Genomic DNA, 72089 nt, shown 5'->3' on the forward strand with positions numbered 1-72089 from the left:
CACAAGGGCTTACCAAAGAGCCTTCTGTTGGAGGTTGTATGTAATTTGTGACATTCACTAATGATTTCTCTCGTAAGGTTTGGGTTTATCTCATGATATATAAATATGAGGTCTTTGCCAAGTTCAAACTATGGAAGGCAGAGGTTGAGAACCAGACAAGGAGAAAAATAAAGTATTTGCGATCTGATAATGGAGTTGAATATACTAACAAGAAGTTCATGTATTTCTATGAGGAGAAAAGAATCCATAGGCATTTTTCTATTAGGAAGACACCACAACATAATGGTGTTGCAGAGAGGAAGAGCAAGACTCTAACGAAGAAGGCAAAGTTCCTTTAGTTGAATAATGTCTTTCAAAAGGTTTATGGGCAGAAGCATTCAATATGGCATGATATCTAGTCAATAGATCACCACGGGCTTCATTGGATGGAAAAGTTGCAGAAGGGGTGTGGACAGGTAACCCCATTGATATGAGTAATTTGAGGATTTTTGGGTGTCCAACATATGTGCATATTTCCAATGAGGATAGGTCTAAACTTGACTCCAAGTCAAAACAATGTATCTTTATTGGCTACAATAAAGGTGTGAAGGGGTACAAGTTCTGAGATTCGATTAAGAGGAAGGTGGTTATCCGGAGAGATGTTGTATTTTATGACTAGTTGATCTTGAAACAATAAGATGTGATAATTGTGCTAGATATTGAGGTAGAACATTCCAATCAGGACAAGATTCAGGTGGACATTGAGGAGCCACCAATGAATCCAAGACAAGTTATAGCCCAACAACAGGATGAACCATACATAGATTCAGTTGGAGTACAAGCCTATACACTTATACGTGATAGGGAGCTCGTTGTATTACACGTCTAGTGAGATATGAGTTTAAAGACTTAACAACGTATGCTTTTCTTACCAGTTCAAGAGACCCTTATACCTTTCGAGAGGATATGACTAGCCAGAAGAAAGATAAATGGATGTGTGTTATGGTGGAGGAGATGTAGTCCTTTCAAAATCCCCCCACACTTGAACTTTTGCACTCTGAGCAAAATTATAAATTCAAAACTCAAAACAGAAAAAATAAGAACAAATAAAACATGTAGTTCCAAGGGTTATCAAGATACAAGGTGCAAGCAAAGTTCTAAGTCTAAGCTTCAAGAAAATGACATCAATAAGTAACTCTTTTGTGACATTCAAAGCAAATATGAAAAACAGATTACCAAAGAGTACATCAAAAGAAACAAGATCCTCACAAGATAAAGTTCACTCAACTGTCAAGTGTTTAGGTAAACTGTTTACACTCAAAGCACATCATGAAAGAAAGTACTACCATAAGCTTGAAAAGACTCTAACATCCACAATTGAATTACATGTACACAAAGATCAAAAGGACTTTTATTCAGTTATAACCTGGCCAGTGTATGGGTGAGATAAATCCTAAGGGATACTAGGCTAAAATTCAAAGGGAGAAAAGAGACATGAAAGAACTTGTGGGAGTTGAACTACATTCATCCACTTTCAAACAAAAATGTTTCCGCTATTTTTCTTCTCTTTTATCTTTTTATTCTCTTTTTTTTCAAAAGGAAAATGTAATGACATCCTTCTTTGCTTTTTCCACTTTTTTAAAATATTTTTTCCTTCTTTTTCTACATATATTTTTTTCCTTTTTCTGCCAACTTTTGAATGAAATATCACAACTATAGTTATTCAACCCCACACAACTCCAAACAAGACTCTTTCAACCCTATGAATGGGTGATAACATTGTTTTTCACTTTCAGGCTTGTAATGAGTTTAAACAAAGAATGGGATAATAGGCTCAAGGGGGTTTTCAAACAAGGGATGATATTATTCAGGGTTGGCTGTTTGGCTAATGGCTAAAAAAATAAACAGAACAAAAATAAGTTACCTTTATTATATCAATGTGCATAAGTAAACAAAAAGTTTCAACAAGACTCAATTCAAGTTCTAGAGACTAACAAACATGAGTGAAATCACACAAGAAAGAAAGAGATGTATTTTTTAATGTTATCCATCAAAAGGCTCAAAATCTCACAAGGTTAATTGGTTTACCACAAATGATGTATAATTTGGAGTTTAGTCATACATATCATACTAAGAATGTACAAAAAGAATCAATCACATCACACCATAATTCTTTAATCAAGAGAACAAATAAAATACTCACAATTGTAACTCAAAAACCACAGAAAAAACATGCATTTTTTTCATGTAAGAAAACAAACAAAAACAAAGAAACTGAATGAAATAAAACAAAGTAAAGGGTTCCCTCCCCCACACTTAAAACATACATTATCCTTAATGAAAGAATATAAATATAAAATAAGAATGAGAGAAAGGAAAGAACACACTCGATGAGTCAAGACGGGTAAATAATCGCATAAGCAACCTTTCCCAAAGAGAGCTCTTCTACAGTCTCTTCTTCCAAAGTCGAGCACTCATGGAGTAGCTTTGGGTAATGTCCATTGACCTTGAAATTTTGATTAGTGCCTTCACCTTGTATTCCAAGATCAAAGAAGGATATTCGATAAGTAAAAGTGTTGAATGAACACGTGAAAGTGATCTCCTTTTTCACGACATCAAGAATCAAAGGATTATAGGGCTAGCTCACTACTTTTGTTTCATCTTTAAGTGAGATCCTATTCATATATATGAATGAGTTAATATTATGAGTATCAACCAAGGTCCATCCAATTCCATTGTAATGTTCTTGCTCAAGTTGAAGCTTTGATGAATAATATAAATCCTTAAGAAGTGGTTTAGGCTCTAAAGAAGGTGGTTGTTCAATTGACGGTATGTTTAGGGCAGCCGAGATGTCAAGAGTTTCAGCTACATAAACAACTTCATTTACATTGTCACCCTACAAGGCATCATCAATCTCACCATAAACATCATGAAGGTTAGTGTTAGTAAAATCATCACATGAGTAAACATCATTAAAACTAGATAAAATTGAAAAATCAGCTGAAAACAAATCAGAATAAGCTTCACCAATAATTTTAGAAAGCAACTCTATTTGAAAAATATAATGCTCTTCCACGGGATGTTTCATAGCATCAAAAATGTTAAATTTCGCGACAATGTCACCAAATTCCATGGACATGGTTCCATCGTCAACATCAACTTTTGTTTTAGCTGTTTTCATGAATGGTCTGCCCAAAATGATTGGTGATCTGCTTGAATTTGTTTCTACACACATGTCTAGAATGTAAAAGTCTACATAAAAAATAAAGTCATTAACTTGAACAAGCACATCTTCCACTACTCCGGTGGGGCGGACATTTCTTTTGTTCGCTAGTTGAATGATTAAACTTGTATGCTACAAAGGACTAAGATCAAGATTATTATATAGAGAAGTAAGCATAACATTAACTCCCGCTCCTAAATCAACCTGTCTAATACCACATATTTCTTTTCTGATTGAAGAAGCTCTTGAAGTAGGGAAAAATCTTTCTAGGAAGATTTTCTTCATATTATTCCAACTTGTAATAGAATTTGGCTCAAGATAATATAACCAATCTTTTGCAACACCTTGTAGTGAAAATGGAAATGCTCTAAGCTTGACATGGTCTTCGGTAATTCCTTGAGTCCTCAATGGTGTAAAACACACAACCTGAAATTATTTTAGATGCTTATGTGGATCCTCACCTGCAAGACCATTAAACCTTAGCAACAAGTGTATTAAACCATATTTCAATTTGAATGGTACATCAACAATAAGATATTCAATACACAAAGCATTATAATTAACATCAGGGACAGTAAGTTCTCTCAAAGTTCTTTAGTCAGTCATGTTAAACTCAATAGAAAGAAAAAAAAATCAACAAACAATGAGAAAACACCTAACTAATTCAGCAATGCAACAACAAATAGGAAAATATCGACAATTTCCCTAATAAGCAAAAACAATTGATATACGGAAAAAACAATTAAAAGAAAAGAAAACAAATACAAAACACAAAATTAATCTAATAAAGTCAATTAAGAATTTTAAGAATTTTTTCGGAATTTTCTGAAACTACCAAAACAGAAAAATAAATAAGAAAATAATAGAAAATTAAGGAATTTCAGATTTTTAGGGCGGCGTCCACTATTTAGTCTCTAAATAGAGGCTTTCGATCCTTGATTTTTTTCTAATGAATCGACATAGAATCGGAATAATCTGAGACGATTTTCTTAAAAACAATTTTTTTATGCTAAAACGTGAAAATGCCAGAACGCAAGAACGCTGAAACACAACACATATGACTATAATAATTGTTAAAATCTACAAAAGTCCCCAACAACGATGCTGATTTGATTCTCTGTCGCACACAGGTCAAAACGAGTTTAAAAGTGTAGTAAAATGAAAGCGACACTCGAATGTCGTATCACAAGGACTCTTGAATGTTGTAACCAAACAAATGAAAAGAAGATGGGTTTTTAAGGTTTAGAACTTAAATCGAAGATGATTAAAGGTAAATGAAAAATTGATAAATAAGCGAATATATTGTATCAATTTCTGACTTATCATTGTTTCTTATAATTTTAATTCCCTAGCAGATTCGATCTCATTCGATTACAATACCCACTTACAAGCGCAATTGGTATTATATGATGTATGTTCCTAATTTTCGAATTAAGCAAACAAATTTAAGTAGACGTGAATTAAGCAAACACGACTTAATCAAACACGATAACGAAAAAGCTACGCTAACATGATTATAGTTAAGGATCATACAAACAATCAAAACTAATCAACTCTATCCTATAAGAAACAATTGAATTAAGCAAATGAAAGTAATCTAATTAAGTAAATGAGTTTATAGGAAGAATTGAAAAGAAATCAAAATTAAATTAAAATTAATAAAAACCTCAAAGTGGAATTTAAATTCAACAGACAGAGACGGAGCTAAGTGTATAAGAGTGGGGGCATATGCCCCCATATTGTTTTTAATTACCATTATATATATATATATATATATATATATATATATATATATATATATATATATATATATATATATATATATATATATATATATATATATATATATATATATATATTTGAAAGTGTATTTTAAAATTAAAATATAGTTAAATTGGTTGTGCTTAGCTTCAAAATATTTTTTTAGTAAAACTTTTAAAAATAACTTTTATTTTATATATTTTTATTTTAACATTAAGATATCATCACTAAATACCACAAATAATTATTCATACTACATTAATTATTTATATATAGAGATAAATATATAATTTTGTTAATAATAGAATTGAGAAAATTCCACAAATAAAAAATTAATAAAATTATTAAATACTTTAAAAAAAATTAAATATCATAAAAGATAAAAAAATAATGTATAATTTTTCTTTAAAAAAATAAATTGCATATATTATACTATTAATTTATAAATTAATATATTGCTCCCACTATTTTAAATCTTTGACTCCGCCCCTGACAGCAGATCAACTCTTTAGGAATTAACTCTCTATGATATTCGTATGCCCTATTCTCTATTTCATGAATGTTGAATCCTCTAATCCTAAAACTACTAAGTTTTTAAAATAGAGCAAGAGAATTCAGACCTAATAAAAATCGACCCGAAAAAATACAAAATCGGTCCAAAAACTAAGTATTTTCTTAAGTATGGAACTAAAATGAATTATTCGATCCTTCTTCACCCCGAATCAGCTTCTGACTTTAACATGAAACATTTAGCTTAATCTCTCAGCTTTCCAACGTCTATTAGAACACATGAATCGGATTCTCGTAGCTCAAGTTATGATCTTCATAGTGATAAGGTATCAACTAACTATTTATGCTGAAAATAAAGTAAGCAAAAAAAATAAGGCAAAAAATAAACTCAAATATAAAAACACACTAAAATAGTAAAAATAATAGAATAAACTATAGATTTGCCTAAGTACAATAGTAGAAGAAGGTGCATCAAAATGCACTGATCATAGAAGAATGAGACTCGAGATCTTGGTCATCTGCCACAAGGAAAGCGAGCTATTGGTTACAAGTGGATGTACAAGAAAAAGCTAACAGTAACTGAAAAAGAAGGGGAAAGTTCAAGTCTCTCTTAATTGCAAAGGGGTATTCACAATAAAAGGGGATTATTATGATGATATTTTTCAGTTCGGTCGTTAGACACACTTCTATCAGAGCAGTATTGGCCATGATAGCCAACAAGAACATGCATTTAAAGCAGATGGATGTGAAAACAACTTTCCTCCATGGTAATCTAGAGGAGAAAATCTACATGGAACAACCATAGGGATTCAGTGATACTGGACATGGCATACTTGTTTGCAAATTGAATACATGATCCAAATTGACTATAGAAGATGTGATTATGATTGTTGTGTTTATGTGAGGAGCCTTGATGATAGATATTTTATTTTTCTGTTACTTTATATTGATGATACGTTGATTGTTGCCAACCATTTGCATGATGTAAATGAAATGAAAACATGCAAGGAGTTTGATATGAAGGATCTGGGTGATGCAAAGAAGATTCTTGAGATGGGAAATTCACAAGGATAAAGGATCTAATAAATTATCGTTGTCTCAGAAAAGCTATGTTGAATGTGTTTTGAGCCGATTTGATGAGTAAACCAAAGCAAAACCTGCGAGTACTCCATTGGCGAATCATTTTAAGCTATGTTTGGAATAATATCCAAAGAAGGACTCAGAGATTGAAGGTATGTCTAAGATTCCTTATGCCATTGCAATTGGTTGTTTAGTGTATGCTATGTTGAAGGTGTTTTGAGCCGATTTGATGAGTAAAGCAAAGCAAAACTTACAAGTACTCCATTGGCGAATCATTTTAAGCTATGTTTGGAAAATGTCCAAAGAAGGACTCAGAGATTGAAGGTATGTCTAAGATTCCTTATGCCAGTGCAATTGGTTGTTTAATGTATGTTATGGTTTGCACTATACTGGATTTGGCACAAGCAGTTAGTCAAGTGTGCAAGTTCATTTCCAAGCGATGAAAGCAACATTGGGAAGTAGTCAAATGGATCCTAAGGTACTTGAAGGGTACAACATATCTTGGTACATGTTCAACATGAAGTAGAATGTTCCATCTATTATAGGATATGTGGAAGAGTTGGGTGTTGAGCAAGGTAGAGTTCAGTTGCATTGTGATATTCAGAGTGTTATCTATTTGGCGAACAATCAAATGTATCATGCTATGACCAAACATATTAATGTGAGGTTCCACAAGATTAGGGAGTTGTTAGTGTCCAGACACATAACTTCAGAAATTTCACACTTCTGAAAATGCAGCTGATATGTTGACTAAGCCAGTCATCAGTGACAAGTTCAAATACTGTTTGAACTTGTTACATGTTTTTTAATGTTAAGCAGGAGGTATACCTCCCCAATTTTCAAGATGAGTCGTTATGCAAGAAGTTTTCATACGGGTTTGATATCCGCGAAGGTGAAGGTTGTTCAAAAATTGGGGTTGAATATGCCTCATATTAGTAAGATAATTATGATTTGTTGAAATAACTATAAGTTGTTGATATTATAACTCATATTATTGAGATAATTACAGGTAGAGATAATTGTTTGTTGAGAGAAACTAGAGATTAGAGTTTTAAATAAATTAAAAGCTAATATATATATATATATATATATATATATATATATATATATATATATATATATATATATATATATATATACTTCTATGATTCTAATCCGATGCAATTTTCCCAAGACATAAATAAAGATAACTATTGTGAAACATAAAATTTTATTTTTCATTCTCCAAGTCTTTTTCGCGTGAGTGGTCTTTAGCACTGACAAACACAAGACCACAGTAAGTTTGTGGGAAGAGTGAGGAGAAGAATTAAAAGAATGAAGGCGTTAGGATGGTGGCTGATAGTTGTTGGGACGCTTCGATTAGCCTCCGTCTGGTTCGGTTTCTTCGACATTTGGGCACTTCGACTCGCCGTCTTCTCTACTACTGCCAGTATGTACTCTTTCTTTCTTTCTTTCCGCATTTTACTCCGAATTGTTTCATTCATTCACGCATCTCAATGGTAGATTCTGTTTCTAGAGTCGGTTACGCTTGCTTCTTGTTTCAGCATCTAGAGTTATTGTAATGACCCACACAATTGATATATCCACCCAATATATGAGAATATGAGATCTCATAGATCCCAATGCACTCTATTTTTTTTTTTTTGGATTTTGATTATTAGGAGAAACAATGAATCTGTAAATCTTCTGTATAAATGTTTTGATTATTAGGTTTTTGTAATTTTTTTAATAAACAATGGTTTTTGAACTTAGGAAATGTTACAAGCAAGTTTGTTTTAGACTTTTTTCATGATCTAAGGCAGATATAGAGTCTTTGACACATTCAATATTGTTCTTGTGCAATTATCCCTGTCAATGTCATGCTTTTTATGCCCAATGCTTAGTGAAAATTGATTCCACACAGTTGTCAAGTAGTTGACGATCTAAGCCATTGATTTTGATTTGATGCATATATAACTAGTAAGAAACCCGTGCATATGATACACAGATTTTTGATTTTATACAGTAATGGTTGTTGTAAGGTGGACCATATACAAGTTACGACAGACTAGGTTGTTGATAGCGCATGGCGCTATAGCGGTATATCATAGCAATAGACGACCTCGGCGCTACGCTTTTGGCCTGCTAACCGCTATCCGTGATAGCGGAAATAGCGGCCGCTATTTGTGAAGTCGTGGCGGCGCAATAGCGGCACAATAGTGGTTCTGTAGCGATTTATAGACCGCTATTGTGAAGAAAGGCAATATTGTACTATTTAATTTTTTTAAGGGCAAGTAAGTTAAAAATTAATAGTTTTTTTATGTGGTTAGATTGAAGATTGTGAGATTTGAAATTAATTTATAAAAATTATAATATAAATTCATTCTAAGAAGAGAAGCAAGCTAGAGTATCAAAAACTACAATTCTTGGTTTTTGTGATGTACAACCAAGCTCTTATAGAACGCTTCAATAGCAATGATTTAACTGATCCTATTCTCTTCAACAATATTGATAAATGTTATGAATGGTTGCAACATAATGAGGATGAAAATGGAATATTGGAAGATGGTAATGCCGTTGGGGCTAATGAACTAACAAGAGTTACTAGACATAACTCTAGACTTGCTACATTAGTGTCTAACATAGATGAGGAGTTGGAGGTGGAAGAAGAGTTTGTAGTTGAATCAAGTGATGAGCAAGATGATACTAATGTAGTGGAACATAGAAGTGAAGATGAGGCGGATGTGATTTAGTCATTTTGTTTACGTTTGTTTACGTTTAGAATTTGGTTTAGTCATTTTGAGCACATTTATAATTTGATTTTGATGAAAACTTATATTGTGGTGCTGTTGGAATTTATGTATGTTGTTGTAACTTCTATTTTTAAAGCATTATGTATGTTGTTGGAACTTATTTTAAGTATTTATGTATTCATCTTAAGTATTTACCTTGGTTTTTAAAGCTCACAAAAGCGGTCATCCCGCTATAGCATTTTGGGGGTCTGACGCTACGCGTCGCTATCTGAGATTAACAACCTAGACGACAGAAACTTACTGCTAGTTCTGTTATAACTAAATATAAAGTTCTGTTCATCGACATATAACATATACCGAAACAGCTGAAAATGAAATAGAAGCATCATTCTTTATTTGTTGATCTTGATTTGATGGCTTATATAGATACTTCTATGTATTAATGAAGTAGTAATGGAACCATCTGATCTTAATTCAATGGCTCATGACATGTTGACTATGTTTTTTCATAACTGCCTGGAATCCATGTTTGGGTTGAACATGAATCTGATATGAACATCACATATGTTGATATTTGAAAAATGTAATATTGCAATATGTTATTAACACACTATTCTCTTTGTCATATATTAATATAGCTTGAACTTTATGCCCAAAATATGCCGTGAAAGTTGTTGAAAATTTAGAATTTGAATCCTTTTGTCTTTTGCTGGAAGCAGCAAACGCTTATGCAATACTTGTATATGCAAAGCCAGAGTCGATTAAAACAAAATGAGCAATCATCTCTCGTGGTTTGGTTGATTTGGGTTTTTGTTATGGGAACTGATAAGAGTTTATCATTTGTTGCAGTGACTGAAGTTCATGGACGCACATTTGGAACGTGGACACTGTTGACCTGCACCCTCTGCTATATCTGTGCATTCAACCTTGATAATAAGCCTATTTACCTTGCTACTTTATTGTCATTTGTTTATGCGTTTGGTCATTTCTTGACCGAATACCTAATATACCAAACAATGGCGATTTCGAATCTCACTACAGTCGGCATATTTGCAGGTATGATGAATATTATTCTTGTGTCCCACCAATTTAACTTATATTACATTGTTTGTCTTGATTTTGAAACCAGTAATATCTAATTTCAGCATCATTTACTCATTGATCCAACATATTTTAATATCTAACTTAATCTCATGTCAATAATAGGAACATCAATAATATGGATGCTATTGCAATGGAATGCACATCTGAAAGTCAGGTCGAAGTCTTCCATTAGAAAGCATTAGCAAGCAAAATGTCATGGGATGAAAGTCTGATGTGATTGATACTATCTAAAACTCTTGCATGCTTGGATTCGCGGTGAGTTTGACTTTGATTTTGCAAAAACTATAGTGTATCTTAAACAAAACTATGGTGGCAAATCTGTGATACCAAACACGCACTGCACTGTCTGTTAGGAAATCAAGAGACGAGTCTCTAATATCTCATTGCCGTCCTTTTACTTCACTTTAAGCAATTCATTTTTGGGTTCTTATGAGACATCCAACATTAAGAATTGTGACTGACAAGCTCAAATTAATATGAAAAAATTGCATGCGAAACATTTATTACTGTTTTTTTTATAAATTTCATTTTTTTCAATGTAATTTCGTAATTGGCTGCATGTTCTCATTAGCCATTTTCCTTGGCATTCTGAAATTTACATCTTATTCTGCTGCATGTTCTCATTAGCCATTTTCCTTGGCATTCTGAAATTTACATCTTATTCTGTCCAGTAGCAGACTTTTCATCAATAAATCTTCTTCTATTATTTTGAACTCAATAATAATATTGCCAAGCTTTTTTTGTAAATTCTCCTTTATAAGCAAATCCCAACATCACTTCAATTGTCACTCATACTGTTGTGCCATTTATAGACAAACAATGGCTTCTAAGAGCGTCAATGTTGAATCAAATCGCGTGTTATGTATTGAATCAGAATTCACCCAGCATCATAAATAAATTAAATCAAGTACTCCATCTATTTACTCTATTTGCAAACCATTCTGACAAGCCAAAGGTTCAAAGAAGTAGACTCAATTACAGTGACTTGATCCAAAGCGTCATCGCAGTAGAAAGAGAGACTTGATCCAAAGCGTCATTGCAGTAGAAAGAGAGACTTGATCCAAAGCCTCATCATAGTAGATAAAAATAGATAGGACCTCATCAAAGAGCTGGACACCTGATCCCCACTATAGGCACATCGACCATTTTGAGCTCAGATCGGACGACTACCTGTATCTCACATGAGGTTAGACAGAAGAAGTTCTAATTGTCCTACCACATGCAACAAACATGTTTTATCGCAACCTTTCCCTCTTAAAGACTACTTTTCATTGGTTTGCGTTGAAGTGTTAATATTATAGGTCCTCCCGACTTTGCTGCACAAGAAGTCTTTACTCTAATTTTGTCCCTATCATATTTTTATATCATTTGTCTATGGGCATTTGAATTTCATCTGATGCTAGGATGAAAGGTCCCTATGTCATGGCTCCATTCACCAAATCATTCCTCATGATCACAAATTAACTTTTGGTCCATTTCATTGTGTTCATAAACATCACTCATCAAATCATTCCATTTTATGTATGCTAAAAATCAAAGAAAATCAACTTTAGTTTTATTTAAAATCCAAAAATAGTATTTTTTATGCATTATCATTCATATGCATTTTTCATCCATTTCATGTGTATTGCAAAAGTCAAGGAAAGTCAATATGAAAATGGATAAAACAAGAAAAGACAAATCACCATGCTCATGCCATGCACATGGTTTATGTTTCTTCATCCATAAGACAATTTGGAATTATTCGTAAGACAAATTGAAATTCATTTTTCTTCATTCTGAGCAAATAAGAATCTAACATTCCATAAAATTCAAATTCATATGACACCATCATCATCATTCAAAATTCAAACCAAAACAAATGAAGTGAGATGGAAGTAGATCAAAACTGAATTGAAAGAGAATAATCAACATAATTTATATTCAAGCATGTGCATGAAAAATTACATAACATCATACATACAAGAATCACATGGTTATAACAAACTTGTTCACACGGTTTTACATTGGGAGTTTTCCCTCCCAAATCCCTTGAAATTGGGTTGCAAAACTTCACACAAACCTCACTCAATTACAGCTCATCAAGCACACACTTCCCTTACTTTGTTTAACATGAGTTATACAACCAATTCTAAATAAAATAATATTGATTCACACATTTGCAAAAGCTCACACACTCACCTAAATCAACACTAATCTTAGCATATACAAACTAACAACAATCATAGAGAATCTGCAACTACATCCACCCACATTGAGAGCAGCAAATCACCATCAATCCCCAGCCTCCACCTCACAAAGTTCATACGAGCAATTCTGAAATTTTGAGAAGTTGTTCTTGCTTATGAACAACTTCCAAAACCTGCATTAAGTTGCAACTATTTCAGCCTTCATCATCAAACAAAGTTTCAAAGACAATAAAAAACAAAGTAAGGAATAAAAGGCGTCTGAAGCTTAATTCAAAGGGAATTTAAAGCCAGAGAGGTTGGGAGAAGAAGGAATAGAAGGGAAAGGCAAGTAGAAAAAGCAAAGAAACATGAAAAATTACATGTCCGGAGCCTCACCAGATTCTGCAAATTCCTCTGAAAACTCCATAGGCAACCAAGGTCAAAGCCCAAAACATACAAGTTACATTTCGACTTCGACTCAACAACTATATGTTATATTCGACTCTATTGACTACAACTGACTTTACAATTAACTCTTACTTGACTTCCTACTTCGACTAGGTCAGACACACCTCATCAGAATACATCTTTCTACAAAACAATGAATTACAACTTCTCACCCCCCCTAATTCATATTTTTGAGACTTCTCATCCTGATACTTCTCTTCATTTCATCTAATATGACTTTCTTCAAGGGTTTGGTGAGTATCTCAGCTAGTTGCCATTCTGTCTTGCAATGCTCAGATTCAAGCTTTCATTTGTTAACTTGATCCCTCAGAAAATGACACCTCCTCTATATATGCTTACTTTGACCATGACACATGGGATCATTCTCCAGGTTGATCGCTGACTTGTTATCCACAAACAACTTCATTTTCCTAAGTTCCATTAACTAGATCCCTTCGAACAACACCTCTATCCTTAATGTTTGACATACTGGATATGATGCAGTCACGTACTCAGCTTCACAAGATGACAAAGCCATAATGCTTTGCTTTCTTGAACTCCATGAGATTAAGGCACCTCCAATAATGAATATATAGTCGGCAATACTCTTCTTCTCATCTTGATCTCCACTGAAGTATGAATCAGTGTAACCATATACCTTTGCATCTGTGTTGGTCTTGTTTTGCCTCAATATTGATCGCTCGACTGTGCGAGTCGAGAATGGGATACAAACTGCAAGTGCACAGTTCTATCGCGTAGTTTTAAAAGATATCGATCCCACAGGGACTTATGAATCGATGTACCGTTATCTAAGGTTACTACGTAAATCTAAGGTGAAAATGTTTGATTGTTTGGGGAAAAGGGAGCTAAGAGCTAAACTAATATCTAGATTAAATATTAATAAAACGGATATCGGTATGTGGTTCGTCAAAACTAGGGAATCAATTCCTTGTCGGTCTCTCGGTTTTAAAATAAATCGTTTCGACTAACTTTATTGGTTAAAGGTTTTATCTCAAACTCTCGCTCTGTTGAAGAAACCATGATCTTATGTTAATGTTGCTGTCACTTATAATTAAGTCAAAAATCATATTTTGAAAACAATAAAGTTGCAGAAACTCTTTTTAAGAAAATACTGACCGTTTTAAACACCCTTATCTCAAACTTTCGCTCTGTTGACTTAGGTTATACAATTAAATCTAAATGCTTAACTCTCGTCCTCACATTCAATCTTTAAAAATACTTTTTGGAAAAAGGTCAGAATTTAATTAATTCTAAAACTTGCTCTCGCCCTGAGATAGATTTAATGACTAACTTACACTGTCCAGTTAAAACCTCAAACTCTCGCTCTGTTGGTTTCAACTTCTTTATGTCTTTTACCTTTGTAAAAAATCTTGTTATTAAACCTGTAAGTTAAGACCGTAAAAAGATTGATTCTAATTTTAAGTTTGAATAGACCGACTTAGTTTTGATCCCTCTTTCTGCTTACTTTACATACCGATACCTAGGCAAATTAGCCAGACATGCTTACTGAATAATAATTAATATCATGCATACACAGACTCATTTCAGGCAGGCAATGCAAATAAACAATAGAATAAAGCATAAAAATTAAATAACAATTAAAGAACCTGAATGCGTAATACAATGGTCTTGAACACTCCACCACAAGCCGGTAGGATTTGTTCTTCGATTCTTCAATTAAACAGTAAATTAAATCAAGGAAATAAAAAAAACTCGAATATAACGTAAGGTTAAATCCGGTATAAAGTTGCCCAGTAGTTTCCGGTGTAGAAACTACTACGCGAAAAATATCTAAAAGCTAAGAACGGGGGAAAATAAATTGCAAGGGAAAAAGAAAACAAAGCTTGCAAAATAAAATAAATAAAATGGACGATGCTGGAAAGGAAGAAAAATAAGCAAAGGCGTGAAAAAAAATAAATTTGGCAGAGCTTCCGCAAAACTGAGCGTGCAAAAACTCTGTAACTTTTGGTTTGTGAGACGGCTATTTATAATAGCCTTGGTAGCAGCATTCCGTTTCTCTCCTTCTTCAGCGTGGCTATATCCACGGCGTGCATATAGGAGACCAATTCCTTAACGTTATTCTTCAAGTCCTTCTGAGGGCGATACTTGCGCCACAAAGGTAGTGGGGTTGCGTGACGCTCGTCACGCTATGTGTGACGTCCGTCACAAGGCTCCTTCGCGTGACGCTCGTCACGCGTCCTGTGACGTCCGTCACAGGCACAGCATTGGTGACTTGTGCGCTTTGGGCTGGGCTTTGGCCTTTGGTTCCTTTTCTCTCCTTTTTGTTGCTTTTTACACCTCCTTTTCTTCCCTTTTTCACTTTTGCTTCAAAATGGGTACCTGATATAAATAGAAGAGAAATACTGCATAATATCTGATAAAATGGGATAAATTAGTGTAAATGATAAAATAATTTAGTTGAATTAAGTCTTAAAAAGCGATATAATTTCGTGTTATCAAACTCCCCCATACTTAAATCTTTGCTTGTCCTCAAGCAAAATTCAGTATAGAACTTGTTAAAAGTTTTAGCCGGATGAAATTTTAAAGCACACATCAATTCGTACTAGGTTGCCAATGGGTTTTTGTTTAGGAGGATTTGAGTTAAATCTTGACATCAACAACTACCGTTACAACTTAGATAACCCTACCTTATGCCGATCGGTTCAAGTACCCTATGATAGCTATCCTGGTTCCTTTAGTCTTATTTTGCCCGTTTTCATTCTAGCGAAATCACATTAAGCCCTTTATCCTTTCGCGCACATAGTGGAGTAACCGGTTAGTGACTATGATCCGCTTTTAGCTAGAAGTTCTGGTACATAAGTCGGATAACTTCATTATTCAGTCCATTGCAAATTGCGGGGGATCGAACCGTAGTCCGCCCTACCAAGTTCAGTACCAGATTCCTACTGAACCAATTCATAATGGATCTTTCGTATTGTGCTTTTGCATGATTTGCAACCTTTAGATTAAATGATCCGGTAAGGGTCACCTAATTTAATTAGTGCATTTCTTGATATATTTATGTGTCTCAGGTTACTTTGGGGATCATTCACTTATATTCATCGGCTCTCCACGTAGTTTGCTATTAAGATGGTGCTGACTTCTGTATAAACTACTTGGGGTTGCCATAGAACTAAAAGTTCGAGGAATCGGTATGATAGGTACTTATCCTGATCTAACATATTGAGGTTCTCAGAGCGTTGTTATGGTAATGATTTTGTTTTGATTTCACTCAAATTTTATAAAGTAGGCGACCTTTATACTTATTGGGTGTGTTAAAATTTTTGTTATGGCTCAAGAAAGTTGAGGGAAATAGATAATAGAAACTTTTTCACATTCAGGACTTAACTTAAAAAAAAAATTTTGTTTTTATAAGGAAATAACAATGAAAAGGGAGAGTACAAACTTGAAACAAAGATGGGAATGGAAAGAATAATTTCCCCCCCCATACTTGAACTAAACATAGTCCTCGATGTTTGAAGGGAAAGAAATACAAAATGGAAAGGAAAAAGAAAAAATACAACTAAGGCTGCCTTCCACCTCTGGTTCTTGGTCCTGGTGATCTTTGACGTATGTCTAAGCTGTCGAATCTGCTAAACAACTCAGTAAACCGCTGGTCGGTTATGGCATTCCGAGCATCCTGTTGCTGTTGCATTTGACGCATCATCTGCATCATCTCTGTATTCTGTGCCTGCATTCCATCGATAGCATCCATAATGTCATCGTTGGTCGCAGGCCTTCGTCGTCGACGACGTTGGGAGGATGGGCCGGCTGCATTACTGGAAGGGTTGAGCGGGACTGACGGTTGTGTTGGCGGATGATCGCCTTGTTCCATTTCTTCAAACTCATCTGTTTGTTGGTTTGTTTGTGAAGGCTCGGTGGTTTCAGGAGCGCTAAGATCGTAGAGGTGGCGGTTCGGGTTTGTGACATCGGTTAGGGTGGTATTGGGTAGCACAACACTTGGGACTGCTTGGTTGTTCACCATCAGATAATAGCCTCCGCCTACTCTGTTTTTAATCAGGCGGCTGGAGCGACAATAGCCGATATCCATAGACAGGGGTGGAAGGGATTCTAAAGTTTGGAGTTTATCCCCTAGGTTCAGGCCAAGTGCTATGGAGGTTATTAATCCGCCAATTATGAATGGTTGCCGGCCTCTAGCACATAAGGTGCGGATATGATGAAGGAGAAAAGAGGCGGCGTTTACCGTAGTATCCGATTCGAAAACGCACTGGAGGAAAAAGAGTTCTTTTGAGTTGACCTTACTGTTGTTTGGTCTTCCAAAGAGTGTGTTTTGCAGGATACGGAGAAAATAACGGATGGTGGGGTTATGGATGTGGGAGAGAAGGAGTTCTTCCCAGTTGTTGGTATTTATACCGGAAATTTTCTTAAAAAGGTCGAAAACTAGAACTGTGTTCCAGTTTGAGGTTGGGGGAATTCTGGCATGGAGCAGACCTTCTGTGGGAAATTGCAGCATGGCACTCAATTGGCGTTGGGTTAGAGTGTACTCGGTGTTAAACATACGGAAGGTTGCTGTACCGGTTAGGAATTCACCTTCACCGGCGGGAGTGGTGTAGTCGTAAGAGCTTAGGAATTCTAAGGTTAGGGAAGGATAGGTGGGTTGGTTATGGGTGCAAAGGAAGGTTAAATCGACTCTACGGAGCATCCACTCGATACCGTGGAGTAAGCCCAATTGTTGTAAACAAGTTAAATCGGGGTACCTGGTGGGAGCGACGCCTCGCTGTTGGAAGCGCTCGAATTGCTCTTGCTGATAGTTGTCATCTCCGGATCGGAAGATGATATTTCCGAAGTTTTGACTTCCCGCCATTGTGATGGATTTTTGAATGAGTGATTTGGAAAGGAAAAGAAGTGTATATTTGATATGAGAGAGTTGTTTGTGGTGAAAGAAGGAAGTTTGGAGGGTATTTATAGGTAAAATGTGGGAGGTGAAAAGAAAGAGTGGTTGAAAAGTAATTAATTGTGGTAAATGAAAAATGAATGGGGAATGTAAAAAGGTGGGGGGTGTAACGTTCGTCTCCAACGGCTCCCTAACGTTCACATATCTGAGAGGCGTTACGCTCGTCACAAGGCTGTGACGCTCGTAACAGGCACTAAGTATGCCGCCCGTCACGGGTGGTGTGACGCTCGTCACACTTCCTTTTGGAAAGGCTTAGTAGCGCTTCACAGAATCACTTGGTAGCGTAATTAAATATTTTATTCTGCTTATGAACGTTTTAGTCTGTAGCTTAATTTAGTATGCATGCTTACTTGCTTTGTATAATAATAATAATAAGTAATAACAGTAGAGCATAATAGGCATTGCAAAATAAATTAACTAAACAGCTTCAATAAAAAGGATCATAATGTATTACAGGAAGGGAAAATAATAAAATGAAATAGAAATAAACATGAATTCAAATAACATTAATGAAAAAATCTAGCCTAAAACTAAATAACTTAGAATGAAGAAATAACTAAATTCCATCTATCTTCGGATCTCTGGCCGGAGGAGTAAAAAACATGAGTTTAAGTCAGGATTTGGCCAAATGCCGAAAGAAGAATAGAATTATTATTATAATATATAGATATATTTTTTTTTCTTTTTGAATAAATCAATAATGAATACTAAATAGAAATTAAAAGAATAATTAAGAGAAAAATAGAGAAATGATAATAATAATAAAATAATAAAATAACAGATTAATTTGTGGGTTGTCTCCCACTAAGCGCTTTGTTTAAATGTCGCAAGCTCGACAAAGAAACTGTTAAATATAGTCTATGAGTCCTGGGGGCGTTTCGTCTAAGTGTAGAATTTGCGAATCCTCGTTGGTTTCCGCATAGTGATAATGTTTCAGACGTTGCCCGTTTACGGTGAACGGTTCTGTAGATTGTCCTTTAATTTCTACCGCTCCACTGGGAAAGATTTTAGTGATATGGAAAGGTCCTGACCATCTGGATCGTAGTTTTCCCGGGAATAATTTTAGTCTGGAGTTAAATAAGAGTACTGCGTCGCCTTGCTTGAAGATTTTCCTTGATATACGCTTATCATGCCATTGTTTTGTTCTTTCTTTATAGATTTTGGCATTTTCATAGGCGTCTCTTCTGAGTTCCTCTAGTTCGTTTATGTCAAGGATTCTCTTTTCACCGGCGGTTTTATAATTCAAATTTAAATTTCTAATAGCCCAATAGGCTTTGTGTTCTAATTCTACCGGGAGGTGACAGGATTTTCCATAAATGAGCTTAAATGGGGTCGTCCCTATGGGAGTTTTATAAGCAGTTCGGTATGCCCATAAAGCTTCTGGTAATTTCAATGACCAATCTTTCCTTGAAGTGGCGACCGTTTTTTCTAATATTTGCTTGATTTCTCTGTTAGATACTTCCACTTGTCCACTGGTTTGAGGGTGGTAAGGTGTTGCTATCCTATGTCTCACTCCATATTTAAGTAGTAGTTTTTCGAGTATCTTGGATATAAAGTGCGATCCACCATCACTGACTACTATCCTTGGGATGCCAAATCTCGGAAATATTATATTTTTAAAGAGTCTAGTTACTACTCGGGTGTCATTAGTTGGAGAAGCTATAGCTTCGATCCACTTTGATACGTAGTCAACCGCCACGAGTATGTACTTGTTACCGAAGGAGGATGGAAACGGTCCCATGAAGTCTATTCCCCACACGTCAAAAATCTCTACTTCCAAAATACCTTTTTGTGGCATCTCGTCACGTCTAGATATGTTTCCCGTGCGTTGACATCTGTCACACTCCTTAATAGCCGCATGTACGTCCTTCCATATAGTTGGCCAATAAAAGCCAGCTTGTAGGATTTTAGAACAGGTCTTGGATGTACTTGTGTGTCCACCATAAGGCGCGGAGTGACAGTGTTGGATTATATTTTCTACCTCTTCTTCGGGTACACATCGACGGAAAATACCATCGGGACCTCTTTTGAAAAGTAAGGGATCATCCCAGTAATAGTGTTTTATGTCATGGAAGAATCTTTTCTTCTGCTGGTAAGATAAAGTAGGTGGAACTATTCCGGCAGCTAAATAATTGACTAGATCAGCGTACCATGGTATGACAGATATAGCTAAGGTGGTTTCTACTCGCATGTCGGAGTTGTTCTCTTCCAAAGTAGCTATGAGTTTGTCATACGAGAAATCATCATTAATGGATGTTCTTTCTGGTTCAAGGTTCTCAAGTCTAGAGAGGTGGTCTGCTACTACGTTCTCAGTTCCTTTCTTGTCCTTGATTTCTAAGTCGAATTCTTGTAGTAACAAGATCCATCTTAGGAGTCTAGGTTTAGCATCCTTTTTTGTTAGAAGGTACCTGATAGCAGCGTGATCAGTGTAAACTATTATTTTGGCTCCTACCAAGTAAGAACGAAATTTATCTAGCGCAAATACTACTGCTAGGAGTTCTTTCTCGGTTGTGGCATAATTCATCTGTGCTTCATCCAGGGTTCTGCTAGCGTAATATATAACATGAAGCTTTTTATCCTTTCTTTGTCCTAAAACAGCACCTACAGCATAATCACTGGCATCGCACATTATTTCGAATGGTTCATTCCAGTCTGGTGTCTGCATAATGGGTGCGGAGATCAATGCTTGTTTAAGAGTTTGAAATGCTTTTAAACAGTTATCGTCGAATATGAATTCAGCATCTTTCATTAATAGTCCGGTTAAAGGTTTAGTTATCTTAGAGAAGTCTTTGATGAATCGTCGGTAGAAACCGGCGTGTCCTAAAAAGCTTCGTACTTCTCTCACGGTTCTTGGGGGTTGAAGATTTTCGATTACCTCTATTTTGGCTTTGTCTACTTCAATTCCTCTGTTCGAGATGATGTGTCCTAAAACAATTCCTTCTTGTACCATAAAGTGGCACTTTTCCCAATTAAGTACTAAGTTTACTTTTACACATCGTTCAAGAACTCTTTCCAGGTTTTCAAGGCATTCTTCGAAACTTTGTCCGTATACAGAAAAGTCATCCATGAATACTTCCATGATGTTTTCGAGAAAGTCGGCGAAAATTGCCATCATGCATCTTTGAAAAGTTGCAGGGGCATTACACAGACCAAACGGCATTCGTCTATACGCGAAGGTACCAAAAGGGCATGTGAATGTTGTCTTTTCTTGGTCATCAGGGTGAATTGGTATTTGAAAGAAGCCTGAATAACCGTCCAAATAACAGAAATGTGAATGTTTAGCTAGTCGTTCTAACATTTGGTCAATGAATGGTAAAGGGAAATGATCTTTTCGGGTTGCTTTGTTTAGTTTCCTATAATCAATGCACATTCTCCATCCCGATTCGATTCGTTTAGTTATAGTTTCTCCTTTTTCGTTTTCAATAACGGTTATGCCTCCTTTCTTTGGTACAACGTGTACGGGACTGACCCATTTGCTATCAGATATAGGATATATAATACCTGCTTCTAATAACTTGGTTATTTCTTTCTTTACTACCTCACTTAGGATCGGATTTAGTCTTCTCTGGTGTTCCCTAGAGGTTTTACCGTCTTCTTCTAACATGATGCGATGCATACAAATAGAAGGGCTTATTCCTTTAAGATCGGTTATGTGGTATCCTAGTGCGGTTGGATATTTTCTTAAGATATGTAGGAGTTTTTCTGTTTCGAGTCTTCCTAGATCTGCATTGACTATCACAGGTCGTTCAAGTTCTAAGTCTAGGAATTCATATTTCAGATTTTTGGGAAGTGTTTTCAAATCAGGGGTTGGTTTGTTAAGACACTGCGTAGGATCTGGTGTTATTGCTAAGCATTGTTTAGATTTGTCTTCTAAAAGATAGTCCGATGATTTGTCTTCTCCTGACTCTGCTTCTTTTATGCATTCATCGATGATATCCATGAAGTAACATGTATCTTCTATTGCAGGTGCTTTCAAGAATTTGGAAAGAATGAATTCAATTTTCTCTTCACCTACTTCGAAGGTGAGTCTTCCTCGTTTTACGTCTATGATTGCACCGGCAGTTGCTAAGAATGGTCTTCCTAGTATAATAGGTGTAGTATCATCTTCTCTAATATCCATAATTGTGAAGTCAGTGGGAATGTAAAACTGACCTATGCGTACGGGAACGTTCTCAAGGATTCCTACAGGATATTTGATGGAACGATCTGCTAGTTGTACAGACATCTTGGTCGGTCTTAATTCTCCCATTTCCAGTCTCTTACATATGGATAAAGGCATAACGCTAATTCCGGCTCCTAAATCGCATAAGGCTTTGTCGATGACAAATTTTCCTATGTGACAGGGTATAGAGAAGCTACCTGGATCCTTGAGTTTAGGGGGCATGTTTTGGATTATAGCGCTACATTCGGCAGGGAGTGTAACGGTTTCACTATCCTCAAGTTTCCTTTTATTAGAAAGAATTTCTTTTAAGAATTTAGCATATGAGGGCATCTGCGTAATAGCTTCGGTAAATGGAATTGTAACGTTTAATTGCTTAAGGAGATCAACAAATTTTCTAAATTGACCTACATCTTTGGTTTTAACAAGCCTTTGAGGGTAAGGTATAGGTGGTTTGTAAGGTGGTGGAGGTACATAAGGTTCCTTCTTTTCTAGGGTATCCTTATTACTCTCTTCCTTTTCCTTAGGTTCACTTTCCTCAGTAGATTTCTTAGGGCTTTGGTTTTCTATCCTTGGATCAGACGGTCCTTCCACTTCCGTTCCACTTCTTAATATAATTGCATGAGCTTGGCTTCTCGGATTAGGTTGGGGCTGTCCAGGGAATGTACCAGTTGGTGCAGCAGTAGGTGCTTGTTGTTGAGCTACTTGAGATATTTGGGTTTCTAACATTTTGTTATGGGTAGCCAAGGCATCTACTTTGCTTGCTAGTTGTTTAAGTTGTTCGCCAGTGTGTATGTTCTGGTTTAAGAAATCTTTATTGGTTTGTTGTTGGGAAGCTATAAAGTTTTCCATCATGATTTCCAAGTTGGATTTTCTAGGGGTATTATTGTTAGGATTTGGTTTCTGGTACCCCGGAGGTATAGATGGGGTTTGATTCGGAGACTGTCCAGGTGCGTATAAAGCATTATTACTCTTATATGAAAAGTTTGGATGATTCTTCCAATTTGGGTTATATGTATTCGAATAGGGGCTTCCTTGAGCATAGTTTACTTGCTCTGTTTGGATTCCAGTCAAGAGTTGACATTCCGCAGGAGTGTGGCCTTGGATTCCACAGACCTCGCAATTCTGAGCTATAGCAACCACGGCGGTTGGTGGTGATACATTTAAACTTTCAATCTTCTGGACCAAAGCATCCACTTTTGCATTGACGTGATCAAGGTTACTTATCTCGTACATGCCAGTTTTCGGTTGAGGTTTTTCCACTGTTGTTCGTTCGGTTCCCCACTGATAGTGGTTTTGGGCCATGCTCTCGATAAGCTGGTAAGCATCAGCATAAGGTTTGTTCATTAATGCACCACCTGCAGCGGCATCTATTGTTAACCTTGTATTGTATAAGAGACCATTATAAAATGTGTGAATTACTAACCAGTCTTCCAAACCATGGTGTGGGCAAAGTCTCATCATGTCTTTGTATCTTTCCCATGCTTCGAAAAGAGACTCGTTGTCTTTCTGTTTAAATCCGTTTATCTGGGCTCTTAACATAGCTGTTTTGCTTGGCGGAAAATATCGGGCAAGGAAAACTTTCTTCAACTCGTTCCATGTGGTGACTGAGTTGGAAGGTAGAGATTGAAGCCATCTTCTAGCGCTATCTCTTAATGAGAAAGGAAAAAGACGAAGTCGAATTGCCTCTGAAGTGACACCATTAGCTTTAACAGTATCAGCATATTGAACAAATACGGATAAATGAAGGTTTGGATCTTCGGTAAGATTTCCAGAGAATTGGTTCTGTTGCACAGCCTGCAGCAGTGAAGGTTTAAGTTCAAAGTTGTTTGCTTCGATTGCGGGCGGAGCAATACTTGAATGCGGTTCATCTTGCGATGGAGCGGCGTAATCTCTAAGAGCACGAGCTGGTTCTGCCATCTCGGTTAAAGAAGGAAAAATGTTTTTGATATCAGGAAGGTTTATAGGAGGGAGATTGTTTTCAGCACGATATTCCCGAATTCGTCGTAAGACTCGGAGATATAGTTCGATATCGTTGATTCGTAAATAGAGCGGTTCGCCTTGAGAGCGAGTGCGTGGCATACAAATCAACGAAAGAAAGAATAGAAGGAAAAAGAAACCTTAGTCTCTACAGCGTAACGGAAGAGTTACGATATCGATTGAATAAAAGTCCCCGGCAACGGCGCCAAAAACTTGATCGCTCGACTGTGCGAGTCGAGAATGGGATACAAACTGCAAGTGCACAGTTCTATCGCGTAGTTTTAAAAGATATCGATCCCACAGGGACTTATGAATCGATGTACCGTTATCTAAGGTTACTACGTAAATCTAAGGTGAAAATGTTTGATTGTTTGGGGAAAAGGGAGCTAAGAGCTAAACTAATATCTAGATTAAATATTAATAAAACGGATATCGGTATGTGGTTCGTCAAAACTAGGGAATCAATTCCTTGTCGGTCTCTCGGTTTTAAAATAAATCGTTTCGACTAACTTTATTGGTTAAAGGTTTTATCTCAAACTCTCGCTCTGTTGAAGAAACCATGATCTTATGTTAATGTTGCTGTCACTTATAATTAAGTCAAAAATCATATTTTGAAAACAATAAAGTTGCAGAAACTCTTTTTAAGAAAATACTGACCGTTTTAAACACCCTTATCTCAAACTTTCGCTCTGTTGACTTAGGTTATACAATTAAATCTAAATGCTTAACTCTCGTCCTCACATTCAATCTTTAAAAATACTTTTTGGAAAAAGGTCAGAATTTAATTAATTCTAAAACTTGCTCTCGCCCTGAGATAGATTTAATGACTAACTTACACTGTCCAGTTAAAACCTCAAACTCTCGCTCTGTTGGTTTCAACTTCTTTATGTCTTTTACCTTTGTAAAAAATCTTGTTATTAAACCTGTAAGTTAAGACCGTAAAAAGATTGATTCTAATTTTAAGTTTGAATAGACCGACTTAGTTTTGATCCCTCTTTCTGCTTACTTTACATACCGATACCTAGGCAAATTAGCCAGACATGCTTACTGAATAATAATTAATATCATGCATACACAGACTCATTTCAGGCAGGCAATGCAAATAAACAATAGAATAAAGCATAAAAATTAAATAACAATTAAAGAACCTGAATGCGTAATACAATGGTCTTGAACACTCCACCACAAGCCGGTAGGATTTGTTCTTCGATTCTTCAATTAAACAGTAAATTAAATCAAGGAAATAAAAAAAACTCGAATATAACGTAAGGTTAAATCCGGTATAAAGTTGCCCAGTAGTTTCCGGTGTAGAAACTACTACGCGAAAAATATCTAAAAGCTAAGAACGGGGGAAAATAAATTGCAAGGGAAAAAGAAAACAAAGCTTGCAAAATAAAATAAATAAAATGGACGATGCTGGAAAGGAAGAAAAATAAGCAAAGGCGTGAAAAAAAATAAATTTGGCAGAGCTTCCGCAAAACTGAGCGTGCAAAAACTCTGTAACTTTTGGTTTGTGAGACGGCTATTTATAATAGCCTTGGTAGCAGCATTCCGTTTCTCTCCTTCTTCAGCGTGGCTATATCCACGGCGTGCATATAGGAGACCAATTCCTTAACGTTATTCTTCAAGTCCTTCTGAGGGCGATACTTGCGCCACAAAGGTAGTGGGGTTGCGTGACGCTCGTCACGCTATGTGTGACGTCCGTCACAAGGCTCCTTCGCGTGACGCTCGTCACGCGTCCTGTGACGTCCGTCACAGGCACAGCATTGGTGACTTGTGCGCTTTGGGCTGGGCTTTGGCCTTTGGTTCCTTTTCTCTCCTTTTTGTTGCTTTTTACACCTCCTTTTCTTCCCTTTTTCACTTTTGCTTCAAAATGGGTACCTGATATAAATAGAAGAGAAATACTGCATAATATCTGATAAAATGGGATAAATTAGTGTAAATGATAAAATAATTTAGTTGAATTAAGTCTTAAAAAGCGATATAATTTCGTGTTATCAAATATCAGCACATCATGATCAATCGTACCTTTGATGTATCTTAACACTCTCTTGACTGCGATGAGACGACACTCTTGAGGTTTCTCCATGAATATGCTTAACAATCAGACACTTTGACAAATATCTGGTATGGTATTGTAAAGATACCTCAAGGATCCAATTTTGTTTGTACAATGTTACATTTACAAACTCATCATTTGTTTCCTTTTTTAACTTTGCTCCAGTCTCCAATAGTGTGACAACTGCATTATAGTTGCTCATCTTGAACCTCTTAAATATGTCTTAAGCGTACTTCGTCTGGTGCAGAAACACTTATTCACTTGTGTCTTTAAATTGCATCCCTAAGAAATATGACAAATTCTCTAGGTCAAACATTTCAAACTCCTGCATCAACTTCGACTTGACTCTTCTTATCTCTGCTTCATCTGCACCTATGATCAACAATTCATCTACATATAGGTATAAAGTGATTCGACAGACCCTGTCAGCATTATTTACATACACTCCATGTTTTGAAACATATTTTGTGAAACCCGCTTCGACCAGGAAGCTATCCATTCTCTTATTTCAATCTCTTGAGGCTTGCTTCAAACCATATAGAGTCTCCCTCAATCTGTACACCTTCAATTCCCGCCCTTTGATTTTGAATCCCGGTGGTTGACTGACTTAGGCCTCTTCTTCCAAAGGATCCAGTTGACGTATCTTCAATCCTTTGTATGGTGCAGTTGACACAACAATTATGATGGTTTGTAGCCTTGCCACATGTGCATAAACTTCTTCGAAATCAATATCAGGTTTTTGTAGAAAACCTCTTGCTACTAGTCTTGCCTTATGCTTATCAATCTCACCATTTGGCCCTAGCTTCAACTTGAAGACCCACTTCACATAAATTGACTTCTTGATTGTCTTTTCGATGCTCTCAGGTCTTATTCTTCTCGATTTTCCTGAGTTCTTCTTGCATGGCTACTAACCAATTTGAATCATTCATGCATTGATCCAAATCTATTGGTTCTGATTCAACCATCATCATTACTTCTTCTATTAAGTCACCATCTGTATCAACTGCTTGATCTGTAAATCTCTCATATCCAACTAGCCTTGTCGACTCAGTTCTTGTTCTAGTTGATCTCCTAACATTCTACTCAGGTGGTTATTCCCTGAAAATTGTGTTGATGGTGTGTTATCATTTGCTATTATAGATTCTCCATGAACCACAATCGGGTTTCTTGATACCAATTTGTTGGAACGATTTAGGGTTCTAGAAGAATGAAGAAGAGAGGAAAGAGAGAAGGAAGAGAAAAGAGATAAAGTTGTAAGAATTCTATTAAGTGAAGTTCATCTATTTACAACATAACATGCCTATATATTATTGACAACTAAGGCCCAATCCCAAAACGTACAAGTTACATTTTGACTTTGACTCAACAACTATATGTTATATTCGACTCTGTCGACAACAACTGATTCTATAGCTAACTCCCACTAGACATGCTACTTCGACTATGTCAAACACACCTCAATCAAATTCAATTTTCTACAAAAACAATTATTACAACTTCTAACAAGTCCATCCAGATCAATAAACAATGACTAGGTCGCTTTGGTTAAGTATGCATGCAAAGACCCACGTTTTCAGGCAATGTTTTGTTCCAACAATGAATAAATTTTTCACTAAATTATCTTTTTAATTTGTCATCTAAAGATAGGAAATCAAAGACAAGTCTCTAATATTTCATTGTTGTCTTTTTACTTCACTTTAAGCAATTCATTTTTGGGTTCATATGAGATACCAACATTAACAATTAGACAAATTATTCATATAAGCACGACATGGAATAATGCCTCAATGATCATGTTCAATTTGCACACCTTGCTACCGATTTACGTGTCATGTTGTAATCCATTTTCAAGCCCTTTTCCCTTATTGTTACGTAGTAATATACTCACAGTTATGTTATTTCTCTTTAAAAGACAAACTTGGTCAATTATTTATGAAGTGTAATTATTATTTCGAATCAATCTTGAGGTCAAAATAAGATATTCTGCTATGTACACTGACAAACTCGAACCTTGGTACAGGGTGGCCTGATCAAAACCTTTCCTAACCTGCTAACAATAACCATTTTTGTTGTTATATATTTGAGAGTATTTGAATTCGAATTTGAAGGAAATTAACTGTCAAATACTCCAAACAAAACACTGGAACCAGCCTGGCCAGTAGTACGTTTGAAAGCATACTCTTTTCAAAAAGTTGATATATGCAGTCTAATATATATATATATATATATATATATATATATATATATATATATATATATATATTGTTTTATCAAATATTTTCTTTTACTAGTACTTTATTCCAAAGATATAAACAATAGTTCAAAGAAGCATACATCAATTATTTTCAATGTAATTTCTTAGTTGGCTGCATGTTCTCATTAGCCACTTTCCTTGCATGCATGTATTTGTCGTTTCTCTGAAATAGACAGCTTATTCTTTCCGATAGAAGACTTTTCATCTATAAAATTTTCTTCTATTATTGTGAACTCAATATTTCCAAGCTTTTTGCAAATTCTTCTTTTTATGCAAATTCCAACATCACTTCAATTGTCACTCATACTGTTGTGCTATTTATAGACAAACACTAGCTTCTAACAGCATCGCTGTTGAATCAACTAACGTGTTATGTATCGAATCAGAACTCATCCAGCATCAGAAATAAATGAAATCAAGTACTTCATCTACTTACTTCTTTTGCAAACAATACATTGAGAAAATGATGACTTTTAGAGGACACAAATTTGTGTACCTATACGCGAACACCTTTTACCTATGATTCATCACTTGAAAGTTGAATGGTTTAGAATTAATACAATAACTTTGTGTATATGTAATTTGACTTTGATTTTGTGGTCTATAAAAAATATTTATTAAATGGATCTTGTACTTGTGAAATAAGACGATGGTTGATGAGAATCGGCTTACACACAAATATTAAGAGACTCCATATATTAGGGTTTTGTGGAATTAATGGATGAATCTCCAAGTCTTAAAGTTGAAGTATTTATGGAAGAATTCTCACGTCGGTTTAGAAAGAGAGAAACAATTTTTCTCCTATTTTTCTAGTAAGGCGTAGAAATAAGGGAAGACTAGTTCTTCATCAGATAAGTCACGTGTATATAGGTGTTTACCGTTTTTTCTCCTTTGACTACAACCTCTCCAAACAGTTATTACTGTGACACATCATAAGTCACGTGTATATTAGTGTTTATAGTTGTTTTTGGCAACTAAAATCACAAATTTTTGTTCACGTAAGAAATTAAATTCGAAAATTTCTCTGGACAATTTGTGCAAAAGGTTTGAGAAAGTATGTTTGTGCTTGGATATCTGATGTTTGAATGTAAAGAATTTGGGTAGAAATCCCAATAAGAACAATACATAATTATTCTAAGAACTAAAGTAAAACAAAGAAAAAAATACAAGTAATTAACTAAAAATACTTGGATTAAGGAATTAAAAGAGGGACACAAATTTATACATGTTATCTCACACACTCTTCTCTCTTTGTGCATTGGATACTCGAGTTCTATAGAGATTACTGATAAAAATTGTGAACCTTTATTACATGAATAAAATCTGATTATATACTAAAATTTCATAACTATCGATAACGATATACTCTTCAGCACTCTACACGTACACCATCACGTGGCCTTTTTTCCTCTTCTTTTCTTCCAGATGTTAGCCTTTGAAAGAACCCTCAAACAACTCCAGTAAAGGACGTCTCTGTCGAATCTTGTAGTATGGTGTCAAAATGTCTCTAGGTCACCCAATCCTTGGACTCAATAATACGCCAAGTCCCAAATCACCTAATAGGTGAGTCGAACTCACCACCTTCGTTCTACGCTTTTCATGTTGAAATGTTAAACCATTGCAAGCTTTTTCAAAGTTCTGAACATGTTTTGAAGAGAGAGTGATCCTAATCTTGTGGATTTGTTCCTAATCTTGTGGATCTATTCCTAATCTTGTGGACCTGTTTCTGATACTCTTTCAAACCAGTCTTAGTGGGTTTCAATGCAACTTGAGTCGAAAATCACTGGCTAATAGTAGGCGATGGAACATGAGCCTTGAATAAGGTGGGGAGACCAAGGCCTAGTCGGGCGACTCGATGCACGACCACAAATTATTGTTGCAATTGGTATGAGTTGATTTCTTCATGAGTCATTCCTTTTTTGGCCCAATAAAGTTATCTCCATCCACATTCCCTCAAGCACGAGACCTCGAGGGATGAAATGATAAACCTAACACAGGCAGTGACTTCATTGATATATATGACTTCAATAATTGTTATAGGCAAGTCCCTCAAGCATCAACGAGTCCCTTAAACGTCTCTTAGGGTGAGGGTCTCAAGCGCCGCTTAGGGCACATGTATCATTTAATGTTTCGGCATGCTGATTCTTGTCTTGAGAAGGCATGATTGCTATGAAACGTAGATCACATGCATGCAGACACATCCATCCGTAGGTGCTTTCTCTCTCCAACTACAACAACACGTCTATGGTTAGCCAAGATGGCATACGTGACATAGGTAGTCCCCTCATTACTTAACCAAGTGAGAGACTCCATTCCTTTTTCACTTTCTTCAAAAATTCCTCTAATTCTTCCCAGTAGGAGCTTCCTTTAGATATTTCTCCCAGGCTTGCTCGCGTTTTCCTTCCTCTACCACTTAAACTTAGGTATTATGATTTTTTCTTTTTCTTTCATCTTGTCCTTTCCCTTTTCTGGTTATGACCATTATTAGGGATTTAGATGAGAGTGGTAACGTGACCGAACCTTCTACTGGTAAGGATCTTATGAACATGTGGGAATATTGCATGCAAAACTCTAGATGTGGTGATGGAACGCTTGATTATAAGCTTTTCGAAACGCGAATGTTTGGGAGTTACAAGAGTACCTCTGATTCTCATAGTTATAGTGATATTGATCATGACTCCTTTTTACCTTATGCATTCTCAGAAACATCAAGGTTATTGATGACATCTAGCTCATAAAAACAATTAGGGGTCGAAGACTACAATATGTAATATGTAAGTCTGAAATCAGTCTAAGAGGGGGGGGGGGGGGGGGGGGGGGGGTGAATTAGAAACCTTGAAATTTTCTTGTTGTAAGGATTATTTTTCTGGTTTATTGTGGTGTTTAGGAAAGTAGTAAAGTGAGAAAAATAATGACACAGAGATTTATCCTGGTTCCCTTCACACTCCGAAGGTATATCCATACCCCTTTCCAACAAGAAAGAGATTTTCACTATTTGTTTGGACTTGTACAATGACCAACAAAGACCACCAAGAACAAACTCTTGGATTTCCAACAAAGTTCACTTATGAGAACAATCCTCTCAAAGTGACTCTCTTGTTTATAAACAAGGAAACCTTCTTAGTGATAAGAGAACAATCCTCTCCTATGCACCTCTTACTATCAAACAAGTAAGGATAAAACACTCACTATCTTAATTCCACTAATGCTGGAAAAATTAAGATGTGAAGAACAACAAGTGTATAATTTAAATGGAAGTTTGAATAATCTGGAAATATCTGCACATCAACCAAAGGATTGATCTTCTCGTTTTGGAATAATCAATCTTACAATGCTTATAGAAGTGTTCAAATGATGCATATGAATTTTGGACACTTATCTTTGAAAATAGTAAACAGAGAAAGATTGTGAAAATTAATTTTTGAGGAGGTGATTTGCAATATGAAAAATTTTAGTTTAAATATCCTTCTATGAACCTCTTTAAACAGGTGCAAACAACCAATGGATGCCATGGTTCATAGAGAAGAAACATGAATTGAAAATATGAAAAGTTGCAATTTTTCTACAAATATTTCCAGTAGTAACCGGTTACATTAATTGCAACGTTAAGAAAAATTCAAATTTTAAACTGTGTAGCCGGTTACCATGAAAGTGTTAACCGGTTACATGTTAACAAAATCTGCCCAGAAATTGAATTTTGTTTCGGGTTAACCGGTTACATAAAAAGTGTTAACCGGTTACCACTATTGAAAAAAGGAAAAATTGAGAACTTTAAAAAGCTGTAACCATCTTGAAATAAATTCTAAGTGTCCATATCATATTATGCATGCAACAATCAATTGAACACTTTATATATAAACATTAACTAAGATTAAATTCCAATACCTTTGTGATCAATTTCTCGAGCGACTTTGAGCTATGTATGATTGAAACTTTGTGTGAAATTGCTCTATTGAAGTCTTGATCCATTCTTTGATGATTGACCCTATACGTGCATCGTTGTCTTCATCAAAATACTCGAGAAGCCATGTCTTCACATTCTCCCCCTTTTTGATGATGACAACCCGATTCAAAAGGTGATTCTTGGAAGAGTCATCGGACTTGATATTCTAACACGTTTGCTCCCCCTATGATAATGCTCCCCCTAAATTCTTGATTTATTTGGAGATTTTGAAATTTTGAGTTCCTGCAAGTTTGTTAGATACATACAAAATATGCTAGAGAATCTCTTCTCCCCCTTTGTCATTATCGAAAAGGATGGGACAAGACATATTAACAGTTTGGAGATCATGCATATAAAAAGCATACAAAACATCATATAATTAAGAGCCATAATATTTAAAAGATATGAATTAAAAAAAATGAAACTTATTTTTCAAAAAAAACAGAATAGCAGCGAGGTAACCGGTTACAGGAAATGTGGTAACCGGTTACGTTAAACAAAAAGTAACACAGAAGTCAGAAACGCTACTGGTTAACCGGTTAACAGAAATGTGGTAACCGGTTACCTGATAAAAAAATGCCCCAAAATTCAAATTTGCTACTGGTTAACCGGTTAACAAGGATGTGGTAACCGGTTACTTATTGAAAATTTTGTAAAACACCATTTTTTCTTATTCTTTGGTAAGATAATAATGTTTTTGCGTACCTTTGCCCTGGTTCATCATAAGACAGGTTATGACGAGTTTATATGTCACCTTCATCCAATATTTCCAAGCTCTCTTTGAATTTTGTAAAACGGTTCCTTTGCGAGAGGCTTGGTGAAAATGTCGGCCAGTTGGTTATGAGTATCCACAAATGTAACTTCAACATCCCCTTTGAGCACGTGGTCACGAAGGAAGTGATGGCGGATGTCGATATGCTTCGTTCTTGAGTGCATGACTGGATTTTTTGTAATGTTGATGGCACTTGCGTTGTCACATCTTAGCGGAATACATCCGAGGTCTATTCCGAAATCTCGAAGTTGTTGCTTTAGCCAGAGTATCTGAGCACAAGAGCTGCCTGCTGCTATATATTCTGCTTTGGTTGTACTCAGAGAAACACACACTTGTTTCTTGCATGCCCATGAAATTAGTGCATTTCCGAGAATGTGACATGTTCCACTCGTGCTTTTCCCATCTGTTTTACATCCTGCATAATCCGCGTCAGAGTAACCAATTAAATTGCACATACTACCTTTAGGATACCATAGGCCAACATTTGTCGTTCCCTTGAGATACTTCATGATTTGTTTGACGGCGGTGAGATGTGATTCCTTTGGATTAGCTTGAAAACGAGCACAAAGACATACACTAAACATTATGTCAGGACGGCTTGCCGTCAAATACAACAAGGAACCAATCATACCTTGATATTTGGTGATATCAATTGAAGTACCGGATTCGTCTTGATCAACATAAGTTCCGGATCCCATAGGGGTAGACATTTGCTTGCAACTATCCATGTCGAATCTTTTCAAGAGTTCTTTGCAATACTTGGATTGATTTATGAATATACCATCGTCTAGTTGCTTGATTTGTAAGCTGAGAAAATAATTCATTTTACCCATCATGGACATCTCGAATTCTCCTTGCATCATTGAGGAGAATTCTTCACACATATCTTTGTTTTTCGATCCGAATATGATATCATCAACGTATACTTGTACCAACAATGTGTTGTTCTTGATTCTTTTGATGAAGAGAGTTTTGTCAACCTTGCCTTTTTCAAAACCTTTTTCACAAAGAAAGTTGCAAAGTCGATCATACCAAGCCCTAGGCGCTTGTTTCAATCCATAAAGAGCCTTTCTTAGCTTGAAAACATGTGAGGGATTCTTGAAATCTTCAAAGCCCGGGGGTTGCTTTACGTAAACTTCTTCGTTGATGTAGCCATTAAGGAATGCGCTTTTGACATCCATTTGAAAAAGCTGAAAGTTTAGTGAGCAAGCATAAGCAAGTAAAAGGCGTATAGCTTATAACCTTGCTACCGGAGCGAATGTTTCTTCGAAATCAATTCCTTCTTCTTGGTTGTAGCCTTGTGCGACCATCCTTGCTTTGTTACGAACAATGATGCCATTTTCGTCAAGTTTGTTTTTGAAGACCCATCGAGTTCCAATGATGTGTTTATTGCTAGGTTCGGAACAAGTTCCCAAACTTGATTTCTTTCAAATTGATAGAGTTCTTCTTGCATAGCAATGATCCATTGGTCGTCTCCTAAGGCTTCATCAACTTTGGAAGGTTCAATTTGAGAGACAAAAGCCATGTTTAAGCAAGCATCCTTTAAATTCAATCTTGTTGAGACTCCTTGACTAATGTCACCAATAATCTTGTCGATTGGATGGTCTCTATGAGTTCTCCATTCTTTAGGTAGATCATTGATGTTTGCGTCTTGTGGATCTTGTTCTTCATGGTGTTCCGGTTGATTTTCATTACCGGATATGAAATCTATCTCTTGAGGAATACCTACTAAATCATCATCATTATCAACAATAATATCCTCCTTGGAGGGGTTAGTTTCATCAAATGATACATGCATAGATTCTTCAATAGTTAAAGTTCTTTTGTTATAAATCCTATAAGCTTTGCTAGAGAGAGAATAACCAAGAAAAATACCTTCATCGGATTTTTCGTCAAACTTACCAAGATTATCTTTGTCATTGTTAAGGACAAAGCATTTGCATCCGAAGATATGAAAGTAGGCTATGTTTGGTTTTCTTCCCTTGAAAAGTTCATAAGGAGTTTTCTTCAAGATAGGTCTAATATTGACTCGATTACTTACAAAGCATGTCGTGCTTACCGCATCCGCCCAAAATTATTTTGGAAGATTGGAGTCGCTAAGCATTGTTCTTGCAAGCTCAATGAGAGACCTATTTTTTCTCTCTACCACTCCATTTTGTTGAGGAGTCCTTGGTGCCGAGATGTTGTGAGAGATTCCATTTTCATCGCAAAATTCTTCAAAGGAAGCATTTTGGAATTCTCCACCATGGTCGCTTCTTATGGAGGCAATGGTTAGTGACTTCTCATTTTGGATTTGCTTTGCATACTTCTTAAATGCTTTGAATGCGTCATTTTTCTGCAATAAAAATAGAGTCCAAGTGTATCTAGAGAAATCATCAACAATGACTAAGGCATAAATATTACCTCCGAAGCTCTTTGTTCTTGATGGACCGAATAAGTCCATGTGCAACAGTTGTAATGGCCTTGAAGTGGTCACTACATTTTTGGCTTTGAAAGTTGATTTATGTTGTTTCCCCTTTTGGCACGCATCACAAAGTCTATCTTTGATAAACTTCATCTTGGGCAAACCAATAACGAGGTCATGCTTGATCAACTTATTCAAATGTTCCATGTGAATATGTGCGAATCTTTTGTGCCAAAGCCATGAATTGTTGTTGTTTGCCATGAGACATTTTACCTTCAAAGACAAGTCATTAAGGGAAATCAAAAAAATATTGTTAAGGCGTTTACCTTTTAGTTTAACCTCATGTGTGACTTCGTCTTCTATCAAGCACTCATCTTTAGTGAACTTGATCTTGAAGCCCTTCTCACATAGTTGGCTAATACTAAGAAGATTGTGCTTTAGTCCTTTGACATAAAGAACATCTTCAATGGACGTGAAAGGTGGTGCACCAACAATGCCTTTGCCAAGAATCTTTCCTTTGTTGTTATCTCCATATGTAATAAAACCCTTGGCTTTAAGCTTTAGATTTGAAAATTTGTTGATGTCTCCCGTCATATGCTTGGAACACCCACTATCGAGATACCATAAGTTTGATGTGGATTCCAAGCAAGCCTACAAAACAGATTAAGTTTTGTTAGGTACCCAAGTTGCTTTGGGTCCTTCATAATTAGTGCCTTTCTTTACCCATACGTAATGCCCATTAGCAACACTAAAGTTTCTAATATAGCAAGCATTAGGTGTATGGCCTTTAATACCACAATAAAAGCATGTTGATTCAAAATTACTTCTATACCTAGAAGGATAAGACTTCTTCTTAACAAGGTTTTTCTTTTTAGGATAATGATGAACTATTTTAGGTTTGTTCACTCTTGGATTGGTTGGTCACTTGCCTTAACAAAGATTGTCTTGTTTGAGCTTGGTTTTGAAAAGTTTGATAAACCAAGCCCACTTTTATCATTTGAATATCTTTGTTGGCTAAGTACACCCTCCAATCCAATTTGTCATTTTTCGTATCTTTCAAGAACTCTTTTTAGTTGGACAATTTGAAAAGAAAGTAACTCACATTTATTGCATACAACATTTTGTTTTTGATCACTGTCATACCCCAAAATTTGCCCGTTAATTTTGCAAGACATTTTTCAAGGCACTCCAACTCATTACTCAAGGCATTGACCTTAAAGGAACAAAGACCCATCTCACGGATGGCCAAATCCAGAAAATGGCCTAAATTGGCTTGCTCGCTAGGCGAGCAACTCCTTCGCCTAGCGAACCCTTCACTACGCCATTCGCCTAGCGAAGCTTGCGAATACCAGAAAATTCTGGGCTTCATTCTGAGCCCATCAGGTCACAAAAATCATTATAAATAGCAGAGCTTCATTCAGAAAAAGGGGAACGAAAACAGAACGGAAAGAGGAGATAGAAAGAAGGCACAGCAAACCCTGGAGGCTAACCCAGAGAATTCAGAGCAACCCTAAAGGAAACCCTGAAGGAAACTCATATGCACCAAGGTTACCTCCGCCCAACTCAATCCGGCGCCAACCCTAAGAGTGACTTGCCAATTCAAGGTTGCAATTCAGTCGCAAACAGGTTTGCATTACTATTACCGCTTTATGTTCTTAACTTGCATGTGGCATTATGATTGAATCTATAAAAATATCTTAAGTTTTTGCATGTGAATTTAAGTATGTATGAATATCTTGAACGTTCGACCATGTAATTTCTGTAATGGATGCCATAGGGTTTGGAGCTTTCTGGCATTGTACTGTTACCAAAACCAGAACCCGCAGCCGCTCGCTAGCACATCGCTAAGCGAGCATGCAGCGAGCATTCGCTAAGTCTTCGCTAGGCGAGGCAGGAGCGAACGTGACATTCGCTGATTTTTCTGTCCTGTTTTATGCTTATCTGATCTGTTTTATTCTAACCGTGCGTTATTTTGCCTGACATTCCTACCGCTGTGTTCCTTTTGTTTGGTGCAATTCTCGATTGCACCCTAATTTGGTATTCTGACCTGTTTGCTGGATTTTGTAAAGGTTCACATACTCCCGGAAAAGGTAGCTGGCTAAGGTATTCCACTTTATTTGTGGGATACCCTTGTGGGGATTCATCCTAATTACCTAATTGATTTTAATGTGGAGATTCATCCTAATTACTTAATTGATTTTAATGTGGACCTAATCACCTAATTGATTATAATGTGGGGATTCGCTCTAATTATCTAATTGATTGTAAAATATTGCCTTTGAATATGTGATCTTGGACCTCTCTTTGTTGCCTTACGATATTACGGTATTATGGTCATGTCCCGCGAATGTGGGGATACACTTAGCAAAGACCCTTCGATTAAATCATCATGTCCCTATAAAATAAATCATTGTCCCTCGGATGTTGCCTGCGAATATATGATTTTGTCCCTCGATGACCCGTCGTTGTAGCCTACGGTTAAATGATGATCGTCCCTTCAAATGCTAAGGTATCCTTACAAATGTTGCCTTCAATGATCAAACGATGACCCTACGATGTCCCTTTACATCCAAAGGGATAAGACTACTTACTTCTCAATAGTAAGGACAGTTTTACCCTCATAAGGATAGGAAATGCCCATAAAGACCTTGGGTGGGTATAACTCTTAATTGCTGGCTCACAACCTAAAACATTTTTCATACTTCACACTTTGCAAATACTAGAAAATCATCACTTGGTATACATTCGTACTAGAATCATTGCCAAGTTATATTTTTCTAAACCGCTTTCAAAATTAAACGAGATAAATACTTTGTATACATTCGTACAAGAATCATTACAAAGTTAAACTCTCCTTTCAAAACCTTTTTTTAAGCAATTCACAAACACTTTTTCAGACAAACCTAAGTGATCAAGCAATTAAGAGCCCATGGATAACCATGGATACAAAGGGTGCTAACACCTTCCCTTTGTATAATGTACCTCCCGAACCCAAAATCTAATTAAGGTCTTTCCTGTTCTTTTCCACCTTTCCTTATTGGATAAAAGAAAAGTCGGTGGCGACTCTTGTTATCCGCGACATTTGCTTTCCAAAGCAAAAACACACAAAGTCAGTTCACCGTATGACAGAACTGGCGACTCTGCCGGGGAATTGTTAAAGAGAGGTTACCTTAAAAACAAGATCACTTATTTAAATTGTCTGATTTACTTTTAAGGGATTGCTTGGGTATGTTATGCTTGAGTGAAAAATCCTACACCCGGATCTAGTGTACCTTAGGTAAGTAGCAAAAGATCATCGCGACTATCCAGCGTATACTGGAATGGTCAAAATGATGGCTACGGTTAATGTGACACTATGGATGTCCTGATGTTCCTCATGTTTACTTGAGGAAAATTTTGGCTTCCGCGTGATGTCATCAAAGCATTAACCAGACCTTTAGAACTCTAATTGACTCATCCTAGCCATTAGAAAGTAGTGAGATAACTGACTCCGGTTCCGACTGGGGTTGGTTGAGACTCGATACTACACTCTTTGAGATTGGACTTTAGGGAAGCTTTGGTCAACCACTTGGTGTTGCACTGAAGTGGACTTAAGGAAAGGTCAATGATTTGAGATCCTTCTAGAACCCGGTTACTATTCTAGGACAGGTTGAACCAACCAAACTTCAGTGGGGAGGGTACTTACCTATGGGACTCATGCAAGCTTTAAACTTAGGAATGATTGTTGTGTGACTTGCTTGTGCTTGTTGTTTACTTAACATCATAACATCACAACATCATAACATCATGGCATTGCACTAACCATTTCAAGGACTCTAAACATTGAAAACCTTTCATACATTGCATAGCATAACATACATTGCATATCATAACATAACATTGCATAACAGGTACTCTAAAGGGATCAATGTTCTCACGATCTTCCTATTGCAAACAGAAAAATGGCTCTCGAACAAACTGTCAAAGATCTCCAGGCTCAGAATGCTCAATTCCAGGAGATGATGCTGAGCTTATCCAAGGGGCAGGAAGAACTGAAGGCTCTCTTGCTCGAGAAGAAGAAAGACAAGAAAGTTGTGAGTTACATTAACCCAGGAAGAAGGCTTAAAGGACAGGCTGCAGGAGTCAAGATTAGAATTCCGAAGGATCAAGAAGAGGAGACAGAGAACGATTCAGAAGAGGAGAATGTTGATCTCTTTAACCATGAGGACGACGATGAAGATTATGAGAATGAACAATACTCTCCAAGAGATGGCAAGTACAAGTTGTTGGAAGAACGTATGCTAGCTATGGAGGGTCAGAAGGCGCTCGGTCTGGATTTCGAAAGCTTGGGACTGGTCTCTGATGTGGTCATTCCTCGCAAATTCAAGATCCCCACGTTCACTAAATACGATGGGGCATCTTGTCCTCAGATGCATCTGAGAGCTTACGTGAGAAAGATTCAGCCGTATACCACTGATAGGAAGCTATGGATCCATTTCTTCCAAGAGAGTCTGTCTGGCACACAGTTGGAGTGGTATTATCAACTCGAGAGCTCTAACATCCACACCTGGATTGATTTAGCGACAGCTTTCTACAAGCATTACCAGTATAATTCTGAATTGGCACCTACTCGGTTACAGTTGCAGAATATGACTATAGGCTCTAAAGAAAGCTTCAAAGAATATGCTCAAAAATGGAGAGATTTGGCTGGCAGAGTCAAACCCCCCATGACTGATCGAGAATTAGTGGACATGTTCATGAGCACACTGACTGGCCCATTCTACAGCCATCTATTGAGAAGTTCCTCATCGGGTTTCACTGAACTTATATTAACAGGTGAGCATGTTGAACACGGCATTCGAAGTGGAAAGATACAGGCGGCTACCTCTGATCCTCCGGAGACTCCTAACGACATCACTGCCCCTCTGCCTAACCATGACGAGACTGTCAATGTTGTGGAAGATGCTGATAACGATTGTGACTTGGATAGTTGGTTTCTCCTAACAATTGGTGACGGACTCAATAATTGGAAGGCTGAAGACACCATCCCGATTTCCTTTATCAGGAGTAATTGTTATTGCTTATTTTAATGTATTAAATTTTGTTAAAGGTTTTGTCATTTTTATAAGCATATTCACATTCAATAAATCAATGGACCTTTTTGCATTCAAATATTGCGCTCTTTATCTTTCCTGTCATCTTTCAAATAAGCTATGTTTTCTTGCACACACTCACGTAACAAATTGCGTATCCATATCCACTCTGGATCCTGTTGATAATAATTCTGCTACTGTTCATTATGACTTTGAAAATCCGATCTACCAAGCCGAGGATGGAAGTGAGGAAGATTGTGAAGTACCTGAGAACTTGCCAGACTGTTACTGCAAGAAGAAAAGACCATACAGCCGCAGGAATAATCAATTGAAACTGTGAATCTGGGTACGGAAGTAGACAAGAAAGAAGTCAAAATAGGAGCAGGCTTGGAAAACAGTGTCAAAGAAAGATTACGTCGGATGTTACGTGACTACGTAGAGGTTTTCGCTGGAAAAATCAAGAGATGATATGGAATGATGAATGTCAAGAAGCTTTTGACAAAATCAAGAAGTATCTCCAAGAACCTATAAATCCGATGCCACCAGTTGAAGGAAGACCTCTAATCATGTATTTGACCGTGTTAGAAAATTCAATAGGGTGTGTGTTGGGGCAACATGACGAGTCTGGTCGAAAAGAGCATGCAATATACTACCTTAGCAAAAGGTACCGACTGTGAAACAAGATACTCACAGCTCGAGAAAGCTTGTTGTGCTTTGGCTTGGGTTGCTCGCCGACTAAGACAGTATATGTTGAATCATACCACTTTATTGATTTCTAAGATGGATCTTATCTTATATACATCTGAGAAACCTGCTCTCTCCGGAAGAACAACAAGATGATTACTGAACTCTGGACGCAGTTCAAAATAAAACACCATAACTCTTCCCCGTACCGGCCAAAGATGAATGGCGCCGTGGAGGCTGCTAATAAGAATATTAAGAAGATCATACAAAAGATGCCAGTAACATACAAAGACTGGCATGAGATGTTACCCTTTGCTCTTCATGGTTATCGCACTTCAGTGCGCACTTCAACAGGGGCAACTCCTTTCTCTTTGGTCTACGGAATGGAAGCCGTTTTACCAGTGGAAGGCCAGATTCCCTCTCTAAGAATTATGAAAGATGCAGGCTTAGATGAAGATGAATGGATTCAGACTCGACTCGATCAGATAAATTTGATTGATGAAAAGAGACTCGCGGCTGTTTGTCATGGGCAGATATATCAGAAGCGCATGACCCAGGCATTTAACAAAAGAGTCAAGAGACAGGTGTATCAAATTGGCGACTTGGTGATCAAGCGTATCATTCTACCACAAGGTGATTCTAGAGGCAAATAGACTCCCACATATGAAGGGCCATTTGTAGTTAAGAAGGTATTCTCTGGTGGAGCCATGATACTTGCTACAATGGATGGCGAAGACTTCCGCATCCCGTGAACGCGGACATAGTTAAAAAATACTACGCATGAAAGAGACCCGCTAGGTCGACGTACCTAGGCAAAAGTAAGGGCATCCCGGCGAACCAAAAGGGTTCGGGCAAAAATTAGGGATAAACATATAAAAATGTACACCCGGCAAGTCGAAAACCTGAAAAGGTGGCTTGGGCAAAAAAGGGTATCCTGGTGGACTGAAAACCTGAAAAGACGGTCCAGGCAAAAATTAGGGATTAAAGCGTATGACTATGTCCCGTTCTCAGTCAGCTTCACCCAAGTCAAAGGGACTGAACAAGCCAATCACTTCTATCCGACAGCAGGAGATGAGACGCTTGAAGACATAATGACAGTAGCAGAATTAAAATCAATAGGACTTTTTCTTCATAGCTTTTCTTTGTTGTCTCGACGATTTCCTCTTACTAGGATTTCTGTCTCCTTGTACACAAATTGCCTGTTTATAGGCCCACTTTCAAAATCAATACAATTTTATTTCCAAAAGATGCTTTTGTTACTTTCTCTGTTTTGTTTGCATAAACGTCCATTGATTTAATTCGAATTGATATATGCATTTGAATATGATTGATGTTTACCGAAAATACATGCATAAAACGGAAATAGCAATTACTAAAAGACTTCAGGATCGAGGAGAAGGTCTAACCATGCTTTCCAATGGATCCGGTTGCTAATTCTATTCCCCAGCAAAAACCAGTTACTCCCTAGAAGAAATTGGCATCACCAGACAGACTGGTCATCTCTTCCACTCCCAGCCAGGCTTCTGTTGAACATTTCTCCCATCAGACAGAAATCAAATACCCCCAGCTAAGAAAGGGTCATCAATACAAATATCTCCAACCAGGATATGGGGATTTATTTTCCCCTGGCAAAATTCTCAGACGCATAAGTCATTCCATGCATCATTTCACATCACATACATGCATACAATGTTTGCATTTATTTTCAAAAGAACTAAACATCTCATGCATCATGACATGGCATGAAGCTAACTTTATTTTTCAGGTTAATTATCCTCCGGATACAGTCAAAATAAAGATCCATTCAGGAGAACATCTTTATCGATTACATTTACATCTTTTAGATATAATCCACATGAACATCCGTTCGGACAAGTACTCTGATATTCTCCTAATGGCGGCATCTTTAAGCCCATCCCAGATATTCATTGCAAATACAACATATACAAATACTATCAGATATAGCCTAGCGTACGGTTCATTCTGACTCAGCTCAACACATGACTCCTTCAACTCAGATACGATCTAACGTACGATCCATTCTGACCTTCAACTACTCCAATACGGTCTAATGTACGACCCAGTTGGACCTTCAAGTCCTCAGATGCTGCCTAGCATACGGTACATTCCGGGGTGTAGTCTAGCGTACGACTACTTTCTTCTTCAGCTACAGCCTAACGTACGGCTCATTCAACTACTCCAATACGGTCTAATGTACGACCCAGTTGGACCTTCAAGTCCTCAGATGCTGCCTAGCATACGGTACATTCCGGGGTGTAGTCTAGCGTACGACTACTTTCTTCTTCAGATACAGCCTAACGTACGACTCATTCTGCAACTCAAATACGATCCAACGTACGACCCATTTGGATGTTCATCCCCTCGAATACGATCTAGCGTATGATCCATTCTGATCTTTATTCCTCCGATACTACCCAGCGTACGGTACATTCTGAAACGTGGTCTAGCGTACGACTATCCTTCCATCCTCAGATACAGCCTGATGGACAACTCGTTCTGCAACTCCAATACAGCCTAACGTACGGCTCATTCTACAACTCAGATACGATCTAGCGTACGATCCATTCTGATCTTTCATCCCCAGTGAAGTCACCCGCCTAAGGGACAACTCACTCTGTTATTCAGATACGATCTAGCGTATGATCCATTCTGATCCCTTATCCCCAGTAGCGTATGACACACTCTGACTCCCCAGCGAAGTCGACAGCCTAATGGATTACTCACTATACGGTCTAGCGCATGACCCGGTATGACACCCATGTCTTCAGATATCGTCTAATGTACGACGCACTCTGGAGCTCTCATCATCAAACTTCCTGGATGGCATCTTTAAACCCATCTCCGTCAAGACTAATTGACAAGTGCAAATTTTTGGGGCATTCTAGTGTTCAATAATCTTCCACCTCCAGACCACGAATGGCGTACATACCATTCTAACTCTCTCAGTTCAAGAATATTGAACAGGGGCAGCTGTCATACCCCAAAATTTGCCCATTAATTTTGCAAGACATTTTTCAAGTCACTCCAACTCATTACTCAAGGCATTGACCTTAAAGGAACAAAGACCCATCTCACGGATGCCCAAATCCAGAAAATGGCCTAAACTGGCTTGCTCGCTAGGCGAGCAACTCCTTCGCCTAGCGAACCCTTCACTACGCCATTCGCCTAGCGAAGCTTGCGAATACCAGAAAATTCTGGGCTTCATTCTGAGCCCATCAGGTCACAAAAATCATTATAAATAGCAGAGCTTCATTCAGAAAAAGGGGAACGAAAACAGAACGGAAAGAGGAGATAGAAAGAAGGCACAGCAAACCCTGGAGGCTAACCCAGAGAATTCAGAGCAACCCTAAAGGAAACCCTGAAGGGAACTCATCTGCATCAAGGTTACCTCCGCCCAACTCAATCCGGCGCCAACCCTAAGAGTGACTTGCCAATTCAAGGTTGCAATTCAGTCGCAAACAGGTTTGCATTACTATTACCGCTTTATGTTCTTAACTTGCATGTGGCATTATGATTGAATCTATAAAAATATCTTAAGTTTTTGCATGTGAATTTAAGTATGTATGAATATCTTGAACGTTCGACCATGTAATTTCTGTAATGGATGCCATAGGGTTTGGAGCTTTCTGGCATTGTACTGTTACCAAAACCAGAACCCGCAGCCGCTCGCTAGCACATCGCTAAGCGAGCATGCAGCGAGCATTCACTAAGTCTTCGCTAGGCGAGGCAGGAGCGAACGTGACAGTCGTTGATTTTTCTGTCCTGTTTTATGCTTATCTGATCTGTTTTATTCTAACCGTGCGTTATTTTGCCTGACATTCCTACCGCTGTGTTCCTTTTGTTTGGTGCAATTCTCGATTGCACCCTGATTTGGTATTCTGACCTGTTTGCTGGACTTTGTAAAGGTTCACATACTCCCGAAAAAGGTAGCTGGCTAAGGTATTCCACTTTATTTGTGGGATACCCTTGTGGGGATTCATCCTAATTACCTAATTGATTTTAATGTGGAGATTCATCCTAATTACTTAATTGATTTTAATGTGGACCTAATCACCTAATTGATTATAATGTGGGGATTCGCCCTAATTATCTAATTGATTGTAAAATATTGCCTTTGAATATGTGATCTTGGACCTCTCTTTGTTGCCTTACGATATTACGGTATTATGGTCATGTCCCGCGAATGTGGGGATACACTTAGCAAAGACCCTTCGATTAAATCATCATGTCCCTATAAAATAAATCATTGTCCCTCGGGTGTTGCCTGCGAATATATGATTTTGTCCCTCGATGACCCGTCGTTGTAGCCTACGGTTAAATGATGATCGTCCCTTCGAATGCTAAGGTATCCTTACAAATGTTGCCTTCAATGACCAAACGATGACCCTACGATGTCCCTTTACATCCAAAGGGATAAGACTACTTACTTCTCAATAGTAAGGACAGTTTTACCCTCATAAGGATAGGAAATGCCCATAAAGACCTTGGGTGGGTATAACTCTTAATTGCTGGCTCACAACCTAAAACATTTTTCATACTTCACACTTTGCAAATACTAGAAAATCATCACTTGGTATACATTCGTACTAGAATCATTGCCAAGTTATATTTTTCTAAACCGCTTTCAAAATTAAACGAGATAAATACTTTGTATACATTCGTACAAGAATCATTACAAAGTTAAACTCTCCTTTCAAAACCTTTTTTTAAGCAATTCACAAACACTTTTTTCAGACAAACCTAAGTGATCAAGCAATTAAGAGCCCATGTATAACCATGGATACAAAGGGTGCTAACACCTTCCCTTTGTATAATGTACCTCCCGAACCCAAAATCTAATTAAGGTCTTTCCTGTTCTTTTCCACCTTTCCTTATTGGATAAAAGAAAAGTCTGTGGCGACTCTTGCTATCCGCGACATTTGCTTTCCAAAGCAAAAACACACAAAGTCAGTTCACCGTATGACAATCACTAATCACCTTTTCTTTTTCAACTTCAAAACCTTTTTCCATTTTCTCAATTTTCTCTTCCAAAACTGAGATTTGTTTCTTTTGAGATGATATAGTTTTATAGAAAATTTTGCATTCATTTAATAATTCATCTATGACACCTTGCACATCATTATCAAAAAGCGAAAAATCATTACTAACCTCATTTACTTCATCATCGGAATGGTGTGAGGCCATTAATGCTAGGTTTGCACTTTCATCACTATCCGAGTCGGATGACGAGCTTATTTCGTTATCTTCCCATGCGACATAAGTCTTTTTGTACTTGTTCTCCTTCTTGCTTTTGAATCCACTTTTCTTAGGTAGTTGAGGACAATCTGGTTTTATGTGGCCTTGCTTACCACATTCATAACATGTTACCTATTGCATTGAAGTGAAAGCTTCTCTTTTCTTGAAGTGTTTCTTTCTTTTCGCATAGAAGGAAGGTCTGTCATTCTTACCGAAAAAATTGCCTATCCTTTTAACAAGTAACAAGAAGTTTTCATCCTCCTCCGGATTGTCTTCTTTCTCAACATCTTTGGAGTCAACTTTCAGAGCGATGCTTTTGGACTTCTTATCTTGATTCTCATGTTTTTCAAGTCTTCCAAGTTCCGTCTCATATTCTTGAAGTTTTCTAAACAACGCAGCGGAAGTCATTGTGGATAGACTTTTCTTTTCTGATATTGCCGTCACTTTTGGTTGCCATTCCCTGGTTAAAGATCTAAGCACTTTAAGATTCAATTCATCATTACTTAAAGTTTTACCTAGAGCTTTTAGATGGTTTGTCAAGTGCACAAATCTTTTCTGCAAGTCAAGGATGGATTCTCCGGGCTGCATTCTGAACAACTCGTATTCTTGACCCAAGGTATTTAATCTTGATCTTTTAACTTCGACAGTTCCTTCATGAGTTTCTACCAAGGTATCCCATATTTGTTTTGCCGTTGTGCATGCCGAAATGCGAAAGAATTCATCCATGCTGAGTGCACTTTGAAGAAGATTTATTGCCTTTTTATCATAGAGGACCTTTGTCATACCCCAAAATTTGCCCATTAATATTTCAAGACATTTTTCAAGGCATTCCGAATCATTTTTATGACACTGATCTCAAAGGAACGAAGGCCCAGCTCACGAATGGCCCAATCCAGAAAATGGCCCAAACTGGCCTGTTCGCTACACGCTCGCCTAGCGAACGTTATGTTCGCTACACGCTCGCCTAGCGAACGTTCGCTACACGTTCGCTACCAGCTCGCCTAGCGAAGCTGACAGACAACAAAAAATTTCGGGCTTCATTCTGAGCCCATTAGGTCATGAAAAAGAGCATTATAAATACCAGCACTTCAGTAATGAAAGGAGGACGAAAAAGGGACGAAAGGAGAACCCTAGCAAGCAAACCCTAGCGCTCACAGACGGAAAACCCTGAAGGAAAAGCCGGCGGCCGCAAAGCTACCTCCGTCCAACTCAATCCGGCTCGCCAACGCAAGGTTGCAATTCGATTGTAAACAGGTTTGCATTACTATTATCGCTTCATTTTCTTAATTTGCATGCGATATCGCTTTATGTTCTTAACTTGCATGTGATATCATAATTGAATTCATAAACATATTTGAGGGTTGGCATGTGAATTTAAGTATGCCAGCCTATCCTGAATGTTTGACCATATTATTTCTGTAATTGAATACCATAAGACTTGCCGCATGCTGAGATTATACTGTTCTGAAATTCACATCCCGCAGCCGCTCGCTAGCACATCGCTAAGCGAGCCTGTAGCGAATATTCGCTAGGCCTTCGCTAGGCGAGGCAGAGGCGAACGGGACAGTAGCTTATATTTCGTTTGTTCTGTGCTATGCTTCTCTGATCTGTTCCCTTATCATCATACATTATTTTGCATGACATTTTTGCTGTTGTATTTCTTTTGCGGTGTAATCCTCGATTGCACCCTGATTTGGTATGCTAACCCGTTTGCTGAATTTTGCAAAGGTTCATATGCCCCAGGAAAAGATCGCCGTTTAGGCCTTCCACTTTATTTGTGGGATACCCTTATGAAGATCCACCCTAAATTGCTTAATTAATTTTAATGTATTAATTTTAATGTATTAATTTTAATGTATTGATCTTAATGTGGAGATTCCTCCTAATCACCTAATTGACTTTAAAATATGACCTTTCAACATGTGATTTTGGACCTCTCTTTGTTGCCCTACGGTATTACGGTATAACGGTCATGTCCCGCGAATGTGGGGATACACTTAGCAAAGACCCTTCGATTAAATCATCATGTCCCTTTAAAATAAATCATAGTCCCTTGTATGTTGCCTTCGAATATATGATTTCGTCCCTCGATGACCCTTCGGTGTAGCCTACGGTTAAATGATGATCGTCCCTTCGAATGCTAAGGTATCCTCACAACTGTTGCCTTCAATGACCAATCGATGACCCTACGATGACCCTTTTACATCCAAAGGATAAAACTACTTACTTCTCAATAGTAAGGACAGTTTTACCCTCATAAGGAAAGGAAATGCCCGGAAAGACCTCGGATAGGTATAACTCTTAATTGCTTATTCACAATTTAAAACTACTTTTCACACCTTACACCTTTCAAAACCTCCATTAGAAAATCACCACTTGGCATACATTCGCACTAGAATCATTGCCGAATTATATTTTTCTAAACTATTTTCAAAACTAAACGAGATAACCACTTTGTATACATTCATTCAAGAATCATTACAAAGTTAAATTCTCCTTTTTCAAAACATTTCCTACACATTTCTCAACCACTTTTTTTCAAACTAGAAGAACATAAATGATTGAGCAATTAAGAGCCCATGGATAACCATGGATACAAAGGGTGCTAATACCTTCCCTTTGTATAATGTACCTCCCGAACCTAAGAATCTAAACTAAGGTCTTTCCTGTTCTTTTCCACCTATTGTAGCACCTCAAATTTGCACCTATCATTGTACATACATTTTCATATTAGGTTATAGCATATCATGGTCCATTGCATAGCATAGCATTGCTTCTTTTGCCTCAAGTGCAAGCCAATCAAGAAATTAGGTCAAACTGATCAGGAGATCAGTCAACCAAGCAAGCAAGTGTGTTTTTTCATTGAGCCAAGGCCCTAGGGTTTGTCCATCAAGTTCACATGACTTGTGGGTCCATTTGAAGTGTTCAAGTCAAGGGTTGAAGGCTCAGAGGTCATCAGTTCATACACAAACAGTCAAAAACCCTAGACAGTCAACAGTCAGTCAAAGCAGTGGACGGTGGCCATTCTTGTGGAATTTGGGCACCATGATCAATAATCAAGAATTCATACAACTTGGGACATCATTTGAAGTCAAATTCTCAAGGAATTAGGGTTTGGAAGTCATCAGTCAATGCACAATCAGACAGAAACCCTAAAAGTCAACTGTTGGTCAACTGTCCATTTAATCAGTGATTTGATGATTGGAATTGGTTTGTGAGAGCTCATTCATGGCCAAATAGTCCTCATATATCATGTCAAACACCGTCATGGAAGAATTTGAAGCCAGATCAAAAATTTCCAAAAATGGAAACTGGACCTGTAACTGAAACCTGCCATAAATGGAAAGTCTTGATCCTCAAACTTACATCATGATACAAGCTTCAAATGAATTTTTGCCCAACATGAAAGTTGAAGATCTTGTTCTCCCATTTCCAAAAAGTCCAAGAACTCTCAATTCCCATGTGTGGTTGGCAAGTTATGATCGAATCGATTTCAGAAAATCTTGAACTTCAAAGGGCCATATCTCTCAAACCGTTTGGCCAATTTTGGTGGGGTTTTTTTCCTACAAGTCACATTTGATCCCCTCTTTCCAAAAATATAAATTTCATGAGCCAAAACTTCACCAATCAAAATGACATTTTTTGACTTATCTCATTTAAATGCAAGTTTGACCAAGGGTTGACTTTTTGATTTAATCATTTTTCTACCATTTGGCCAATTGGAATAGCTCAGAAATATCATTTAAAATTTGTTTGCAAGCTCAAATTATGCAGTACTTGCACCCATCATGTATCCATGCTTAGTTGCTTGAATTGGAAGAAAAGTACAAATTCAACCATGCTACTCCATACCATGCCTTGTACCTCAAAAGAACAGCAGCATTATGCATCATTTCTCTGTCATTTGAAGCCTCATTTAGCAGCCCATAACTAACAGAGAAAAGAGGCCATGCCCTAGCTGCTTGAAGTGTGGAGAGCAAGTACATGTTTTCATGAAATCCATCTCACAAATCCAAAAACCATGCTTGGCACTCAGAAAAACAGTAGGGATCACCATCATTTTTCTGTCATAAGCAGCCACATTTTGACAGCAAAAAGACAGAACTTGATTCATTTTCTAAAAGATCATCTTACTTGCATTTTACAAAAGCTGTCAAAAGGATTTCCAAAAGGACAAAGACCTTGCCTTGGACTGTACCACAACCTAGCAGGGCTTTTCATCTTTTTTCTGTCACTTGTAGACACAACTAGCATCCATCAAAATACATTTTGATATTGAAATTCATTCATGCTCACATTCTAAAAAACTCACCTTGCTTTGCATTTCTAATTTTCTGTCAAAAAAACACCCTAAGAACCAAACCCTGCAGGACCAAAAGCAACTTCTAACAGCAGCCTTGTTCATCAATTTTTCACATTTACCAAACCTGTAAAAAAACTTCCAAAGTTACCAAGCCTGGCTTTGCAACAGCAGATGTCATGACATGAAACCAGCTGCAGCCATCAAACATTGCAACACAGGAAAAGATCATTGATCCTAAAAACTGTATTGACTTTGCTTTGGCATTTTGAGAATTTTCTGTCACAAACTTCCAAAGGACCAAACTTTGCCTTGCCAAAAACAACATTCACACAACATTTTGAACTGGTTTTCATCAGCATTCCCCAGCTGGAAGGTCATTTTCCATGACTGTTTTTCTTCACTTTCCTTCCATGACAGTCGAGTTCTAGACCTTTTCCAACATTCCCGAGCCAAACTCTTTCATTCATTCATCATTGGAAGGCTTATGGAGCATCTGTTTTAGGCCAACAACATCAAACAACAACTGTACCACAACTGTCCATCAAATTTGGTAAAAATTCGATCTCCCTATTTTGTGAAATAAATACATGCTTTAAAAAGGTCTCTTAATGTTGAGTTCAAAGAGCTTTAGATCACTAAAAATGGTTTGGTATTTTGCAAGTTATGTTGAGTTGAAGTTTCACATCCAAACTTGTTTTTGATTATTTCTCTTTGTTTAACTTGATTTGATGAAAATGGATGATATAATGTTGATGAGCAAGGCAAGAGGAACGCATTGATATTTTGTTTGTTGAATTTGGTTAACAAAAAAATCTTGCTGGAAATTTTTATGATGAACATGTTGTTACTGTTAATATTTTTCTGCAAATGCTGGATTGTTGTTACTGTTAATATTTTTCTGCAAATGCTGGAAATTTTCTTTTTACTGTAGCCAAGCAATTAAATAAATGCCAAAAGGCCTAGGGCGAGGGGGATTCGAACCCCAGACCTTTGCCTCAAAGCTTCAAATACCAAGTGTTTTACCACTGGGGCGCAATGCCAATTCAATTATATAAACGCCTTCTAAAATATATATTAAAAAGGAGCGTTGCCTTTGGTTGACTGGGGGCGTTGACCCCACCCTTTAATGAAACGCTGAGTTTCATACTCAGCGGAGGGTACATCAGTCTTTTGTTTTTTTCTTTTTTTTCAATTAATCCTCTCATAATCATTTAACTCATTTTATTTGGCAATATTTATTTCATTTAATTACTCAAACTTTGAAAAATCATAAGTTCCTCATTTTAACTCCAAATTCATTGGGAATTTTTGCATCATGTCCATCTTAATCTCTAGTTTTCTGTCATATATTTTCCAGAATTTTTGCATGTTCGAATTTTAAATGGTGCTAGGGTTTGTGACATGTGACCAATTTTTGTACACTTTGCCAAAACATTTGTGAAATGGTGATACTTTATCCAATGGCTCCCAAATTTTTTGTGCTTAAACTAGACACACTCATGGTGATTTTGGTGTAGAGTTTGTGAATTTATCTTATGTGGTTTGAGAGTTATGAATTTTTGAATTAGGGTGTGACAATTTGTGTCACACCATTGATGCCCCACTTCATGATTTTCATTACCATGCTTCTTGACCTCCAATTGATCTGATTTTTTGCATGAACCTACTCTTGTATGTCTAGTTTACATGTGATTTTTTGTGGATTTATTTGTGGCATTTACTAATTGTTTGAGATTTTCTCCCCTGGTTAGTCATATGTTGACCTTGTGTGACGCTTGTTCCCATTTCATTTGTGAAATTCTCATACTTTATTGGATGGACATGAAATTTTACATGAGATAACTAGACATCCTCATCTTTGCCATGGTTTTGGTCCCATTCATTTATCATACACCATCTCTGACTTATGATTTTTCTAAGTTGATGCATGTGTGGTTGACTTCTTTGAGCATGTTCAAAATGGCTTTGACTTTCTGATTTTCATTGACTGCCTTCCACTTGTCCAAATGAGATGAAATTTGACATGCTTACCATGCTGTGGGTTGTGATTGATCATGATTTATTTGGTGATTTTTTGGAAATGTTTGAGTTGACTTTTGATGCAAGTCTTTCTGTTGACTTCTATGAGCTTCTAAATGCCATACTTTGACCTAATTTGCTCATGAAATGATGATAGTGATTGATATGCATGTGAAACCAATTGGGTTTGTTTCTTAAATGTTTGAACTTGATTTTGATTGGGCATTGCTTGCTGTTTTGACTTTTTCATTCATTTTTGACCCTAGGCTTGTCCTAGTGGTCCTGTTACTCACCTTTGAGCTTATGTTTTCAGGTGGAACACCAAATGGCCATTGAGACCAATTCTTTTGATTGAGCTTGCTTGAATATCATTGACTAACATGTGTGTTTTGTAGGGAGCTTGGCTCACATGCCTTAAGCCTTGTGCCTTGCACACCCAGTTGCTTCTGATTAACCGTTAATGTCTGTTCTCTTTTGCTTTGTTTTGAAGTTGCATACTAACATCTGCTTGACTGTTTCAGGTGCTTTTAGTTGCTTAGTTCCTTGTGAACTTATTGCTTTACTTTGCTTGTATAAGCAATTTGCATTGAGGTATGTTTCTAATCTTCATGTAGTCTGGAAGACCTGGCCTGTTACTCGGCCAGGCAACTGTCTGAAGTCCTCCTTAAGAGGCAATGTTTGTGATTGTTTAATCTTGTCCTTGCATAGAGTCAAAGACCTCCTAAGTGAAGAGGCAATTGGCAGAACCCAAGGGATATGCAACCTATCCCCTGCTATTCAGTGTGTCATCTGTTTTGCTCACACCACTGTGTTGATGCATTACAGATAAAAACCCAAGATCTTGTGCAGTTGCACAGTTGAGTCAGTTTTAAATGTGTAGAAGGGTTCCCACTTTCTGAACCCACACATTCTTGTCTTAAGCTCTCCCAGGCCAGGGATAAGAGCTGTGAAGTCTTATCTTCACTCACCTTTCATCTGCTTCACCTTAGCCCCTCAATGGCAAGGTTAAGAGCACATTCACCCAGTTCCAGAGGTTTGTTTGTTGAGGTTGATATGACCCCTCGACTAAAACCTAACCCTTGTTTGAGCCACTTGTTTGTGTATAGTGTGTGCTATCTGTGCTTGTAGGATTGTTTGACTTGCTTCCTGTGCAAGTTAGGATAGTTTGACTTGCTTCCTGTGCAAGTTAGGGTTAGTTTAGACTTGCTTCCTGTGCAAGTTAGGTTTTGCTTGGCTTGCTTCCTGTGCAAGTTAGGTGTGTGTGTGGCTTGCTTCCTGTGCAAGTCATGACTAGGATAGGCTGGCTCCCTGTGCCAGTTAGCTAGAAACCTTAACTTAGGGATGATTTTGCATGATAACATCTAGGCTCGAGTCGTAGTCTCCCTAGTTGTGTCTCCCTCTGTTATCTGGTTAGGCTAGTCCTTTATCCCTCCGTAGGGGAACTACATCGCCCTGATCTTCATACCAGATGAAGTATGTAGGCAGGAGATTGAGCTGATCTCTCCGGGCGCCTTTTCTTTCTTTTGTGTGTGTTGTCTGACCTTTGCTAGGCTCGAGTCTGTGACTCCTTAGCATTTGCTGTCTGTCTGTTTGTGTGTGTTTGACAGTTATAGGCTGAGTCCCCGACTCCCTATCAACCTGTTGTGTTGTTGTGTGCTTGGAAGCCGATGTAAGTCCATCGAGTGGCATTTGGGTTCCAGTGTGTGTGTGTTTAGGTTCGGATGTCAATGTAAGTCCAGTGATTGGCATTTGGGCTCCACGTTTGCCTCTTTGCGTGTGTTTTAGGTTCGGATGCTGACATAAGTCCAGTGATTGGCAGTCGGGCTCCATGTTTGCCTTTGCCTGTGTTTGTTTGTGTGCGTGTCAGCCGAGCTACGAATGCTCTGATTCTTCTCTCGTCCGGGAAGATACGTATGCATAGGATGCGACATCCTAGCGAGCATGTGTCGTTTCCCCAGTCCGAACTACTTCGACTCTGATGTCTATGCCTGATAGACTAAGTAGGCCCAGGATTCGATATCCTGCCGAGTCAGTTTCAGTCAGTTTCTTTTGTCTCTTTCAGCCAGTGTGTGTGTGTTTATGAGCAGTGTTTTAGCAACCAATATTCCTTCCTTTTGTGCGTGGATCCCGTAGAGTACTACGGATGCGTAGGGGTGCTAATACCTTCCCTTCGCATAACCGACTCCCGAACCCATTCTCTTTGGTCGCGAGACCATGTCTTTTCCAGGTTTACTCTGAGCGTTTCCTTTCCCTCTTTTGGGATAAATAACGCACGGTGGCGGCTCTGTTGTTCTTGTTTTCCCGCCGGTTTTTCGCGTGATGCGACACCTATCCTTATTGGATAAAAGAAAAGTCGGTGGCGACTCTTGCTAACTGCGACATTGCGATTAAAAAAACACAAAAAGTCAGTTCACCGTATGACAGAACTGGCGACTCTGCTGGGGACAACAAAGAGAGGTCACCTTAAAAAAAAACCATTTATGTTTTCCAATTGTTCCTTCTTTTAAGGGTATTGTTGAGTGAAAGATCCTACTCCCGAATCTAGTGTACCTTAGGTAAGTAGCAATAGATCATCGCGACTATCCGGCGTATACTGGAATGGTTAAAATGATGGCTACGGTTAATGTGACACTTTGGATGTCCTGATGTTCCTCATGTTTACTTGAGGAAAAATTTGGCATTCGCGTGGTGTCATCAAAGCATTAACCAGACCTTTAGAACCCTAATTGACTCATCCTAGCCATTAGAAAGTAGTGAGATAACTGGCTTCGGTTCCGACTGGGGTTGGTTGATACTCGATACTACACTCTTTGAGATTGGACTTTAGGGAAGCTTTGGTCAACCACTTGGTGTTGCACTGAAGTGGACTTAAAGAAAGGTCAATGATTGGAGATCCTTCTAGAACCCGGTTACTATTCTAGGACAAGTTGAACCAACCAAACTTCAGTGGGGAGGGTACTTACCTATGGAACTCATGCAAGCCTTAAAACCTAGGAATGATGGTTGTATGACTTGCTTGTGCTTGTTGTTTACTTAACATTATAACATCATAACATCATGACATCATAACATCATGCATTGTACTAACCACTTCGAGGACTTAGGGATTTAACTTTGCTCTGTTTTGTAAAAAAAAAAAAAAAAAAAAAAAAAAAGTTTCCTTTTTTTTTAGTTTACGTAAAGTTAAATTCCAAAAGTCCTTGAAAACATTTCATACATTGCATAGCATAACATAACATCGCATAACAGGTACTCTAAAGGGATCAATGTTCTCACGGTTTTCCTCCAAACAGAAAAATGGACCTCGAACAAATTGTCAAAGATCTCCATGCTCAGAATGCTCAACTCCAGAAGATGATCTTGAACTTATCCAAGGGGCAGGAGGAACTGAAGGCTCTTTTGCTCGAGAAAAAGAAAGACCAGAAACCTGTGAGGCACATTAACCCGAAAAGGAGGCAGTTTACGAAGATCAATATGACTTTAGCACAAGCACTGTAGGGAATGCTAAAAGCAAATTTAATTACCCTTAGAGATCCTCCTGCAAAACCCAACACTACTTCTCCTCGTTATAATCCCAATGCCAGGTGTGCATATCACTCCGATAGCCCCGGACATGATACAAACAATTGTTGGTCGTTGAAGAACAAAATTCAGGATATGATCGACGCTGGAGAATTTGAATCTGATCCGCCTGAGACTCCTAATGTCATCACTGCTCCTCTGCCTAATCAGGGCGAGACTGTCAATGCTGTGGAAGATACTGATAACGATTATGACTTGGATAGCTGGATTTTCCCAACAATTGGCGACGGACTCAATAATTGGAAGGCTGAAGACACTATCCCGATTTCCTTTAGTCAGGAGTAATTGTTATTGCTATTTTAGTATTTTAAAGCATTGTGTCTATACCCGGGGCACAATAAGCTAATTTTTCAAAGGGTTTTGTCATTTTCATAAGCATATTCATATTCAATAGATCAATGGACTTTTGCATTCAAATATTGCGCTCTTTATCTTTCCTGTCATTTTTCAAATAAGCTATGTTTTCTTGCACACACTCACGTAACAATTTGCCGATCCATATCCACTCTGGATCCTGTTGGTAATGACTCTGCTACTGTTTATTATGACTTTGAAAATCCGATCTACCAAGCCGAGGATGGAAGGGAGGAAGGTTGTGAAGTCCCTGGAGAACTTGCCCGACTACTGCAAGAAGAAAAGACCATACAGCCGCATGAGGAATCAATCGAAATTGTAAATCTGGGTACTGAAATAGACAAGAAAGAAGTCAGAGGTTTCTTGGGACACTTGAATTACATTACCCGATTCATTCCACACTTGACTGCTACCTGCAAACCCATCTTCAAATTACTAAAAAGGAAAAATCAAGAGATGGTATGGAATGATGAATAACAAAATCAGGAAATATCTCCAAGAACCTCCAGTTCCGATGCCACCTGTTGAAGGAAGACCTTTAATCACGTATTTGACCGTGTTAGAAAATTCAATAGGGGGTGCTGGGGCAACATGACGAGTCTGGTCGAAAAGAGCATGTCATACACTGCCTTAGCAAAAGGTACCGACTGTGAAACAAGATACTCACAGCTCGAGAAAGCTTGCTGCGCTTTGGCTTGGGCTGCTCGCCGACTAAGACAGTATATGTTGAATCATACCACTTTATTGACTTCTAAGATGGATTCTATCAAATATCTATTTGAGAAACCTGCTGTCTCCTGAGAGAGTTATCACTGATAATGGTACTAAACTGAACTCTGCATACAGTTCAAAATAAAACACCCTAACTCTTCTCCGTACCGGCCAAAGACGAACGACGCCGTGGAGGCTGCTAACAATATCCAGAATATAACAGTAACATACAAAGACTGACATGAGATGTTACCTTTTGCTCTTCATGGTTACCGCACTTCGACAGGGGCAACCCCTTTCTCTTTAGTCTATGGAATGGAAGCCGTTTTACCAGTGGAAGTTCAGATTCCCTCTCTAAGAATTGTGAAAGATGCAGGCTTAGATGAGGATGAGTGGATTCAAACTCGACTCGATCAGATAAATCTGATTGATGAAAAGAGACTTGCGGCTGTTTGTCATGGGCAGATATATCAGAAGCGCATGACCCAGGCATTCAACAAAAAGGTCAAGAGACGAGTGTACCAAATCGACAACTTGGTTATCAAGCGTATCATTCTACCACAAGGTGATCCCAGGGGCAAATGGACTCCCACATACGAAGGGCCATTTGTAGTAAGAAGGTATTCTCTAGTGGAGCCATGATGCTTGCTACAATGGATGGCGAAGAGTTCCCGCATCCCGTGAACGCAGACATAGTCAAGAAAATACTACGCATAAAAGAGACCCGCTAGGTCGACGTACCTAGGAAAAAGTAAGGGCATCCCGGCGAACCAAAAGGGTTCGGGCAAAAATTAGGGATAAACATATAAAGACGTACACCCGGCAAGTCGAAAACCTGAAAAGGCGGCTTGAGCAAAAAAGGGTATCCCGGTGGACTGAAAACCTGAAAAGACGGTCCAGGCAAAAATTAGGGATTAAAGCGTATGACTATGCCTCATTCTCTGTCTGCTTCAACCAAGTTCAAGGGACTGAACAAGCCAATCACTTCTATCCGACAGCAGGAGATGAAATGCTTGAAGACATAATGACAGTAGTGGAGTTAAAATCAACAGGATTTTTCCTCATAGCTTCTCTTTGTTTGCCTGACAATTTCCTCTTACTAGGATTTCTGTCTCCTTGTACTCAAACTGCCTATTTATAGGCCCTCTTGCAAAATCAATACAATTTTATTTCCAAAAAGATGATTTTGTTTTACTTTCTCTGTTTTGTTTGCGTGAACGTCCGTTGATTTAACTTGAATTGATATATGCATTTGAATATGATCAATGTTTATCAAAATACATGCATAAAATAACAATGACAATTACTGAAGGACTTCAGGATCGAGGAGAAGGTCTAACCAGGCTTTCCAATGAATCTGTTGCCAATTCTATTCCCCGGCTAAGCCAGTTATTCCCCAGAAGAAAGGGGCATCACTAGACTGGTCATCTCTTCTACCCCCAGCCAGGCTCTGTTGAATATCTCTGCCATCAGATAAAGGTCAAATACCCCTAGCTAAGGAAGGGTCATCAATACAAATATCTCCGACCAGAAGACTGAGATTTATTTCCCCAGTAGAGTCCCCTGGAAGAACGTTTCAGACACATAGTGCATTCATTACATCATTTCACATCACATACCTACATACAATTTTCGTTCCGCATCATATACATTACATCATTTCATAACATATACATGTATGCAATGCTCTCATTTATTCCAGACGCATAATTCACTCATTACATCATTTCACAGCACACGCATGCATACAACATTTGCATCTCATGCATCATGACATGGCATGAAGCTAACTTTATTTTTCAGGTTAACTATCCTCTTGATACAATCAAAACAAAGGTCCATTCAGACGGACATCCTTATCAATTACATTCAGGATTCAACTACATCTTTCAGATACACTCCATGACAACATTCATTCGGACATCCTCCTAACGATGGCATCTATAAGCTCATCCCAAATATGCATTGCAAATACAACATACACAAATACTATCAGATATAGCCTAGCGTACGGTTCATCCTGATTCATCTCAACATATGACTCCTTCAACTCAAATACGATCTAGCGTACGATCCATTCTGACCTTCAACAACTCCGATACGATCTAGCGTACGATCCATTCTGACCTTCAACAACTCAGATACGATCTAGCGTACGATCCATTCTGACCTTCCAGTCACCAAATACAGTCTAATGTACGACCAAGTTAGACCTTCCAGTCATCAAATACAGTCTAATGTACGACCAAGTTAGACCTTCCAGTCATCAGATACAGTCTAATGTACGATCAAGTTAGACCAGATTCTGCTCAGTGACAGTCTAATGTACGACCAAGTTAGACCGTCAAGTCCTCGGATTTTGCCCAGATACAGTCTAATGTACGACCAAGTTAGACCAGATTCTGCTCAGTGACAGTCTAATGTACGACCAAGTTAGACCGTCAAGTCCTCGGATTCTGCCCAGATACAGTCTAATGTACGATCAAGTTAGACCAGATTCTGCTCAGTGACAGTCTAATGTACGACCAAGTTAGACCGTCAAGTCCTCGGATTCTGCCCAGATACAGTCTAATGTACGATCAAGTTAGACCAGATTCTGCTCAGTGACAGTCTAATGTACGACCAAGTTAGACCGTCAAGTCCTCGGATTCTGCCCAGATACAGTCTAATGTACGACCAAGTTAGACCAGATGTGGCTCAAATACAGTCTAATGTACGACCAAGTTAGACCAGATGCTGCTCAGATACAGTCTAATGTACGACCAAGTTAGACCAGATGCGGCTCAAATACAGTCTAATGTACGACCAAGTTAGACCAGATTCTGCTCAGTGACAGTCTAATGTACGACCAAGTAAGACCGTCAAGTCCTCAGATTCTGCTCAGTGACAGTCTAATGTACGACCAAGTTAGACCTTCAAGTCCTCAGATTCTGCAAATACAGTCTAATGTACGACCAAGTTAGACCTTCAAGTCAGATTCTGTTCAGTGACAGTCTAATGTACGACCAAGTTAGACCAGATGCGGCTCGAATACAGTCTAATGTACGACCAAGTTAGACCAGATGCTGCTCAGATACAGTCTAATGTACGACCAAGTTAGACCTTCAACCGCTCAGATACAGTCTAATGTACGACCAAGTTAGACCTTCAACCGCTCAGATACGGTTTAATGTACGACCAAGTTAGACCTTCATCTGCTCGGATGCTACCTAGTGACAGGTACATTTCTGAATTGTAGTCTAGTGTACGACTACCCCCTTTTATCATCAAATTCATCCTAATGGACGGCTCATTCGGCTCAGATACGGTTTAATGTACGACCCAGTTAGACCTTCATCTGCTCAGATGCTACCTAGCGTACGGTACATTCTGAAGTGTAGTCTGGCGTATGACTACCCCCTTCATCACCAGGTACAGCCTAACGGACGGCTCGTTCCGCAACTCAGATACGATCTAGCGTACGATCCATTCTGACCCTTTATCCCCAGCAGTGTATGACTCCTTCGGATTCTTATCTCATCCTGATTCGGCACAACATATTACTCCTCCAACAATACGGTCTAGCGTACGACCCATTCGGATCTTCCTTCCTCAGATACTACCTAGCGTACGGTACATCCCGAGGTGTAGTCTAGCATACGACTACTTTTCGTCAGATACAGCCTAACAGACGGCCCATTCTGCAACTCAGATACGATGTAGCGTATGATCCATTCTGATCTGTTATCTCCAGCGGCGTATGACCCATTCTAACTCCCCAGGGAAGTCGACGACCTAATGAATGACCCACTATACGGTCTAGCGTATGACCCAGTGACACCCATGACTTCAGATATCTTCTAACGTACGACATACTCTGAAGCTCTCATCATCGAACTTCCTAGATGGCATCTTTAAGCCCATCTCCATCAAGACTAGCTCCTGATTGACAAGCGCAAATTTTTGGGCATTTTAGTGTTCAATAATCTTCCACCTCCAAACCACGAATGGCATACACACCATTCTAACTCTCTCGGTTCAAGAATATTGAACAGGGGCAGCTGTCATACCCCAAAATTTGCCCATTAATATTTCAAGACATTTTTCAAGGCATTCCGAATCATTTTTATGACACTGATCTCAAAGGAACGAAGGCCCAGCTCACGAATGGCCCAATCCAGAAAATGGCCCAAACTGGCCTGTTCGCTACACGCTCGCCTAGCGAACGTTATGTTCGCTACACGCTCGCCTAGCGAACGTTCGCTACACGTTCGCTACCAGCTCGCCTAGCGAAGCTGACAGACAACAAAAAATTTCGGGCTTCATTCTGAGCCCATTAGGTCATGAAAAAGAGCATTATAAATACCAGCACTTCAGTAATGAAAGGAGGACGAAAAAGGGACGAAAGGAGAACCCTAGCAAGCAAACCCTAGCGCTCACAGACGGAAAACCCTGAAGGAAAAGCCGGCGGCCGCAAAGCTACCTCCGTCCAACTCAATCCGGCTCGCCAACGCAAGGTTGCAATTCGATTGTAAACAGGTTTGCATTACTATTATCGCTTCATTTTCTTAATTTGCATGCGATATCGCTTTATGTTCTTAACTTGCATGTGATATCATAATTGAATTCATAAACATATTTGAGGGTTGGCATGTGAATTTAAGTATGCCAGCCTATCCTGAATGTTTGACCATATTATTTCTGTAATTGAATACCATAAGACTTGCCGCATGCTGAGATTATACTGTTCTGAAATTCACATCCCGCAGCCGCTCGCTAGCACATTGCTAAGCGAGCCTGTAGCGAATATTCGCTAGGCCTTCGCTAGGCGAGGCAGAGGCGAACGGGACAGTAGCTTATATTTCGTTTGTTCTGTGCTATGCTTCTCTGATCTGTTCCCTTATCATCATACATTATTTTGCATGACATTTTTGCTGTTGTATTTCTTTTGCGGTGTAATCCTCGATTGCACCCTGATTTGGTATGCTAACCCGTTTGCTGAATTTTGCAAAGGTTCATATGCCCCAGGAAAAGATCGCCGTTTAGGCCTTCCACTTTATTTGTGGGATACCCTTATGAAGATCCACCCTAAATTGCTTAATTAATTTTAATGGATTAATTTTAATGTATTAATTTTAATGTATTGATCTTAATGTGGAGATTCCTCCTAATCACCTAATTGACTTTAAAATATGACCTTTCAACATGTGATTTTGGACCTCTCTTTGTTGCCCTACGGTATTACGGTATAACGGTCATGTCCCGCGAATGTGGGGATACACTTAGCAAAGACCCTTCGATTAAATCATCATGTCCCTTTAAAATAAATCATAGTCCCTCGGATGTTGCCTTCGAATATATGATTTCGTCCCTCGATGACCCTTCGGTGTAGCCTACGGTTAAATGATGATCGTCCCTTCGAATGCTAAGGTATCCTCACAACTGTTGCCTTCAATGACCAATCGATGACCCTACGATGACCCTTTTACATCCAAAGGATAAAACTACTTACTTCTCAATAGTAAGGACAGTTTTACCCTCATAAGGAAAGGAAATGCCCGGAAAGACCTCGGATAGGTATAACTCTTAATTGCTTATTCACAATTTAAAACTACTTTTCACACCTTACACCTTTCAAAACCTCCATTAGAAAATCACCACTTGGCATACATTCGCACTAGAATCATTGCCGAATTATATTTTTCTAAACTATTTTCAAAACTAAACGAGATAACCACTTTGTATACATTCATTCAAGAATCATTACAAAGTTAAATTCTCCTTTTTCAAAACATTTCCTACACATTTCTCAACCACTTTTTTTCAAACTAGAAGAACATAAATGATTGAGCAATTAAGAGCCCATGGATAACCATGGATACAAAGGGTGCTAATACCTTCCCTTTGTATAATGTACCTCCCGAACCTAAGAATCTAAACTAAGGTCTTTCCTGTTCTTTTCCACCTATCCTTATTGGATAAAAGAAAAGTCGGTGGCGACTCTTGCTAACCGCGACATTGCGATTAAAAAAACACAAAAAGTCAGTTCACCGTATGACAACCTTCTTCTTATCATCATCATCCCATGAAGTTTTAGGCTTTGATGAACCAACGCCGTTAACAACCGTTGTAGAAACAAAAGGACCATTTTGGACAGCATCCCATATTTCTTCTCCTTGTGCTTCTAAATGAGCCTTCATCCGAATTTTCCAGAAGTCAAAGTATTCACCACAGAATAGTGGAGGCTTGTTATTGCTACCACCATCTCTGAAGACTAGATTATTATTTGCGGAAGCCATTTTGGATCGTCTAGGAACAGGTTACCTATAACCTGCTCTTATGCCAATTGTAAGTCTGAAATCAGTCTAAGAGGGGGGGGTGAATTAGAAACCTTGAAATTTTCTTGTTGTAAGGATTATTTTTCTGGTTTATTTTGGTGTTTAGGAAAGTAGTAAAGTGCAGAAAAATAATGACACAAAGATTTATCCTGGTTCCCTTCACACTCCGAAGGTACATCCAGTCCCCTTTCCAACAAGAAAGAGATTTTCACTATTTGTTTGGACTTGTACAATGACCAACAAAGACCACCAAGAACAAACTCTTGGATTTCCAACAAAGTCCACTTATGAGAACAATCCTCTCAAAGTGACTCTCTTGTTTCTAAACAAGGAAACCTTCTTAGTGATAAGAGAACAATCCTCTCCTATGCACCTCTTACTATCAAACAAGTAAGGATAAAACACTCACTATCTTAATTCCACTAATGCTGGAAAAATTAAGATGTGAAGAACAACAAGTGTATAATTTAAATGGAAGTTTGAATAATCTGGAAATATCGGCACATCAATCAAAGGATTGATCTTCTCCTTTTGGAATAATCAATCTTACAATGTTTATAGAAGTGTTCAAATGATGCATATGAATTTTGGACACTTATCTTTGAAAATAGTAAACAAAGAAAGATTGTGAAAATTAATTTTTAAGGAGGTGATTTGCAATCTGGAAAAGTTTAGTTTAAATATCCTTCTATGAACCTCTTTAAACAGGTGCAAACAACCAATGGATGCCATGGTTCATAGAGAAGAAGCATGAATTGAAAATATGAAAAGTTGCAATTTTCTACAAAAATTCCCAGTAGTAACCGGTTACCCAAATTGTGTTAACCGGTTACATTAATTGTAACGTTAATAAAAATTCAAATTTTAAACTGTGTAACCGGTTACCATGAAAGTGTTAACCGGTTACATGTTAACAAAATTTGCCCAGAAATTGAATTTTGTTTTGGGTTAACCGGTTACCTAAAAAGTGTTAACCGGTTACCACTATTGAAAAAAGGAAAAATTAAGAACTTTTAAAAGCTCTAACCATTTTGAAATAAATTCTAAGTGTCCATATCATATTATGCATGCAACAATCAATTGAACACTTTATATATAAACATTAACTAAGATTAAATTCCAATACCTTTGTGATTAATTTCTTGAGCGACTTTGAGCTATGTATGATTGAAACTTTGTGTGAAATTGCTCTATTGAAGTCTTGATCCATTCTTCGATGATTGACCCTATACGTGCATCGTTGTCTTCATTAAAATACTTGAGAAGCCATGTCTTCACATAATATACCAAACAAATGAAGGTAAACTTCTTATAGAATGGCTTAAATTTTTTTGACTCAGGGGATGAGGAATACATCATCTTAAATTATTTCTCCAACGATGAAAGGTCTCATATGGAACCCTCAGATGACTCAAAGGACGACTTCTTCTACACGTACCTTCCAGTGACCCAAGATTATGGAGTGTTGATCCCCATTCATCGTGTTTAAGTTATGGATGCTTAAAACTATTAACTTCGCCCTTTCTCAATTGGCTCCCAGTGAACGGGCCTTTATTAGGGCGTTTGAGATTCCGTGTACTAAATTAGAGATCTCTTACATTGGGGATTTATTTTTTTCTTACTACGTTACCAAGACAGCTAGTAAGTGCAAATGGGTCACCTTGAGCACCCTGCTTGGGAGTGTTCTTTTCTCACTCCATTCAAACAATTATAAGAAGAGGAAAGATAGATTTTTGAGAGTGAGAGGGGAATATGACCATTCTACGATAATTTTTTACGAGAGCCGCAAATATCTGTGTCTATTTTATTAGACTGAAACCCCGTGGAAATAAATAAATTTAATTACGTGTTTCTTTCTAAATCTGAAAAAGAGGCCTTTGACATCTTAGCTCCTTTTAACATTATTTGTTATGATGTAATCTTCTAGATATTTTGGTATGGTGCTCACCCTTTTGGCTCTTCCTTCTTTCTTCTTATGTCCAATTTCTGTTATGTTGAGAGATGGATAGATAGATAGATAGATAGATAGATAGATAGATAGATAGAGAGAGAGAGAGAGAGAGAGATTCTTCCATACCATCTACATATTGCAGCCCTTCCTTCATTTTAGTCAGCACTACATGATTTTTTTTAGGGTCATTAGATGTTAGTTTTGGTATTTTAATTGGTTTGTTTTTACCATTATATTTATTTTGGGCTCCAAGCCCATTTAATGTATTTTTGTGCTACCATATTATTTTCTTTTGGATTCAAATATTTTTTCTCTTATTAAAATTTGAATTTCCTTAATTTTCTAAACAACCAAACTTTTTTAAAACTAATTTACAATAAAAACAATAATAATAAACTTCAAAATTTGTAATTTGACTTTTTTAATACATGATATTTATGGTATTTTATTTATTTATCTTAAATGCACTTTTAGTTCCCTTAGTGTGGGCGTTTTAAATAATTGGTCCCCCTATTACAAAACCAACTATTTTGGTCCCTTAATTTTGATGGCATTTGAATTTTTGCAGTTCCCTGTCCAATTTAACTTATGTGTCATCTTTATTAATGAGGTTGCAGATTGGCTTTGGCTCCATGTCATAGGTTCAAAATATTTTTAAAAACAATTCAATATTTTAACTAACAAAATATTCAAAACATTTTTTAAATAAAGAAAATATTTTTAATTGTTATAAAAAACTGAAAAAGAAACAAAAGGTCAAAAGGAGAGAATCTGAGTTCAACAACTTCAAACTGAAGGCAAGGAGAAAGGGAAGTCCTTTGTCCCATTCAACCTATCTTCATGTTTTTGAATCTTTCGCCAGAGAAGGTAGACTCACAAAGGCCAAAGATCTATTGTCTAAGTGTCCTTCTCGTACAAGGAAACGTAAACAAGTCAGTGAATTTTTTGCTTAAGTGGAGAATCAGATTACTGCTACTGCTAGTGCTAATTAATCCCAACTTTTTTCCCTTCCTAGTGTTCATCTTATTATTTTTAAAATACCCACAATCATGCCAGCGAAGCACGGTTCAATTGATAGATCCGACCTGTAAGTACCATGGAAAGCTATTGACTTGCGGTATAACAATTAAAAAGTGTTTTCTTTATTTAAAAAATATTTTAAATATTTTATTAAGTAAAATATTGAATTATTTTTTTAAATATTTTGAATTGATGACATGGATTCAAAGGCAAGCTACCACCTCATCAATGAAGATGACACATAAGTAAAATTGGATAGGGGACCAAAAAAATCTAAAGGCCATCAAAATTAAGGGACCAAAATAGCTGGTTTTTTAATAGGGGGTCAATTGTTTAAAACACTCAAACTAGGGGGATCAAAAATTCATTTAACCCTATTGATTTTTAAATCGAATAAGTAAAATCAACAAAACTCATCATAATCAACTTATAATACCTCCAGTTTCATGTATAGAATAAGAACTTGTGGTATTAGTACTTTGTACTAGATACATCAATGTGAATATCAGGAAATAAACCAGATTAAATTTTTTACAAAAATACAACCAAACCAAGATGTACATCATTAATCAAGCATAATCTTCAACACACCAGAATATGCTCCATCGAGTCCTTAGTGCCTAGTCCACCATAGTGAATCCAATCTAAATACCTTCTAACTTGAAAATAATGCAACAACATGGGATGAGATACTAATATCAATGGATTCCCTATCTAAACTACATAATCTCTCACTACCCTTTGACTCGTGTCAATGTTTACTTGTAAAGTCCATTAACTCACACCCATCACACACACAAATGAATACCAACTTATATAATCATCTCAGTGAGGCAACCTATATAATCTCACATGCGTGATTCACATACTGGAATGTAATACATATCCAATCATGGTTCACCAGCAAACAAAAGGATAACACACACCAAGCCGATAGATATGTAGTGATTTTACATAAACCCCGACTCGACCGTTTAGTATTGTTACTCAATCTATCAAATCAAATGAAGTGTCTGCAATTGCATAACTCATATATAACTCATATGTGTAGCGATAAATTCATGATCATCAAGCTATGGATAAGCAAGACATCAAATAACAAGAGTCGCCACCGCGCTTTTATTATTTCCAAGGGAAAAGGGAAAAGTACGAACAAAACCCACAAATAAGAAGTTTTCAAATCAAAAGTAATAAAATTCCAAAGATTACAGGTAAGGGGGTTGGTTACACAGAGGGAAGGTGTTAGCACCCAAAGTGTCCTAGGTACTCCTAGGGAGCCCTTTCTTGTGTGCATATGTATTTTATATAAAGTGATATTTACAAACAAACAGAATGGGGGGATGAGAAAAGAATTCATTAATTATACTTTTGTGTTTGACAAGACCTTCGGACTTGTGCCTATGTACCAACATAAAAATGAGGGATCAAAACCTCATAGTTTGTGATACAAATTTCAAAGTGGATGCATTGCTTTTAATCAAAAATTAAGTTTGAAAGGCACAAGGGCCTAGAAAATGGTTCAAATGAGTTAGTTCTTTTTGGCTTTTGAAAATTTTAAGTCAAGTATAGTTAAGTTTATTTACAAGTTTGATTTAAGAAAAGAAGTTTGAAAATGCAATGGCATAAGGCCAAAGTTTCTAATTTGCAAAGGGTCTAAGTTAAAAAAAAAAAAGACAAGCACAAGCAAAGAAGTTTTTTTTAAAGGAGGGAGAGATTTTGAAATTAAAGAGATGGGGAGGAGATGAAGAGACTAATCCTAAGCACAAATTTAAAAGTTAAGAGTTGAAAAGATCTGACCAATGGGCTGCAATCCAATAGGCAAGAATGCCATATAGAATCCCAAATTCCCTTGGACATTAGAATCAAGCAACAAACAATGCATAACATATTAACTTGAAGAGCAATGCATCAAATAAAGATAGCCACATCTAAGCTTTTGCCATTTCATAATCTTCTTTAAATTGGCCTATGTTGCAGATGAATTCCACAAGTGACAGGTTCAAAATAACAGCTTCACAATGATCATGTTGCAGATGAACTCAGATGGATCTTCAATGATGTATCAGATGAAGTTTCAAATTGCAAGCACTTGGTTACATGAAAGTTGGCATTGGCCAAGTCCTTTTGCATAGGTATGTTGCCTAGCTTCTAAGTCCAATTGTCCAAGATCAAACCAACAGTCCACACAATAGTTTTTTAGGGTTTTTTGTTCTTATTAGTACAGTAATGGTCAAAGACCACACAAGCAAACAAGATATGCACAAACAAGATATATCACACAATATGGTCCAAATGGACAAAGTGAAAATGACATTAACATAAACAATTAGGATGGAATGAATAATGGCAAATGAATAGAGCTTAAAGATAAAGTGCATTAAAAGTAAAATACTTGAATTAAAATGTTAGTTGTTAATGAATTAGGAGTTAGTATTGTTTTTGCTTTTGCTTTTCATTTTAAGTCATTCTTTGGAGAACACTCAACCCACTTATCACAAGCATGGATCCTTGAACCAAAACATCTTCCAAAGGAAGGAAAAAGGCCAAGTTTCCACATAATACCATGAAAGAGGGGAGACTTACAATCTCACTAACTAGAATGCTATACCTTTTTGTGTCAAAAATTTAACGCTATGTTAAGCAATCGTAATTGGACTTATGTAAAAGTCACAACTATTTGAGGTCGGGCAATAGAATTTTGGTGTCAATGTATGTTACAGACATAATATAATGGACTATGCTCATGAAACATACCACACACAAAAAGAATATGCAAAAGAGGTAGCCTAATCTCATCCATACTTATGTTGATTTTTCAATCAACTAGTCTTAGGACCTTGAGATATCATAGGATAAATGAAATGGATGCATAAAGAAGAGGGATTAGATGAAGAGGGAGGGGAATAGATCAAAATTAAAATTGGTCAAAGGAGGACTTTTACCAAATTAAGATCACTCATTCATTTTGGGAGATGGAATGTACATTCCATCAATCCCCTAAATCCAATGATCTTAACCTAGCAAAGTCAAATCAACTTTGACCAATGCCCAACAACACAAGTCAAACTTATACAAATCATCAAGATAGCTCAACACAATTATTTGGCATTTATTCAATTTAAAAATACTAAAAATAATGCGTTAAATTAAATATGGTTTGTCAAATTCCTAAAATCTCATCAAAACACCAAAGAAATGGCCATGAGATTTATCATAGGTCAAATAAGGTCAAAGGACCTTGGAGAAAAATTTTCAGAATTTTTTGAAACTTAAAAGTTTTTTTAAACAATTAAAAATATTCACAAAATCAATTAAATCATGAAAAATATTAATAATGATCCAAAAAATAATTTTAATTCAAAATATGAAAGAAGAAATTATTTAATTTTTTTTGGTGAAACTCTCATATTTTTTGGATAAATATTAAAATTAATATGAATTAATGAAAATCAAATGAAATAAAATAAAAATCAGAAAATCAAAAATACGTGGACCACTTGATCTCCCTCATTTAGTTGAGGTGGCAGATCAAGTGGACATGAGCTCGCGTCCCACCATACACCTAGTCAACTGTTCCACACGCGTGGTAATTACTTTGGGCGCTCAGGATTAAAATATTTCAAATGAGATCAATGGCTCAGAACCTATCCAGCACACCACCGACGCTGGACCTCTGGTCACCTTCTCAGGCAAGGTCCACCGGACTGGTTCACTCATCACCATCACCAAAATTAAAAAAGAGGACATGATCTAAAAGAAAAAATGGCGTAGAGCACGAATCTGACCTCAATTTCAACTAACTCCAAATATATAGAAAGATATGAGGAGTTGACTTTTGAGGTGTGTTAACTGAGTTGCTTCGATTTGATCTCAAAGCAACTCAATCTTCTTGCCTACATTGGTAGGACTTCAGACAACCAAAGATCCAAGAGAATTGATTAGAATTGAGTGAGAATCGAAGAGAAGAAGATTTCTGAAAATTACCTTCAATGTTGTGCAGAAATGGATCTTGCTTGCTTTAAACTTGACTTGATCACACTCGAGGAGCTTGCAGAAGTGGTTTGGCAATGGTACAAATCTTTGGATCCTGGAGTTTTTGAATCTCCAAACAGTGAGATTCAAACTCAATTTTCAAGTTAAAAATTCTCAGGTTTTCCTTTGGACATTTGATTTTCTCCAATGATGCAGACCTGTTAAGACCATGCGCAGCCCTAACAAACCTCATCCAAAATTCATGAAATAGAATTCTTTGGAAAGCTTAGATCAAGGGAAACAACTTTTATGTTGGACACTTTTTCATTTGGAACTTGGATCATGGTGAATTCTGAGGTGGAAGTTTGGAAATTTCAACATGTTGAAAATGTTTCTAAGTGTTAAGTCATATATCTCAATATTCCACCTTGCTTAACTTTTTATGTGAGCTCCAAATGAGAAAACTGTCTTCATAAAAGTTGTATCTCTTTCAAAGACCTTCGAAATGGTCACCAATTTAATATTATTTGGATTTATAATGATAGAGTTATGCATTTTTGAAGTTGAGGAAAATCACTTGTTCAATGGTATAGGGCAAAAATGACCTATAATGTATCCGCATATCAAATGCTCATAAAAGTTGATTTAGCTCTCACTCCAAACATAAAGGTTTAAGTAAACATCTTGAATTTGATTTTGAAACTTGGAAGTCTTTCATCTCATAAAAATTGAGCATGTTATGGCCTTGGGAAGTTGACTTTCAAATTAGGGTTTAGACAAAATGACCTATAATGTTTCAACATAGAAAATGATTTTCCAAACAAAACTAGCTCTAGGTCTCAACATTAAAGTTGTTTGGAATGTCATTTAGAGTAACGTTTCTATTGAAATAATTTTCATATGGTGAAAATTGTAGGAGATAGGGTCTAGGGAGACCCAGTTTTGATTAGATGAATTCATCTGGCCAACCACCATCAACCAACTTGCTAACCTTCAATTCTCTTGACTTTATAGGCTCATGGTAGATCATATATGCATAAGATGATGTATTTTGAAGTTTCCCTTGAGAAGTTTGATCAATTAGGGAGATAGCTTGTTGGAGAAGTTACTTAAGATACCCAGTCAAACTAGGGTTTCCAAGGCAAATCACCTCCAAATTCTTGAAGAATACTTGGTCAATATAACATGTATAGATAATTGGGACTCATATATGATGCTTTGAGACATTGTGGATCAATCCTTGATTGTACTTTTAGCCATGAGGGTCTTAAACCCTAGATGTGAACTTGATAGATCAATGATGATCATGCCCTACCTACAAAAGTGTTAGGCAAATG

The 72089-nt window shown here is 37.4% G+C and overlaps 1 protein-coding gene and 1 pseudogene across 1 annotated transcript; both read left to right on the plus strand.

The window, feature by feature from the left end:
* Window positions 1-7705: 7705 nt before the first annotated feature.
* LOC127083895 (ergosterol biosynthetic protein 28) lies at window positions 7706-10888 on the plus strand. The gene is made up of 3 exons (XM_051024257.1): window positions 7706-7982; window positions 10135-10341; window positions 10492-10888. The coding sequence occupies exons 1-3, from the start codon at window positions 7868-7870 to the stop codon at window positions 10569-10571; spliced, it is 402 nt and encodes a 133-aa protein (XP_050880214.1). The 5' UTR covers window positions 7706-7867; the 3' UTR covers window positions 10572-10888.
* A 12646-nt stretch (window positions 10889-23534) lies between these two features.
* On the plus strand, window positions 23535-23634 carry LOC127089188 (uncharacterized; annotated as a pseudogene).
* Window positions 23635-72089: the final 48455 nt, after the last annotated feature.

The sequence above is a fragment of the Lathyrus oleraceus genome, chromosome 5, assembly GCF_024323335.1.
Source record: "Lathyrus oleraceus cultivar Zhongwan6 chromosome 5, CAAS_Psat_ZW6_1.0, whole genome shotgun sequence".
Taxonomy (NCBI): Eukaryota; Viridiplantae; Streptophyta; class Magnoliopsida; order Fabales; family Fabaceae; genus Lathyrus; species Lathyrus oleraceus.

What these genes read in the sequence shown, in the direction of transcription:
- LOC127083895 (XM_051024257.1), top strand. Translation starts at nt 7,868, where the DNA reads ATGAAGGCGTTAGGATGGTGGCTGATAGTTGTTGGGACGCTTCGATTA. An exon ending in CGTCTTCTCTACTACTGCCA is followed by an intron (nt 7,983 to 10,134) that starts GTATGTACTCTT and finishes CATTTGTTGCAG; the next exon opens with TGACTGAAGTTCATGGACGC. An exon ending in TACAGTCGGCATATTTGCAG is followed by an intron (nt 10,342 to 10,491) that starts GTATGATGAATA and finishes TGTCAATAATAG; the next exon opens with GAACATCAATAATATGGATG.